Source organism: Patiria miniata, unplaced genomic scaffold (genome assembly GCF_015706575.1).
Source record: "Patiria miniata isolate m_02_andy unplaced genomic scaffold, ASM1570657v1 HiC_scaffold_3, whole genome shotgun sequence".
NCBI classification, from domain to species: Eukaryota; Metazoa; Echinodermata; class Asteroidea; order Valvatida; family Asterinidae; genus Patiria; species Patiria miniata.
The window spans coordinates 42795665-42867753 of NW_024037069.1; the positions used below are offsets into that span (position 1 = coordinate 42795665).

The 72089-nt window shown below is 40.8% G+C and overlaps 2 protein-coding genes and 1 long non-coding RNA gene across 3 annotated transcripts; all 3 read right to left on the reverse strand.

Moving 5' to 3' along the window:
* Nucleotides 1-10213: 10213 nt before the first annotated feature.
* Nucleotides 10214-17218, reverse strand: LOC119736915 (putative amidohydrolase YtcJ). The gene is made up of 7 exons (XM_038210942.1): nucleotides 16904-17218; nucleotides 14408-14714; nucleotides 13557-13797; nucleotides 12637-12916; nucleotides 11721-12154; nucleotides 10989-11222; nucleotides 10214-10605 (listed from the first exon to the last, which is right to left on the reverse strand). The coding sequence occupies exons 1-7, from the start codon at nucleotides 16944-16946 to the stop codon at nucleotides 10240-10242; spliced, it is 1905 nt and encodes a 634-aa protein (XP_038066870.1). The 5' UTR covers nucleotides 16947-17218; the 3' UTR covers nucleotides 10214-10239.
* Nucleotides 17219-42672: 25454 nt separating this feature from the next.
* LOC119736916 (N-substituted formamide deformylase-like) lies at nucleotides 42673-52563 on the reverse strand. The gene is made up of 7 exons (XM_038210943.1): nucleotides 51810-52563; nucleotides 49358-49664; nucleotides 48508-48748; nucleotides 45979-46258; nucleotides 45060-45493; nucleotides 44337-44570; nucleotides 42673-43917 (listed from the first exon to the last, which is right to left on the reverse strand). Exons 1-7 carry the CDS (start codon nucleotides 51850-51852, stop codon nucleotides 43552-43554), a joined length of 1905 nt encoding a protein of 634 aa, XP_038066871.1. The 5' UTR covers nucleotides 51853-52563; the 3' UTR covers nucleotides 42673-43551.
* Nucleotides 52564-57550: 4987 nt separating this feature from the next.
* LOC119736917 lies at nucleotides 57551-60163 on the reverse strand. The gene is made up of 2 exons (XR_005272319.1): nucleotides 59563-60163; nucleotides 57551-58261 (listed from the first exon to the last, which is right to left on the reverse strand). It is a non-coding gene; the product is annotated as an uncharacterized LOC119736917 (long non-coding RNA).
* Nucleotides 60164-72089: the final 11926 nt, after the last annotated feature.

Consider the following 72089-nt stretch of genomic DNA (forward strand, 5'->3'; position numbering starts at 1 on the left):
AGAGGACTTAGTCCTATCTGATTAGGTTTTGGACTGCCTGATAAGAAGGCCAGAGAAAAACATAAATTATTTACACTAACATACTGCAAATTGATCTGGGTAGGGACTATAATGTATGTACATGTCAGGCGGAATTTTTGTTTATTTTGAAGGGTTTTTTTAAATTATTGTCCGTGTTGATCTTTATAGTGCTTAATTTGTAAATTTGTTTGCAACTGAACCGTTAGTCTGTTATGGAATATTATGGAATATTGCACGGCAAGGTTCTATGATATGCGAGCAGATTCAGCGATTAATTATGCAAAACAAGACTGCGTCTTGACCTCCAGTTTCTCACCATTCAGCGGGCGCCTTCTTTATCGGGTTTTCGGTAACCCATTGACACAGACATTTAATGAAACCTAGCCACGACATCTATTATGCTATTACATTGTGAATTGTTTTAACAGAAATATGCTGCGTCACGCATCCTGTAACAATATGTTACGCGATGCACAAATGTCCTGTGGCTTTGAATGATCATCAAACTCAATCACGCTCGTAATGTGTAATTTGAACGCCCTTTTGAGCCTTCACGTCAAACCCACAATGAGTGTTCAATGAGCCAATGTCGTGTCCAGGTTTCATTAGATCTCTATGCCCGTTGTTAAAGTTATATTACAAAAACAGGGCATCTAAATTGACCAATCGAAAGCTAAGTCCACATTTCTGATCGAAACGACTCGATACTTTTGTACAGTTTACTCCAATCGGCTGGCACGTGCGCGGGATAGCATACATTTGCACTCTTAGATATATCAGACCCGAGGTTGGTTTAAAGGCACTTCGTGTGATTAGGTCTGTTTAATTATCCGGTTTCATTGACACATTCTGTAAAACTCAGCGATTGGAAAACATACACAATTTTAATTGTTTGCTTCAGATTTTGGCAGCAATACTGTGAGGTTGCAATTTTGGACCAAAAAATACCCTGGTAGCTCGGGTTAATATTTATTGTGCAAAATGGGGCGTGGATTAGCCATATTTTTAATATTTCTATTTCTATCATTTCTGTTGCAGAACCATGCTTAGATGACAAAACTCTGCACGAGGTCGCTAAGAGGCTTGCTTGTAAATGGGTAGAACTGGCAGTTGAGCTGGGTTTTACCATGACACAGGTTCAGACAATCGAGACAAACCACAAAGATCTCATCAGGCAAGGTCTGGAAATGCTTGTAGAATGGAAACAGGCCCAGTCCACCAGTGTTGAAGAGCAGGTTACCTCATTGTGCTCAGCAATGAAAAACATCGGAAGAGCAGATATTGCCGGATTATTACCCGGTAAATACATGTCTTTTCTTATTGTATTGGTATTGTAAAGATAAATCAGGAATGTCATTACTTGCAGAAATTGAATACACATGTAAATATATTTTATAATGTTTCATCTCAAAAAGCTTCTGAAGGCAAAGGTGAGATCCTTACTACTTCCCCCCAAAAAATAACAGTTTAAAGTCTCAATTCAAATATTAAAATAAAGTAGTCGCGTGCCAAAACGGTAGCCCGATTGCAAAAATAAAGAGACTTGCGTTTCTTTTGACACACTTTGCTTATGCATTGACGAGACTGGTCTTGGGCCAGTCTATTTTCTTGCCTCGAAAGTTCTCACTCTATTCAAGAGCTTGAAATATGTAGATTATCCATTTAAGTCAGCCCCAAAATGTGTCTCCACTCTCCAGTACTGGACTTCGTGGATGTTCCCTGATTTTGAACTACGGAAGCTATATAAACTGATTAAAACAAACAGTAAATCCCAAATTCCTTTTTTGGGTTCCTTCTTTCAAAATGACATCACCTTTATGGTTGTAATGTCTGACATGATCTGCATGTTAATCAAAGCATTTATGACACACTTACCTATCTCTTCTACCTTGCGCAACGTACGTGCATCAAAATCTGTGTAATTTCATGAAAAAAATATAAACATGAACAAAATATGTGAATGATTTATCGGCTGTTATATATATATGTATATAGGGCTGAAGATATAGAAACGGGGAAAAGTTTAGCAAGGTGGCATTCTGAAAGATTATTTCGAGGTGTTACCAGACACTTAAGTGAAGCCGTTGTATGTGCCCAACAATAAAACGTAGAATCCATCCAAGAATATGAAAATGTTTGACGAATAAATATTCAGTCAGTAATATGCAAAGTTAGCATTCTTTGTAATGATATAAGTGATGTAAACTGTGTTGAAATAGATTATGGTGAAACCTTCTTGACGGCAATTTAACTGGAAATCAGATTAAAGTCCGCCTTCTGCGGTATAACCATACTAGTTCAAAGAATTTATTCCCTCGTGCAACACATTTTTAAAAAGTATTTGAAGGTTAGGTTATCTTGCAATCTTAATCCAAGAATGGTCTTTAGATTCAGGGGCAGGGGAAAGTAGAATGAAATGCAATCATACATACCGACCCCAATCGATGATATGTTGTATTTTGCTCTCTTTTGCGTGCTAGGACCTGCTTCATCCTGAGTGTCCCAGTCCCTGATAACAACACATGATTCTCCCTCCATACTGTGTTGTTTCGAAGTCCAGAAAGATGGGGAAAAAAAGGCTTAAAGCATCAGCTGAAAAATAATGAAACAACTGTTTGATGATCTAGGCATTCTTTGTGTGTCCTCAATGCAAACAGTTTCCCACCGTTTGCACTGTTTGTCTCGATCTGAGACCACGAGTGCAGAAAATCAGGCTTAAGTACTCATGTGTAATATCACAACATTTCTGAAGGCAAAGTTGAGATCCTTACTACTTCACAGGTAAAGTTTTAAGTCTCAATTCAAATATTGAAATAGAGCAGTCGCGTGTCAGAACGGTAGACAGAATGCAAAAGGAGAGTTATGTTTGTTTTAACAAACTTTGCATATGCACTGACTAGACTCAGACCAGTTTATTGTCTTGCCTCAAATGTTCTCACTCTATTCAGGGCTTGCAATTTGGAGATAACCCATTTCAGGCAGCTCAAAATGTGTCTCCAGTACTGTTCGCAGTGAGCCATACAGCAATGCGCGCTAAACGTCATGAGAATACAAGTTATGTTCCCTGATTTTGAACTATGGAAGTTATTTCCTGATAAAAAAAAAAAAAACAGTAAAAACCAATTTCCTACCCCTGGACTTGTTTGGGGGGTTCCAAATATATTTTGAAAAAACTGCCCTTTTTCCATTCAAGTACCTTTTTTCAACAGCGTTTAACAGCGTTCAATATCATTTTCGGATTCAGCACCCCAAAAATTAGGTTAAATAGCTATTTTACCAACTTCTTCTCTTAAATGCCTCTTCAAGTAACATTTTTTTTAAATATCGCCTAGACTAATGCAGAAAGGAAGAATTCTGCAGAAAGCTTATTCTACAGAATGGTAGCAACTGATTGCAATAAAAGATAAAGTTTCCATTTATATCATCCTTAAATGAACATGTTCCATATGTATGTGTATTTTGTGCCGTCGTACATGTATGTTTACATAGACCTAGTCGACACAACCCCCTGAAAACGAAGTGCAAAATAATGTGAATACATCCCCATAAAAACAAAGGGCTAGTTTAGCTACTCATCATCCGCAAATTTATCGACACTGTAACCAGCCTATACGTTTTGTACCTGTAAATCAGTGTAGTTATTTGCAAATATTATGCCCCCCTTTAATTTGTTTATCATTTTAACCTTTCACAAAAATGCGAAATTAGACTTTGTATAGTCGGCATGTATACAGGGATATACATGTACATGTACAATGGATAAGTATACGTCACTTATTGTAAATAAACTATTTTTAACAAGCATTGCTCTCATCGAGTAGGCTTCATGCTCAAACTACACAGAGTGCACACAGTACGTGTACAGGTATATATAGTGTACAATATGACAATGACATGTACTTTGTACCATATGGGTTTGTATTCCTCCATGACTGTACGTTCATTATCATATACTACCTGAACGATAGTCGCAAAAAAAACGCTGGAAACAAAACCGTTAATGTCCCTCTGAACTGCCTTTATATAAATACCTCCATCCACCGATGTAACAGTGGTTTTGACCTTCAAAAATTCCGAAACTATGCGAACAATCAGTAGATTCTCGAGACGTATTTCCGCTGTCACATGAATACCCGACTTGTATGAAAAACGGACTCTTTGCATAAAATGCGCACGCGTGGTGACCACGAACTCGATTTCATGGCAACCGAGATCTGTTCTTTCCTTTCAGTGTTGCTAAACTTCTTTTAATTTTGGCCTAAAATTGTACTTTAACCCGTATGCTGGAAAGAATGTTGCATCCCGACACCATTTGTGTCATCGTATATCAATATTATCATCTCAATGAATAAGATTTGAGGCTTTGCATGGTGGAGATACTAAATGGTGGAGATACTTTCTTAGAGTTTAGGCACTGTCCTGAAGACGGCCAGAGCATACTGACCGGAACGTCGAGTTTATACCTCCGGTTCTTTTTTCAGGACCATTCTCTTAGTTGAGAAATTAATTATTCGCAAATGGTGTTTCCGCATACCGTTCATTATTTAGCATCTCAATGAAGGCCAATCTTTGCAAAATTGTTAAAAAGACATGAATCTGTGTCTGAGAAACATTTCAAATTTTGTTAGGAAATACTTCGAAAATGTTCTTGACTCTCCGTAGACTTTGATTTCCCTAATGCTTGCTGTTGAGCCTTTATCATGTTTGTGAACAAATTCAGTGTCGTGAAATCATAGTCAGTCCGAAATCGGTAATGGTGTAGTTTAGGACCCGTCCCATATTTTAGGATATATGCCTACCTAAAAAGTCACCGACACTAAGTAACATTATATTTTTTTAGTTCGCTAAAATACCACATTACATATCGTCATACTAAATTTTGTACAAGAAAGACATCATTTTTGGAAAATCAAGGGGAAATACAATGATGACACTATAACAGCGCCTGACTGCTGTGACTCGCCAATCTTTGGGCTAAAACAAGAGGTAAGAAAGTAGCATGTTTTGCCAGAGAAGGCCTACTATAGACATAATAGACCATTATCATGCTGTCGCCATTTCAGTCATGTTCTCTGAATCCAATGACAGTACTGAATGATAATGTTTTTGTGCAAAAATAAAACCAGACTATTTTTCCTTCCTTCCAGCCTCGCTTCGGTTACATTCATTTGAATGGGAAATCAATCCAATGGCTGCAACATGATACTGGTCTATCAGTCTCCACTGATCTCTATTATACTGACATACTGACTGGATAGCGCTTCGGGCCGTAGGGGTGAAGTCACTGAACGCCATTTTTACACTCCCTCTGGCCACGTAAACATATATTCAAAGTCACTAAAATTATGTATTTGAACAAACTTTGAAATAATAAAATAACACTGTGGGCAAAATGAGTAATTAACCTGTTTTGATGATCCAAAATTGCTTCCTAAACTATTGCAGTCCTGTGTTTTTTATATACGAATCCATGCGTTGTGGGCTTTTGAGAGAGTTTCAAAATGGCCGCCGCGTGTGTGTGAGGGCTTCACGGTCTTTTATCTTGTATACACGCATTGGTCGCAGCGCTATCCTGTCTATCTTACAGGCACGCCAGGCATTGTTGGGGTTGTATATCAATCAATGCATATTTTACACGTGATGCCAATACAATTATAACCTAACTTACCAACTGATCCCTCCTCTGTGTACTTATAACTGTTCTAGATAAGTGAGTAGGGCCCAAAGGACACTGCTTCCCCCTGAAATCATAGATTTATTCTGTCAGTTCCGCAGCGCTAACCGGACCACCTCTGAGCAAAACCGAATAAAAGATACGCAATATCTAGGTCAGACCGGCCAATCCGAGTACTATTAATACGCCTCAGCCTAATAACATTGTCAATCCCATGCAAAATTAGGAAGAGGATGAAAACAATATATTACGATACTGCCAATAATTATTTACAATCTGCTGGTAAATCTTTCATGATAAAGGAACAGACTAAACTTTCCCAAAACGAATTAATGGTAAAATGTATGCCTCATCACGTCTTAAGAGTTCGTACCAGTCCGCTCCACTACTAAATTGGACGTACGCCCTCTGTTGCCCAACAATATCATTTAACAAAAAGTGCGATATTTTCGTGCACAAATCTAAGTTCACCACAATTTTTTTTTTAAAGAGTTAATTTAAAGGCATCAATAAAAAAAAAGACGGCCTGTGGCTGCACAAAGTCACTTTAGAAAATTTGGCAGTCATTTCCAAAAGTCATTTTTGAACGGAACAATTAAGTAAAACAGGGAGGCGCCCTAAAATACACCATTAACCCGAAATTCTTAAACGGTGGCGTCCAGACATGGTTAACATTTAAGATTTTTGTGTAAGCATTCATGTAGAAATTAGTCGTTAGATTTCCGTTAGATTTTGTCCGTAAACTTCAGTCGAACTCCATCGGTGCGGCTGGTGTAAGACTAGTACGTAATCGGCCGGGTTGCAACAAATCCAACGACTTTACAATGACGTTCCATCGTTATTCATGCAAGCAGCGCAATACATGTGCAGTTCATTTTTGCGGTGAGATCCAATCACCACCGCTATGCAAATGAGGACTCATTCGTCCCGTTAGGCCTACATGGTTAGTTCTTCTCCATACGTCAGGGACATGTTTGCAGATCTGGCGACGTTTAAATGTGTATAGAAATAACTTAAATGTATCATTGTGATATACTTAATTTATTTGAGCCGTGCATGCCCTTAAATGAATTTTGTTATGTTACACAACACAAATTACAAACCCTCGATTGCAGCACAATCCTGATTGCCCCCAAATCTTTCCATCCTCTGGTTGCCCATCATTGCATACCAATAAGGGTTCGCTTCCTTCCTGACCGTCCCACTCCCACGTTCCTTCAACTTCTTTGTCATTGCAAGCAATAGTGGTTGGGGGTTGGAAAACGCCCCCCCCCCCTCCTCTGACACCCCCCAAAATGGCCGCAACAATCGGACATAAAGAAAAATCTGACGGGCCTAACCGTGTGAGCGTCACATGGATGGTTTTAACCCGCTAATATGCGGTGGCTGTAATCTACATCAACCGAGAACCATCCCGACCGACTTCCAACCCCCACTCGGATAATTGCAGTTCTTTGTATTGGAGAGTAAAATATAACATCAATCGCTTTCTGAACATCGAGCATACACCTGGGGCTTAATGTACTTCAGGTTCGTTGGCTTCTTTTTCTTCCCATTTGTTGATTGAGCTGGTATTGCTGGTTAGTGCCAGGGTATCTAAATATGGCAATGAACTTCTCCAGGAGAAATTTAGAAGGAAAACAAAGAGAGATTCGCGTTTGTTTCAGCAGTATAATACTACAAAAAGGTTATTATGGAATGACTTTTTTTATTGTTGTTTGTGTAAAATATACAAATTTCTAAATGATAACATCATATATTATAAACTATGGTTCTTACATACTTTTACATCAAAATTGATGTTGTGTACTTCCTAGAGATTGTAATAACTAGATTTGCGATATTGTAATAAAAAAAAAGAAAATTGCAAGTGAAAACAAAACTGACAGCCGCGATGAAATCAGCCTTTCGGTTGTATTCAGTAAGGTAGAAGTTGTTATGTGAGGACTTTCAGTTAAATATAAGAAAGGAAGTCTACGCCACACCCTGGACCTTCCGTGCTGCATTTAATACCAGTATTTTTTACCCAGTTTACCGGTTGGTCTAAGTTTAACCGGCTATCTTCTGTTTTCTTATTTTGTCCGTTGAAATGGCCGGCAGTGGTTGTTTGTTTTGTTTGGATTCTTACTGCTGGGTAATTCCGCCTTCTTTTGATTACAAATTGCAAGTTTTGGGTGATTATGTGTTATTGCCAACCGTACTTTTATATAGGATTACGCGATTATTGTCCAGTCGTCGACCGCCCTCTATTGTCGACAAAATCTTTATCGGAGAGGGGAGAGAGATGTGCCTACAGCTTATAAGCTGTTTATTTGTGTGTGTCCCCCCCCCCCCCTTTTTAAAATTCATTTGCCTCTTAAAATAATCAAAAAGTGTGGGGGGGGGGCTTGTACCATACTTTCAATGGGGGTGGACGATTATAAACACTGTATCACAAAATAATGTTCATATACCCCGAACCCCGCTGGCTTTGTTCTATTTCGTATTTCGTGCAAAGGCGGGCATTATTACTAGCAAAAAATATTTTTTGTGTCGGAGCAGGGGAGGGGGTTCACATTTTTTTCATGAATTTCTCTGGATTTTTTTGACAGAGCCTGCCCCCCCCCCCGGATCCGCGCCTGGGAAAGTGAATATACGAGAAACATCTATCGAAACTTTCGGCCTCGTGTAAATCGTGAAGGGGACTAAACATCAGAAAGCATTTCTTTTCAATCAGGATCATCAATGAGTGGAACAGTCTCCCTGCTGAAGTTGTGAAGGCTAGATCAACTAATCTATTCACGAACAAGGATATAGGGTCCAAAAAGCTTTAGCCTATTACTCATCAACCTAGTAAGTGTACGTGTGTAAGTGTATATTGTTCAAAGCAACTTCTATAGATGAAGGAGCTATATATTTAAAAGCTGCTTGAAAAGAGTTGAGTCTTTGAGCATACTTAAACTCTCTCTTTTATGAAGTAAACAAATATATAATTTTTGGCATTGTGTCCAGCATGAGAAACAGAACTGTCCCTCTTGCTTTAATTGTTTTAAGCACTGCCAGCAGGGATGGAATTGAAGACGTATAAGGCACCTAGAAGGGTCGTAACGAATTAACAAATCAGAATTATATACCAGGGGCAGAACCATGTAAACAATGAAAAACAAGCAGAAGTAAGTTGAAGTGGAGAGAATGCAACACTGGAGGTATGTGACCTTTACGACTTGCTATTAATGCAGGCTGCTGTGTTCTGTAGTTTTTGTAATCGTGCAAGCTGTGTTTGGGGGTTTGGTCTTAAGTTCGTTGTAAAAGTCTAATAAAGCAGGATGATGTAAGGGCGTGGCATGAACAATATTATCAGTGGTTGATTAACCTGTAAGCTACTTTCCAATAGGTTTCGCGAGTGGTTCCGTATAGATTTACAAATATCTGATACACGGCTATGTACAGTACATATGAAAATGAACAGCGCCCCTAGCGTCAGATGCGGTCAAGCGTCTGACCCCCCCCCCCCTTACCCTTTGTTGAATATACCCGTGAGTATTGGGAAACATCGACTGCTAGCCCCATCCTTAGTTTAGAAGAAATACAAGGTTAGACATTTCATAAAATTGAAACTCAAAAAATGAAATTTCATTTCGGCAACAAAGCACTAACAATGCAAAACCCCGTTACAAACTCTTTATTCAAAACCACCATTTTTTCAATCACGATTAAAATTCATCTTAACTTAATTGTAAGGACAGAGAAATCAGCTTTAAAACAAACGACACCACAACATAAATTCAAAACTTGGCGTGTTTTTATAATTATGGAATATTTTATCTCTTGATAACCTCGAAAGTTAATTCCTTTATAGCGTTGCCGTAAAATGTGTAAGTCAGCATAACCCGATACCCTTTTCATCAAATACAAGCACTAAAAAATATTCCAACACCTTTATAATCTTAACATATCTTTCTGTCAGGCCAACTATTTTTTTTCTACATTTCATCCTAACACTACATAAGCAACAACCAGTATATCATAACTCAACCCACGTATTCCTCATACTTTTCGCCTTTCGTTTCTTTTTTGTACGTGAAAATCCTTTAACTTTACTTACGACTAAAAACATTTCTAATTTTTTAACTGCTCAAAACCCGAAACCTAAACATTTTCATCACACAGAAACAACAAATTCCAGCGTTTTCTTTTATCGAGAAAATTTAATTGTGAGGTGCAGAGGGAGCTTAATGTTTGTGGAATCATTCGTAAATGACCATTACAAATAAAATAAGTTTGAATTATTTTGTGATCAAACAGCACATATTTCCTTGAATACGGTCATTTTGCTCGTTGCTTTAGTTGCTTTAGTTGCTTATCGTATAGTTGGATATCGTTGCTTTAATATATCTGGCAGATTTAACGTGACAAAACTGCATGCGTATAATTAAGCCCTCATTCCTGAATGGATACGCCTATAGCAAGGCCTAGTTGATTGCAAATATTTGCAATGTTTGTTTTTATAATCATTTTGAGGAAAATATCGAATGATTCCTTATTCTGCGGCATGTCTAGTTTGCCTAAACCGGACGGTCTAGCACCTTGACGTTGACCGTGGGTATGGTCTTGATGTTGGCCAGGTTGTTGCGGCGCCCGTCCACGAAGGTCTCAATGACACGGATCTTCTCCAAGTCAAACGGGTCCACGTCGTAAGGGTTGTCAGAGAGAATCACCAGGTCGGCCTTCTTGCCAGGCTTGATACTTCCTACCTTCTGGTCCAGGTGGAGCTGCCAGGCCGCGTTGACGGTGTAGGACTTGAGAACTTCATGGATGGACACGCGGTACTCCGGGCCGTAAGGAGTGGTAGGGTCATCCCTGGTGCAACGGGTGATGGCTGTCTTCATGTTGGCGAAAGGGTTGGCGTCTCCAGGGAAGGTCGGATGATCCTGTAAATATATATCTTGAAGTGACTCTTTAATATTGTATTTTAATCCCCAGAAAATCCGTTCCCCCAAGTTATGGCCAGCGGATCCTCCCCTCCCCCCTTCTGATCTCCAAAATACAATTGCTGGTTTGAATTGAATTGTCTGACAGTGCTTTGTATGAATCAAGAGCAAATATTGTCAAATGTTGACATTTTGCGCTGATGCTCATGATGTTTTATATTATTGGATTCAAAACGGCAGATACATTTAGTCCGGCAAGATACCTTCTTAAACATATCAGACTCGTTACTAAAACAAAAGAAGGCGTAGCGATCATATCAGTAAAAAGGTATCAGGGGTCTGTTCAAAGCCCTTTTGGGGGTAAATAAAGAGCCGCCATTTACCTGATGAATGGTCCAAGTAATGCCATTCTTGGTTGCCTCAGACAGCGGAGTCCAGCGGTTGACTCGCTCACCGAAGATGTCAGTCTTGTAGACCAAGGCGTAGAAGCGGAGATGGTCCACGAAGAAAGACAGTGCCAGATTGATCTTGCCAGCGCGTTCAATCTGGTCCACGGTCATCAGGCCAAGATGCTCCATGCGATGACGGTTGTTCTGATTCGGGAACTGGTTCAGGACCTAAAGGGAAAATGATAGCTGGATAGTGAGTGATTGAAATCGGTACCAGATTGATCTCTCTGTCCTTTTATCAACATTTTTTAAGAAGGGAGAGTCTCCTTGAATATGACAAACCGATAGAGTTTCGTAGTCTTCTGAAATGTCAGATTTCAGAACTGTAATTGGGAATGTGGTATTCAAGTCAATCACGGGTCAAGTCACAAGGCAATCGCAAGACAAAACACAAGGTGTGTCACCAGAAGGACATGGACAAAGTTGACAATGACAAAGGAATGTATTTGTCATGCACAGCTGATTTGCATAGCTTATTTCTTGACTTGCGAAGTCTTGTAAATAATTCACTTGTGATGACTTGTGAAACCTGTGATGACTTGTGACTGACTTTTCAAAACTTGAATACAATTCTGCGGAGGAGTATTTATTTTAGTTTCACCACAAAGTACGGGTCTTTCCCTTTCATAGGAAATATCTTGATGTGCCCAATCATACTTCACTCACCTGCTCATACACCTTCAACACCTGTTCAGAGCTCCTCTCGCCGTGGCAGTGGATCGCCATCTGCTTCCCGTCCTGGTGATGTCTCTTGATGGTATCCAAGAGAGCATCGTCCTCCATGTTCAAGGTGCCGTAGCCAGGTGCCTTGGGGAACCCCAGGGTTTCAGTCAGCGGGGTGTACATGAAGGGTTCGCGGGTAGCGCATGTGCCGCAGTGTGGGGAGCCATCAGCAACCAACTTCAAGCCAGCTTCCCACAGACGGGAGCTGTAGTTGCCAACTCCCCCGTCGTAGTTTTTCACGGCGCTCCTGCCTTTCTTGGCTGGTGCGGGCTGAACGCGCCCCAGCTGGCTGCAGCATCTTACCTTCGGCGGAGGGGGAGCTGACTGGGGCTGATGCACCTCTTCGTCTGTTTGCGCATGGGTCATTTTGTACAGACCTGTCAAATGATTTAGAAACACTCCACTAAGTCAAAACTGTAATTTTGTCATCCATAAACATCGAAGCATTACGATAACCTCATGACTTACCAATTAGAGTATCCTTGATTTAACGTGCCAACAGTAATTAAGAAACATAAGTGAGTCAAAACAATTATTTCTGTCTATTACGTAACCATTAAAGAGTGCCCGAGTTGATGAACCCTTGTATTGGGACCTTGGAATGTATGAAACCCGTGAAGGAATGGATATCTTAGTACAGGACAAGGTGCACGCGCGAATCGGTTCACGCCCGTATGGTATACGAAGTATACGCATGACAACCTTTCCCCGAATTTCTACAAACTGTGCGCAGCATCATGAGGAACTCGGAACGGCAGCAACGGTGCTCAGATGACATTCTGTCTCATATTAATTATAATTATGTTCAATCCTCTACACTCTTGTTCACTGTTGAGGGGTATTAAAGCTGATTACTCACCCAGGCGGACAGGGAAGTCTGGAGCATCAGCACAAGTCTTGAGAATCGCATCCATCTCGGGAGAAGGCATGTAGGCCAGATCAGTCACGGTGGTCAGCCCGGCTGAGGCGTAGGCTCTCCACTGATCATAGAAGCCCTGCATCACGAGCTCCTCGTCGGGAAGTGGGGCTTGACCCATGACCAGCATCATGGCCGGCTCCTCGAAGAGCTGCCCGGTGGGCCAGCCCTCGGCATCCAGGACCACGGTACCTCCAGATGGACTAGGGTAATTCTGGCCAATCTGGGGGGAAATGTTTATAATTATAAAACTTTGCATTATGGTACCGTTTTTGGCAAACTCTCCCTTGGTCCACGGGGCATTTTGGTCATAAGCCCCGTCTATCTTAGGTTTGTGTACTTTTCTCACACAGTTCATGTGACGAGTCTGACCGACTAACCGTGGTCACCTGATCACAAGTCGTGATCTAATTGGTCAATGCGCAATGTTTGATTGACAAGCACGGAAGGTCCATGTTGCTGGAAGGTTTCTAAGCATGAACTACACGCAATTTCAGTTTTAGCTGCCATTTTATAAACCTAGTCCCCTATTCAGATTGGAGTTCTGGAGTAGCGTGGAACTAAAAGTAGCCGACCCAATTAGATTTAAAAACGAATGTATAGAGTACCATGTTAGCTAAACCCAAAATTTGGCTTTGTTTCAGAGTCAAAACTGACACTTTTGTGGCTCAAAATGAATATTCTGTCTGCAGACTGTTTCTGCTGGGTCATTTGATCCGGAAACATTAGCAAAAGTGTCGTGTTAACCAAGAAATGTGTCAATCCAGATAGAATTGTGGTTCATATCTAGCTGACCAGGGATTCTTGAGAGTATAAGATCGGTAAGTGGAGGAGCAAATGGAAACAAAACATAGGTCACTTACAGGTGGCTCAGGTGCCGCAAGAGCGGGACTGTTGACCCAGGCCACGTGACCGCTCTGACCAACCACGACGATCGGAATGGTGGTGGAGAAGTTGGCATCCAGGAAGTCGGCGCTGAGAGTGGGCAGGTCGGAGATGAGCTCAGGGTCCCAGCCGAAGAAGATGGCCCAGTCCTTGTTGTTGGGATCTGCATCCAGCTCGCTGATTCTGTTCACCATGACGGTGTGAATGTCATCATAGCACCTGGGGTTTAGAATGGGTAAAGTCAAATAGAATCCAGATTCCGGGTCAATCTGACCATTGACTTTTTTTTAGTATAGTGCAAAATAGCTGAAAGTATGTGTCGCAAGAATACCGTATCCAATTTTTTAAACAAGTCTGACATCATGGTTTTTTGCCACAGTCTTTTGACTTTTCCTAGTCAATATGACCCGAAAGGCAGTCATCTGTGAGCTGGAAAAGAGTCATTTTGACCCCAAATAGAACGGTTGGCTGAAATATGTGTCGCATGACTACAATATGCTATTTTGTAAAGGAATATGACATCATGGTCTTTTGCCACAGTCTTTTACTTTTCCTCGTCAAAATGATGACCCAAAAAGCAGTCATCTGTGAGCCGGAAAAGAGTCATTTTTACTCCAAATAGAACATTTTTGCTGAAGTAGGTGTCGCAAGACTACAATATCCAATTTTGTAAACAATATGACATCATGGTCTTTTTGCCACAGCAGCGTGCCAAATGTCATAATGAAGCAGTAATGCGATGGCCTACTCGATGATGACGTACGCTGGATCGTGCACATTCGCCATCCTTACCCCCCCCCCTAGCCACGCCCACAATAAAATCCTTTACCTGTAATTCAGGGCACTGATGTTGATGTACTGGCTCCGCATGAGGGCGCACTGTATAGCGTGCTGGTGGGGTTCGATGAAGCCCGGCATCAGGGTCTGTTGGTTCAGGAAGATGACCTGGGTGTCGGGTCCGGCGTGACGGAAGACCACATCGATGGAGCCCACGGCCAGGATGGTGTCCCCGCTGATCGCTACGGCCTCAGTCTTGGGCGGGGAGTCGGCACCGCGGGACCCCGGGTTGGCCTCGCTCCCCTCCATGGTGATGATGTCGCCCCCGTACAGGATGAGGTCGGCTGGCATGGCCGAGCCTTTGTTTGTTGCAACAAAAAATTGTACCCAAACCATCATCTTAAAGACAGTGTTACAACGAACGTTGCTGGATTTTTCCTTCACGTTAATTCTTTCTGCACTCAGATTTGACCGGGAATTCCGGTCCTATTTAGCCTGACACTCTAGGCAGAGAAAACAAGTGTGTGTGTTTACGGTAACGCCATCAAATTACCTAAAGTAGGTAAGGAATTCTTTCATTTTGTAACTTTTTCATGTTTCTGTTGGTCCATTTTACTTATTTTGTTTACTTGTTTTGGGGTACCTTTACAGGTAATGAATACTGGTAATGATTAAACAACATTTGCTTTTGCGGTAATTTTCAGAAATCGATGGATATGGGGTTAGTATTTCATGGCAAAATGTTGTTTCACCGACCTGTTAAAATTTTGTGTTTATAGATGACGTAAAATCCCCCCCCCCCCCCAAAAAAAAAAAAAAGTTCTCAACTTCTTGTAGTCTGGCTCCCTGACCCTACTTGAGACGAAACGGAGCAGTTTATAGACGTTTGGGAATTGTGTAGTCAGGGAACCAGATTAGCTGGCTTGCACCAGTTCACGGATGTGTAAGTGATTGCAAACAAAATGTGGACTAAATAAATTGGGGGCAATATTCGAAAAATGGCGGGTTTTTTTCCTTACGATGGTCGACAGCACACCAGGTGCCATGATTTTACAGGATGCTTGAGACTATTATTCACTTACAGTCTAGCAGGATATTTCAGTTTTGTTTTTTGATGTTTGCAAATGTTGTATATTGCTTTTAACAGTATGATGTTTTATTAACCTGATTTATTGTTTAGGCCTAACCAATGACACACAAAACCGTCGCATAGGGAAGACTTTTTATTTTCAAAATTAAGTTAATTTTAAATGTTTGGCCAAATGTGGCAATAAAACATTTTGAGGTTGGTAAAATGGCCTTAAAAATCAGCTAGGTTGGGTTTTATACCATAGAGCAGGTTTAAGGATGATTTAGAGTACCGTGTTGGTTCAGGGACCGTTTTTCAAACAATAAATTATTGACAAATTCTGATTTGACCTGCGCCGCTGGCTTACAATTCAATGTTTATGTCAACATTATGCCAAGCCCCTTAGTTAAATAAACCAACTTGAACTACAACCACTAAAAACTGGAACACATACGTGTGTGCCTTTGGGGGTTGCCGAGTTCTGCCAATTATTTGTCTCACTTATGTGTGCATTTAAAGTGGATGATTTACAGGGACTTAAATCGTGGAGATTTGGGGTACGGTCTTTGTGACTCTACTATAGCGCGCTTGGACTTGCGGGTACACGGCTCTGAGAAAAGTTTACTCTTGTTGATGGACATAAAAGGTTGACCGAAACGTCGAATTGATACCTCTGGTTCTTATCTTAACAGAATAGGATCATTGTGTATTTATCCCAAAAGTAACCTACCTAATTATTATCAAAACGTTTACTTGCATTAAAGATCGTCGTGGTACTAAACAACTCGTGAAATTAGAAGAAATGTAGAAATGTGGGTGATTTCCAACGATCAGTCATCGTGTTTACTGATCGAAGGGTTGTGCATGGTTTTCACTGTTTTCTTGCAAAGTGTAATATCCACTGAGCTAAAACTTCAACAGGTTAGGTTTTGAACATTCTTCTTTGGATTCCCAGTGGTGTTATTAGTGGAAACGATTAATATACGTGAAAAGCAAACGATCCTATATATGCCTTTAAAATCGCTCCTGTTGGTTTTACTTCGCTTGGCCGATCCGCAAACCTCTTCCAAGTTGCACTCAATTCGCATGTAACATTCCATGTTGCATAGGCTAGATGGCTCATTGCGCTCAATGGTTGACGTCAGGTTGACGTAGCGGTTCTTTCCTCGCCTTCCACCGCGCGCTGTGACCCGGGCTCGAATCCCGCCTAGGCCAGTATGTGGCTTGGGTTCTCAGTCCCTACCTGATTCCGTGGGTTTTCCCCAGAATATATTCTGGGTTTTTCCTCCCACCTCTAAAACTGTAATTTCTTCTCATTGTCTTCTCTCTAAGTTGGTGTGATGTTTCCCCTGGGATGCTTTAATAAACACATACAGATACAATGTATATAACTCATGAAAAAAAGTTCCGAAGAAACTAGTAAGGAAACCCCTTGTGATTGGCTACCAATGCTTTAACGTCACATCGACAGGTGCCTACCTTTGGACATCCTGGATTTCGCTGTGAGCTGAGCTCTCTGCATGGTGACAGCGTTCTCTGGCAAAGTTTAGACAACAAACGACGCAAACAGACGGTGGGCCGTGTATGTAGGGTTTGTAGCAAGCGGCTCGCGACCAAGTTTCAACGAAGAAACCACAGTTGCAAGTGAGCTGTGCCTGAAGGGTAGCCCCGGGTTTTAAGCTCTCGCATCTGGCCCGTGGGTGGGGCAAAAGGGTACCGCAGTGGCGCCTAAACCGGCGCTTCTTGCCATTACAATTATGAAACAAACACCCATAGGAAAGGATTTATCACATTCGTACCTATGTGACTTATTTAATTTTTCAAATCTGGCAATATTTCATCGTGATATTTTTTCACTTAAAATGTTAATGTGCCAATGATATACATCATGTTATTTTACTAACAAACCCTTTTCGAACATTCTTTGTATTTGTTCCACCTTATTTTGAACAAGGGGGTAACAGCAAAAAGAGGATTAGGCCTGCCAGTATTTTGGCGGTGGTTGGGCCCAATAAAGCGCCCAAGGCTTACGACGTACCTGGACAAAACAAATCGCCAGATTTATTACAATGTCCTGGGGATTTATTTTTCAATTTTAAGTTTAGTTTACAAAAGCTGTTTTACGCAATAGCACTTGCCGGTGATCCTGTTATTATATGCCCCTGTGCACTTGGTACAGCGTGTGTCAATAAAAACGCAGGATTCAAAGCGATTTTTGTCTGATAAAATTATGCTACTGGTGTGCCAAATTTGATAAGGATTTGATTGTCCATAATTTCATCTTTGACAAGATTTTTGTTTGGTGGAATTTGGACTTTTGGTTCAAAAGTTATGACAAGTTTTGTGAAGCCCTTCTGAAGCGGGTTGGTCTGATTCAATGACGTGCGACGTACGACGTACCTGGACAAAACAAATCGCCAGATTCGTTACAATGTCCATGGGATTTTTTTCAAGTTTAAGTTTAGTTTACAAAAGCTGTTTTAACGCAACAGCACTTGCCGGTGATCCTGTTATTATATGCCCCTTTGCACTTGGTAGTACGGTGTTCCCTAAAGAGCGAATCTAGGTGCACAATTTACCGTTGTTACCATCCGCCATCGTGCGATTTCCACGGCAATAAAAGGACTCCATAGCACTTCACAGGAAATCGGTGAGACACCCACAAACATCCATATATATATATGATTGATCCAACAGTGATCGATAGTCTGCATCGCGTGTGTATCAGATGCGACAGTATTGTCATGATTTTCTTTACCATTTGTTCCCACTTCACATGCATGGTTGACTTTTGAAATTGAATCCCGCGATTGTGGTCTTTCAACTGGCCGCCGATCAGCTTTGCTTGCCCTTCGTTTCTTTTTCTTTAATCCAAACACAAAACTTTGGTAAATGAACGCCCCATGCATGACCAAATAAAACTCGGGAAATTCCAAGGGAAAAGAACCGTCAAACCAGTTAAACAAGGACATGAAATAAATCTTCGCATTTAAACGTGGTGTTGTGCGAATATCCATGCCTCGATATATATGAACTATAATAACCCAAGAAACCATGCACTTAGACGCACCTATTGCCTTGCTTGAATTCTAGATGCATGCTCTGTGGTGCGATCTGAGGCTATATCTGACTACTTTGTCCAATCCTTTGGAGGAAAAAGACGGTGGTGTACGCAGTGCCTGCCTTTATTGCGACGCCACTTTAAAAAATGAGATGTTTTCGTTTGGGAGGGGGCATGGCCCCGTTGCCCCCCCCCCCCATCCGCCCTTGTTGCACAACACATTGCGTGCGAAAGACGAGTGAGGCGGCTTTGTATCCGCACTTCACTGTCAGTGTCAGTGTACTTTGTTACAAAAACCTGCCGTATAATAGCCTTGGTCAATGCTCTCGTGGTTATTCGTCCCGTACGAGGTCAATCGTCGGCATATATCCTCACGCGCTATGCACATGCATGTAAAATTACAGCGCGAACAGCGACCTCACGCGGCCACTATTTTTATATGCAAATCAGTTGAGGACGAGCTCGAGCCTTGGTTCAATCGTCCATGTGAGGTTTTGGGGGTGGTGGTGCTCATTATGTTAATAGCCTTAGCTGACCTTAAATGTCGTTTTCTTATTGGTCGATCGTTGCGTGGAAACTTGCATAGTGAATTATGAAACGTGGCACCGTACATAATCCATACACGAACACGTTGTGTGTCTCTGCACACGGCACCAATGCACAAAAACTGTGGTTACTGTCACGTCCGCAAAAGGCGAATAGCTGCAAATAATTTGATGACGTCCGGATTTACCAAGGTGTGATTGGACACTCCACATATTAGCCCCGCCTACACTTATCTGTATTCGCATACGAGGTCGTGCGATAGAAATCCAGCGCAAAATAAAGAAAAACATAAGCTTTTGCCGACGATTGAACCAAGGCTCGAGATCGTCCTCAACTGATTTGCATATAAAAATAGTGGCCGCGTGAGGTCGCTGTTTGCGCTGTAATTTTACATGCATATGCATAGCGCATGAGGATATATGCCGACGATTGACCGCGTACGGGACGAATTACGACGAGAGCATTGACCAAGGCTAGCCGTATAAGTGAGTTGAGTTGGATCCATGATACCGATGCGCACATGACATTTTTCACAAACAAAACCAATTTCGAACATTCTGTGTATCTGTTCTACCTAGTTTTGAACAAGGGGGTAACAGCAAAAAGAGGATTAGGCCTGCCAGTATTTTGGCGGTGGTTGGGCCCAATAAAGCGCCCAAGGCTTACGACGTACCTGGGCAAAACAAAATTTTAAGTTTAGTTTACAAAAGCTGTTTTACGCAACAGCACTTGCCGGTGATCCTGTTATTATATGCCCCTGTGCACTTGGTACAGCGTGTGTCAATAAAAACGCAGGATTCATAGCGATTTTTGCTGATAAAATTATGCTACTGGTGTGCCTAATTTGATAAGGATTTGATTGTCCATAATTTCATCTTTGACAAGATTTTTGTTTGGTGGAATTTGGACTTTTGGTTCAAAAGTCATGACAAGTTTTGTGAAGCCCTTCTGCAGCGGGTTGGTCTGATTCAACGACCAGTTATGTACAATGCAGGTATGCATTGAAGACAATTAAACCAGAACAAAACTTTCTTTAAAACAACTGATGATAAGTATCACTTAAATTTAATAACTGGACTATCACTGTTTCAAAGCATCATGAATTATTGACTAATAACATTGATTGTGGACTAAAGGATTATGTAAGCCTAATCCTGCCACACATGTCACTTTCACCTGTACTGAATTCAAACCTTTCATTAGGTATGTGTGATTTCACAAATCAGACCAGCTTGGAATTTATAACCCTTCTTCAATGTACTCTATTTCTGGACAGGATTGTCCAAATGAGATGGGATAAAAAGCATAGTGAAGAGAAGGAAAGGTACTTTGAAAAGAAGGTTAACATTATGATGAATAGGGGTGGTTTATATTCTTAATATTTTTGTTTCTAATCCTGCGTTTTTATTGACACACGCCGTAGTACGGTGTTCCCTAAAGAGCGAATGTAGGTGCACAATTTACCGTCGTTTCCATCCGCCATCGTGCGATTTCCACGGCAATAAAAGGACTCCATAGCACTTCACAGGAAATCGGTTAGACACCCACAAACATCCATATATATATATATATATGATTGATCCAACAGTGATCAATAGTCTGCATCGCGTGTGTACCAGACGCGACAGTATTGTCATGATTTTCTTTACCATTTGTTCCCACTTCACATGCATGGTTGACTTTTGAAATTGAATCCCGCGATTGTAGTCTTTCAACTGATCTCCGATCAGCTTTGCTTGCCCTTCGTTTCTTTTTCTTTAATCCAAACACAAACCTTTGGTAAATGAACGCCCCATGCATGACCAAATAAAACTCGGGAAGTTTGAAGGGAAAAGAACTGTCAAACCAGTTAAACAAGGACATGAAATAAATCTTCGCATTTAAACGTGGTGTTGTGCGAATATCCATGCCTCGATATATATGAACTATAATAACCCAAGAAACCATGCACTTAGACGCACCTATTGCCTTGCTTGAATTCTAGATGCATGCTCTGTGGTGCGATCTGAGGCTATTTCTGACTACTTTGTCCAATCTTTTGGAGGAAAAAGACGGTGGTGTACGCAGTGCCTGCCTTTATTGCGAGGCCACTTTAAAAAATTAGATGTTTTCGTTTGGGAGGGGGGCATGACCCCGTTGCCCCCCCCCCCCCCCCCTATCCGCCCTTGTTGCACAACACATTGCGTGCGAAAGACGAGTGAGGCGGCTTTGTATCCGCACTTCACTGTCAGTGTCAGTGTACTTTGTTACAAAAACCTGCCGTATAATAGCCTTGGTCAATGCTCTCGTCGTTATTCGTCCCGTACGAGGTCAATCGTCAATAATATCCTCACGCGCTATGCACATGCATGTAAAATTACAGCGCGAACAGCGACCTCACGCGGCCACTATTTTTATATGCAAATCAGTTGAGGACGAGCTCGAGCCTTGGTTCAATCGTCCATGTGAGGTTTTGGGGGTGGTGCTCATTATGTTAATAGCCTTAGCTGACCTTAAATGTCGTTTTCTTATTGGTCGATCGTTGCGTGGAAACTTGCATAGTGAATTATGAAACGTGGCACCCAACATAATACATACACGTACACGTTGTGTGTCTCTGCACACGGCACCAATGCACAAAAACTGTGGTTACTGTCACGTCCGCAAAAGGCGAATAGCTGCAAATAATTTGATGACGTCCGGATTTACCAAGGTGTGATTGGACACTCCACATATTAGCCCCGCCTACACTTATCTGTGTTCGCATACGAGGTCGTGCGCTAGAAATCCAGCGCAAAATAAAGAAAAACATAAGCTTTTGCCGACGATTGAACCAAGGCTCGAGATCGTCCTCAACTGATTTGCATATAAAAATAGTGGCCGCGTGAGGTCGCTGTTTGCGCTGTAATTTTACATGCATGTGCATAGCGCGTGAGGATATATGCCGACGATTGACCGCGTAAGGGACGAATTACGACGAGAGCATTGACCAAGGCTAGCCGTATAAGTGAGTTGAGTTGGATCCATGATACCGATGCGCACATGACATTTTTCACAAACAAAACCAATTTCGAACATTCTGTGTATCTGTTCTACCTAGTTTTGAACAAGGGGGTAACAGCAAAAAGAGGATTAGGCCTGCCAGTATTTTGGCGGTGGTTGGGCCCAATAAAGCGCCCAAGGCTTACGACGTACCTGGACAAAACAAATCGCCAGATTTATTACAATGTCCTGGGATTTTTTTTTTTTTTTCAATTTTAAGTTTAGTTTACAAAAGCTGTTTTACACAACAGCACTTGCCGGTTATCCTGTTATTATATGCCCCTGTGCACTTGGTACAGCGTGTGTCAATAAAAACGCAGGATTCAAAGCGATTTTTTTTTCTGATAAAATTATGCTACTAATGTGCCTGATTTGATAAGGATTTGATTGTCCATAATTTCATCTTTGACAAGATTTTTGTTTGGTGGAATTTGGACTTTTGGTTCAAAAGTTATGGGAAGTTTTGTGAAGCCCTTCTGAAGCGGGTTGGTCTGATTCAATGACCTTAACACAACGACCAGTTATGTACAATGCAGGTATGCATTGAAGACAATTAAACCAGAACAAAACTTTCTTTAAAACAACTGATGATAAGTATCACTTAAATTTAATAACTGGACTATCAATGTTTCAAAGCATCATGAATTATTGACTAATAACATTGATTGTGGACTAAAGGATTATGTAAGCCTAATCCTGCCACACATGTAACTTTCACCTGTACTGAATTCAAACCTTTCATTAGGTATGTGTGATTTCACAAATCAGACCAGCTTGGAATGTATAACCCTTATTCAATGTACTCTATTTCTGGACAGGATTGTCCAAATGAGATGGGATAAAAAGCATAGTGAAGAGAAGGAAAGGTACTTTGAAAAGAGGGTTAACATTATGATGAATAGGGGTGGTTTATATTCTTAATATTTTTGTTTCTAATCCTGCGTTTTTATTGACACACGCCGTAGTACGGTGTACCCTAAAGAGCGAATGTAGGTGCACAATTTACCGTCGTTACCATCCGCCATCGTGCGATTTCCACGGCAATAAAAGGACTCCATAGCACTTCACAGGAAATCGGTTAGACACCCACAAACATCCATATATATATATATATATATATATATATATATATATATATATATATATATATATATATATATATATATATATATATATATATATATATATATATATATATATATATATATGATTGATCCAACAGTGATCAATAGTCTGCATCAAGTGTGTATCATAATTTATGACAGACGCGACAGTATTGTCATGATTTTCTTTACCATTTGTTCCCACTTCACATGCATGGTTGACTTTTGAAATTGAATCCCGATTGGGGTCTTTCAACTGACCGCAGTTTTTGAAGCTATCAGCTTTCCTTGCCCTTCGTTTCTTTTTCTTTAATCCAAACACAAAACTTTGGTAAATCAACGCCCCATAAATGACCAAATAAAATTCGGGAAGTTTGAAGGGAAAAGAACCGTCAAACCAGTTGAACAAGAACATGAAATAAATCTTCGCATTTAAACGTGTTGTTGTGTGAATATCCATGCCTCGATATATATGAACTATAATAACCCAAGAAACCATGCACTTAGACGCACCTATTGCCTTGCTTGAATTCTAGATGCATGCTCTGTGGTGCGATCTGAGGCTATATCTGACTACTTTGTCCAATCTTTTTGAGGAAAAAGACGGTGGTGTACGCAGTGCCTGCCTTTATTGCGACGCCACTTTAAAAATAAGATGGTTTCGTTTGGGGGGGGGGGCATGGCCCCCGTTGCCCCCCTCCCCCCTATCCGCCCTTGTTGCACAACACATTGCGTGCGAAAGACGAGTGAGGCGGCTTTGTATCCGCACTTCACTGTCAGTGTCAGTGTACTTTGTCACAAAACCCTGACGTATAAGTGAGTTGAGTTGAATCCATGATACCGATGCGCACATGACATTTTTCACAAATACTAGAAATGACTGTGTTCGTGTACGAACACAAGCTGCTTCGTCTGTTTTTAAAATTGCTCTTTCCGACATTATGTAATGAATTCGTCATATTACTAAATAATCATATAACACATTACACATAATCCAACACGAATCGGACCTTTAGATAATAGGCCTCAAAATACAATGGCCCTTGGGGAAAACGAGCACCTGGTATTTGGAAGATATGTTAATGATGCACACAAAAATGAATGTCTTGTGTATCTGTAGTACTTCACTTTATGCCCTGGCCGATCATGATGTGGTAAATTAGGATGTAGTTTAGTATGCGGTACTAGTTTTATTTGTTGCTGCCAGAAGACAAGTTCAAAGCAGTCTTCAAAAGAAGTGCAATGAAAGCAATCAAAAGAAGTGCAATGAAAGCAACTAATCAAAAAAGGTACATGTACCGTAAGGCGTAAACAGTAACGAAGCAATTGTTTTTCATTGTCAGGGAGCCAGACTACGAGAAGTTTGTTTGTTTTTTTCTAGGTTTTCCGTCACGGTCATCTACGAACCCAAAACGTCAATCAAGCCAGCCTTTAACTTTTAAGTTCTCAAAAAAAACATGGCCATGACTTTTTAAAACTATTTTATTAATACCCTTGGCATAATAATACACATAAGAGAGCAAAAAAAAAAAGTCTCCGGTATCTGGTATGCGCGCGCGTCGCCGTAGCCAAGCGCGTCGGCAAAATGAAAAAGTTTTTTTTTTCAATACAAGATGATGTCTCAAAACCGCCAAACTCACTGGTTTGACTGGAATCCTGCTGCTGCACAATTTTAACGTGTTTTTAGATGGGGTTATGATCGAGATAAGCTTTATGTGGCCTCTCTGGACTCCCATATATTTGCACTAAGTTTAGTCGGGCACCATTTGCAGTCATCAGCCGACATTTGAAGCCAAAAAAAAAACAAAAAAAAACAGGTAAACAAAAAAAAAAAAGCCGCGTCGCCGCACCACTTTTGGGGCAAGCTCCATACCAGAAACCGGAGACTTTTTTTTTGGCCTTAAGTGAATGCTTGTGGGCAATCAATTTGCCGAAGCAGCACAACACATTGCGTGCGAAGGCCAACAATGCGGTAAAAGTTGGTACCTTGATCCTGTCTAATTGAAGCATAACTTATTCTTTCAAATGGGGCTTTCGGTTGCTGCCGAAGTGAATGGAGCATGATCGATGGGCAGTAATAATAAATAACCGTCTGATATTTTTTACACAAACCCCCGGTGTAGGTGGTATTGCATATATAGACATTTTTAGATACCAACGTTTACGACAATGTGTTTGTAATGGTCGACAAGACCCAAGCCTGCGTGCAGCCATGACATCCCTTCACTTTCTCTGGCAAATAGGACCCATTTTTCCACCGTAATTTTCTGCCCTCAGATGGAAAACCAAAAACCAGGGAGTTGATTCCCGGCTTTATTTACACAATTCCACCAGGGTTTTTTTAAGCCAAACGGTCTCCTTTTTTTCAAAAAAAAAAGTTGTGGGTGCGGTTTTCATGCAAGAGCTCGCGTAGAAATTGTCACTGTGCACAATCAAACGCGAATTATGTGCGTCCTCTGTCGTTCTAATCGCACCAGTCGGATATCGCTGTTAATTTGAACTATGGTATCCTAGCATGGGGGAATTGTGCAGCCAGTTATGTGAATAGAATTCTTAACCTACAAAAACGGGCATTGAGAGTTATTAATTCTGTTGACAGACTTGAGCCATTCAAATCCTCTTTTCTGTAAACATATTCACTTCAGCTTGGAGCCTTTATGCATCGTTTAAACAATAATTCCATTGCACAAATGTTCTGCAGAAACGAAACTATACATCACCATTTTACCCGACAACGTAGAGAATTGCACTTTTCATTTGCAAGAACAACTGTTTACAAAAAGACAATTAAGGCCACAAAAAAAAGTCTCCGGTTTCTGGTATGGAGCTTGCCCAAAAAGTGGTGCGGCGATGCGGCTTTTTTTTTTACCTGATTTTTTTGCTTCAAATGTCGGCTGATGACTGCAATTGGTGCCCGACTAAACTTAGTGCAAATATATGGGAGTCCAGAGAGGCCACATAAAGCTTATTCTCGACCATAACCCAATCTAAAAACACGTTAAAATTGTGCAGCAGCAGGATTCCAGTCAAACGAGTGAGTTTGGCGGTTTTGAGAATCATCTTTCATTAAAAAAAAAACCTTTTTCAGTTTGCCGACGCGCATGGCTACGGCGACGCGCGCGCATACCAGAAACCGGAGACTTTTTTTTTTTGCCTAAGCATGAAGGCCCTATAAGTACTGGAAGTCCTTACATAAAACACTTCAGGGCATTCGTAGCCTTCCATTACTTAAATACAAACTTAAATCGAATTTACTATCAAATTATAATACTTAATAGCTCAGATTAATCTTCTTACTGGGTTACTACTCCGTATTTCTTTTATTTTTGATCAGGATTATTATTGGTTTTAAAGGTTCAATTGTTTTTCATTTGTTTTTCATTAAATGTTTGTATTAATTCATGTTAAAGGGGATCCACTCGACAAGCTCCGCTTTTTGGGGATCCCCTTCCATCATCTCTAATTCAAAAATAATGCGCCCAAAGTGTATAAATATATTTTGTAAAACCAGTTCAAATTTCTTAATATCTGAAAACTACATGTCTGTATTTATGCCTTTTCACTTAATGAAATGAGATATGGTAAAAATAATAAAGAAGAATGAATGAATGAATCAAATCGCTGTTATAATGACGTTATCGGCACTCTTTGTGGGTCGGGCCAAACAAGTTTTATTCTTGATTATTTTCATTCGTACACCCACCCACAAGACTCAACAAAAGCAATAACACCCTCTGGAAAGGATTTATTGTTTGGGTATCACATTTGTACCTATGTGACATATTTTATTTCCAAAACTGGCAATAAGGTCTCCTGATATTTTTGCACTTCAACGGTTAATGTGCCAGTGATGAACATCATGTTATTTTACAAACAAAACCCATTTCGAACATTCTGTGTATTATTTTCTTCCTAACTTTAAACAAGGGGTAACAATAATAAGATGATTAGGCCTGTCAATATATTGGGCTCAAGAAGGCGCCCAATCTACATCCTAGACGTGTCTGGACAAAACAAATCGCGAAATCTATAAAAATGTCCTTATGTTTTTGTAACTTCAAGCTTGATTTACAAAAGCTACTGTGTTCAGAAGCACTCGCCGGTGATCCTATGATTATGTGCCCTTGTGCAGTAAGGTGTTCCTCGAAGAGCCAACCTATGGTCACAATAATTTACCATCATTAGGCCCTACCATCCGTAATCGTGTGTGTTCCAAGGCAACTAAAGGACTCCATACCACTTTACTCGGAAACAAACTGGTTGTACCCAGACCCGGATTAAGTGTTTCGTAGGCCCTAGGCTCTAAGGCGGCACCCGTGCTCCGTAGGCCCTGCCCCACCCTAGAGGCACCGGCACCAAGTTCATGTTGATGCTATTTAAGTGAAAAGCACTATACAAAACAAACCAGGCCAAAGTGGTATGGGTCCTAGTGGCACCAGGAGCTCAATCGCCTCTCAAAAGTGTGATGGGGTGGTACATAGCCTACAAGTCGTCTAGATCAGGACTAAACGGCGTGGGGTTCGGGGCCCACTTAAGGGCCCCGGGGAAATGGATTCTAGACGTTCTGTGGTGCGATCTGAGGCAATTTCTGACTACTGTAATGGTTTAGCAAAAGATCATCATTTAAACATTATTTTTGAGTTTGGAGTCATTGGATCAGCTATTCTGAGCTATAGAAGCAAATGTAGGCTACAATTTTGTTTTATTCAGGGACGAAAATAGTTGGGGGGAACGACATGTCCCCTGATCGACGCCCATGGTTGGCACCGTGCTTCAGAACGGTCGACAGACTTTACACGTCAATTGTATACGTAGGGCCTGCATGTATGCCTAAATGCTGTATGTACAGCGTCAGTTTGTGAAATCGAAAATTCTGAGAGAGACCCTAAAACTTAAAAAGAATTAGTATATGGCACACTGCGGTATTATCGTAGGCCCCACCCCCCATTTTCCGTAGGCCCCCGAATTTTTCGTAGGCCCTGGGCACAGTGCCTACTGTGCCCATTGGGTAATCCGGGCCTGCGTCTGTATCGCATGACAGACGCGACAGTATTTTGTCCTTGGAGAAAATATTTTCTTTACCTATTTGTTCCCAGTTGATATGCCTGGTTAACTTTAAATTAAGGGTAAAAGATTTGGTATTTTCAACTGACCTCCGTTTTTGAAGCCATCAGCTTTGCTTGCCCTTTGTTTCTTTTTCTTAAATCCAAACACAAAGCCTTGTCAAATCAACGCATGACCAAGTAAAACTCAGGATGTTTGAAGGGAAAAAACCCTTCAAACCATTTTAACCATGGGATTGAAGGACATGAAATAAATCTTCGCGTGCATTTTTAAGTATGTTTCTGTGCGAATAGCCATGCCTCAATTTGAACTATATAACACAAGAATACCATGCACTTAAACATAATTATAATCTGGCTTGAATTCCTAATCCTCAAGTGTTATTTTCTGATACTTCATTTTACCACCACAAGTTGCTGTGGTGAGACTTAACAGTTTAAATTGTGAAATGAAAATATCACACGGTTGCTTATTGACTTGCTTGCCTTGTACTTAATAAATTAAATAAAATTAGATTAAATTTAAAAAAAAAACAGGGAAAGGACCTCAATTAAAGGGAAAACAGAATTCTAGCAACAGTTTGTGCTGGACAAGTTGTTACCCCCAAAGATTCTGCCTAAGATGGATGTCATTATTGTTCTCATGGAAATGATAATTCACCTTACAATTTACAGAACTTAAAGGCTTTGAATTATCCCGTAGATGACATTGCAGAAAACTGAAGATGAAGGCTAATAACTATATTGCGGACTCAAACATAGCTTTGAAGATTCCAGTTAAAAAGTAGCTTCAATTACTTTGACCATTTAGGCAGGTTTTCGTGGATAGTATAGGCCTACTGTTTCTATGCAACGGAATTTACTTTTCCGAGTGGTTAAATGGGAGGAATATTATCGCAAGGTAAAATCTGGACTTTTCCAGTTCACGAGGCGAAGCCGAGTGAACTGGAAAAGTCCCGATTTTTGAGCGATAATATTAGTTGAGCGATAATATTCTTCCCATTTCACAATTTAAATCCACTCAATATTTGTTTTATATAACTGACATATATTTCGATGTCTCATGCACAAGTGAATAACTTTGTAAGTCTAGAAAAAAAATAGCAAATTAAAAATCGAATGTATTTTTCGGGATGAAAACGAAACAGCGCGCACAGTGCTGATGATGGGCGCTTACATGGGTTCAATGACCTCGATTGTTATGCGGGGGAGGGGTAATACTAATGATTTGTGCGGGGAGGGGTTAATAGCAATAACCCATCACCGTAGGTGTAGGGAAGGTCATTGACACGTAATTTGGCTTCTTCTCTGGTCGCTCTGTCACATGATCAATCAGCTGATTTTATATCCCCCAAGAGTAAATCCCCAAATGAGACAGCTGATCAAGCTTAAAAAAAGATCGATATTAAAAGGCAAAGCGATCAATGTTGAACCTTTTGAAAACGCCACAATGATTTTGGATCGGCGCGGGACCAAAGGAACGTCATCGTCGATTCCATCTTTCTTTTATCCATTTTTCCATAAGTTATTCAATTTTTCTTTATCAAGCCGTGGTTCATTTCTGAAAGGATTTCCTTGGCCGTCAGGTTGTTTGTTCCAGCCGAGGGGACATTAATGAATGGAAAATGGAGCCCCAAAAGTGGACAACCCAATTTTCCCATTTTCTGCTTGCAAGATTTGAGGGGTTTTTTTAAGTCGTGGCACTAGTTTTTAGAAAAGTCAATTTTCTGCTAGCAGAAATTTGGATTTTTCTTTGATTACTCTTTCGGCGCCCCAAAAGTGGACAACTAAAAATATAAAATTCCGACTAGCAGAATAATGGGTTGAACGTATTGGACCAAACATTGACAAACTAAAAAGCCAAATTTTCTATTTAAAAAAAAGGTTGAACGTTTTACAGAAATCACAACTTCTTCAGTGTTCTATACAAACGGAAACTGGTCTATACTTGTTTATTCAACGTGGTGAAAGGCACTAGACTAACTACAAAACTTGACCAGATATTCCGTAACTAGGCTTTCTTTAGTTGGGTATGTTGTCCTCTCACTTGGGCATGTAGTCATAATTATTGATGTCACATAATTAGGTGGCAACAACATGACCATCAAAAAGTGCAAATTTGCAGCGGATCAGTTTATATTTAACCTTATGGCAGAAAAGCTCATAAACTGGGCGTAATATGCTGAATAATACTTTGATGAATTTATTAGTGATGCTCTTTTTGATATGAAGAACGTGAGCGCTAGAGATAACTGTAAATTTATATGCCTTTCTTGACAACCTTATGTCTTGTTGCACAATGTGAAAATAAGCGCGGCCAATTTTCTTGAAATCAAAGTTGACCATTAATGTGATAGAAGTAATAGACTTTATAAACGTTGGTGAGAAGCCATTGACCAATTTATGCGAACATGAGACACCAATGTTGTTGAAGTATAGTTGACCATTAATTAATTGAGTAAACTAATGTTCCGTGTATTGGTCAAAGCCAACTTGCCATCCATTATGTAAGATAATTTTGACCAATAATGTGATAGTAGACGTTATAAGCCAGTCACCAATTTATGAGAACATAAAAAGAACACCAATGGTTTTGAAGTCAAGTTGACTATTAATTAATTGAGTTAATGTTCCATGTATTGGTCAAAGCAAACTTGCCATCTAATTGTGTAAGATAATTTGACTAATAAAATGGAAATAATTAATTGACCAACTAATTCAATCAATCAATTAATCTTAACTTTATTTCTAATTCCAACGCTGAACAATAAACATGTGTAAAGAGATAGTATGGATAAGAGTATAAATAATACAGTACAACATCAAATAATAAGAATGAAAACAAAGCTTGGAAATGGAGGGGGGCCATAAGAAGCACAGCTTGTCGAGTATGGGCCCCCTTAAAGTTGTGTTGTTTGTAGATTGGGTGCACACAATGATAGAAAGGACCCAAGCTACAAGCAACACAACAAAGTAAACACAGAAGGAATCAAACGAGACATATTAAGGCAAACAATAGGATGGCCAAAGAAAATGCATAAACTTAGAATATTAAACATAAGGGTAAACAAACAAAAACAAAAGTGTAAATCATGTGAACATGCACAAATATTGGATAGGTAAATCAAAATAAACACGTCAATAATAATGAACGCAAAAGATGCGACTTACAGATAAATTATATATATAAATAATTATAATTGGGAAAAAGGCTGTCTGCTCATCAGCTGGTTGGATTTGTATTACCCATCTTCTGGTCAAAATGGCCTGCCAATGACAGTTGGTCATTAAGTGATCAAAAGTTGGGAAGTTGATATACACCAATTAAGGGCAAGAAGTTGGTCAACAAATGCCCAACTTCTTTTACAGTGTGGAGTGTACGCTCTGAGGTTTTGGACTTTTCCCCTAAAAACATGAGAAAATATATATATAAAAGAAAAAAAAGAAATTAATTCAAACCTATAAATGAAATTCGGACTTTATTTCCATAAAAAAACCTCCTCCAAAGCCGCAAATTAGAAAAAAAATAGAAAATGTGGTTTCGAACTCACACCTTCCGATCTCAACCACAGTAAACCGTAATTCATGGCATTAAATGCCTGCGTATATATACGTATTATAAAAGTATCGTAGAGGGCGCTCAACAACCATCCTTATATATAAAATTCCATCTTATAATAACCATCCTTATGATGTTGTTCAGGAAAACTATAATGACCGTTTTAGCCAAATTTTGGCTTAACTTGACAGACTTTTTCGGGGAAAAAAAAGCTTTTGACAGAAAATTTAGCAGAACGATCTTTTTCTAGCAGATTTCTAGCAGAACGCTGTAAATTGGTGATGTGACAGAAAAATATCCAGCAGATTTTTGAAGTGCATCTAGCAGAATGTTACGGACACCCTTTCGGGTCGTCCAACGGCCTGTTCAATGAACTGTTAAATCCCCTCGCCGCTAATCCAATAAAAATACAAAGCCGATTCACAAATAAATCAGACAAACAGTAAATATCGATAGTGGCACGACGAGAGATCTTAAGAATAGAGAACCGGATCAAAAAGGATCTCGAGTAGAGGAGGGATCGATACCGTGGATAAGTAGGGTCCATTTATCTTCTTTTGGACGGGGCTGTTTGAGAAACGATATGGCTCGCTTGACACAGCTGGTTAAACTTCTTTTACGACTAGGTCCAGACTGTACATGGCCAAATTCATCATCCACGGAATTTGATTAAGCATAAAAAAGTCTTGCCTAATAAAATCAGGTTGCCGGCCAAAACTCCATGCGATTAAACAACAGCTAAATACCTGTCACAAGCAATGTACATCACATGGAGTTTTGGCCGGTAATTATATTAACCTGATTTTACTATTTCGTGCTTAGGCCCTAAGCAAATCGTGTGCTTAAGCAGCTCTATGAAATTGGGCCCTCTAGTGGTTTAAAAGAAAACGGATACAAAATAATGACCTTAGCTTCTTTGACCTTTACGCAGCCCGGTGTAAAAACGGTAGACAATAGAAGGTGAATAACTTAAGGTATTTCAAAAATCACGAGTGAATAACTTTCAAGCAATTCAAAGTGAATATCTTTTATAAGAATATAGGAAAGGAATTTATTTTTTCAGGATAAATCTTAAGAATAGCTGTAGGAATTCATTGACGACTAGTATTAGGCCTACATCATTTTCATTACTGACTAAAATACCAGCGGGTTGAAGGTTTTTCAAAGGGTTGGTGGGTGCGAAGTCCCGGTTTTTTAGGGAGGCTATAATAGGCCGCCTATTGAAATCAATTTTCAGTTATTTTTTTCTTGGCTCATTTTAGTACATCGCAGCCGCAGTGTAATATCACCATGATAAAATATCATGTTTTATATTTACTGAATAAGTTGTATGGGTTGACCTGCAAGAAACAGGACCACTTCCTGGTAACGAGACACATCTAAGGAATGGCCAGTTTAGCCACAAGGTCCGCGTGGGTGGATGCTGGGCTGCACCGGAAGGCCACAGTGATTCAGCCCACAGACTTATAAGGAAATCCGATTGTTCTATTAATTTGCCAAGCTCTACCCCAGATACAAGTTGACCAAACACCTTCAATCTTGTATTATTAATATTCAATAGTTAGTGAACAATTCCTAATAAGGCAAGAAAACCTGTAAGATAGCTGTAAGATCGGAATGTTCATTTATTGTATAAAAAAACAGTAGAATCTAGAAATCAGACAGAGAGCGTCACAGCCAACCCAATAAACCACAGGAATTTTATATACATCTCGGGGTCGGGGGTTCGAACCCCAGGTTGTCACCAACGACTTTTTTTGTCAGAGCGGAGGGGGTGGCGAGGAGCGACTGACGACGACACGTGACTTTTGACGTCACCATCGTTGAAACCGGAGGTTTATATATATTATAATTTCACGACTTGATAAGATTATCTGAGAACGCCACTCTATATAACGACTGGGCTACCAGCTCGCACTTATCAAGCCGGGAATTTATAATATATATAAACCTCCGGTTGCAAAGGGTGATGACGTCAAAAGTCACGTGTCATCGTCAGTCGCTCCTCGCCAACCCCTCCGCGCTTACAAAAAAAAAAAAGTTGTTGGTGACGACCCGGGGCTCGAACCCCAACCCCGAAATTGATGATCTGAGAGCGCCACTCTACTGACTGGGCTACCAGCTCGCACTTATCAAGCCGGGAATTTATAATATATATAAACCTCCGGTTGCAAAGGGTGGTGACTTTAAAAGTCACGTGGCGTCGTGTCTCCCCACCCCCTGCTCTGACGACAACAATAATAATTGTCGTTGGTGACAACCTGGGGCTCGAACCCCTAACCCCGAAATTGATGCTCAGAGAGCGCCACTCTACATACCGACTGGGGTACCGGCTCGCACTTATCAAGCCGGGAATTTATAATATATAAAAACCTCTGGTTGCAAAGGGTAAAGACGTCAAAAGTCACGTGTCGTCGTCAGTCACCCCTCTCCACTCTGACGAAAAAAAAATGTTGTTGAGGACAACGTGGGGCTCGAACCCCCAACCCCCAACCCCGAGATTGATGATCTGAGAGCGCCACTCTACTGACTGGGCTACCAACTCGCAGTTATCACGCCGGGAATTTATATATTAACCTCCGGTTGCAAAGGGTGGTGACGTCAAAAGTCGTCGTCGTCAGCACCCCTCCCCGACCCCCAAAAAATATTATTGGTGACAACCTGGGCTCGAACCCCCAACCCCGAGATTGATGATCTGAGAGCGACTCGACACTCTACTGACTGGGCTACAGGCTCGCACTTATCAGGCCGGGAATTTATCATATATATAAACCTCCGGTTGCAAAGGGTGGTGACGTCAACAGTCACGTACCGGCGTTAGTGGCCTCTCCCCACCCACTCCGACCAAAAAAAAGTTGTTATTGACAACCTGGGGATCGAACCCCAAACGCCGAGATTGATGATCTGAGAACGCCACTCTACCGACTGGGCTACTGGCTCGCACTTATCAAGCCGGGAATATATTTTCAATTAGGGAATTTAGCCTAGGCCCATCCGTTGGTTCGAGTCCCACTAATGGGTGTCATTTTGCTGATTCCGTTCGCTTTTTTCTTTCTTCAATTTCTTCTTTACTTTTGTTTTTATCTCCAAAAAGTGGGTCCCAAACTGACGGCTCGGGGCCCGCTTAAGGGCTCTAGATGCTCTCTGGTGCGATCATCCTGAATCAATTGCTGACCACTTTAAACACATCTTTTTGAGGAAAAGATGGTGGTGTATGCAGCCTGCCTTTATTTCGACGTCACTTTTGAAAAATAAATGGGTTCTTTTTTGGGGGGGGGTGGCCCCAAATTTCCCCCCCCCCCTCCCCCATCCGCCCTTGTTGACGTCCCACTTGAGGTTTACAAAATTCCGGCTTCGTTTACGGTTCGTCTCGTCTTCTGTCTGAGAGTCATAAAAATCTTGTTACGTTCACACCAAAGAAGTAAATACACCAATCAATAAAATAGGTAGCCCTTTATTGGAAAATGGACCGAGATTGTACTGGGGTAGATGAGATGGTCAGCAGGGGAGCTAAAATTATGAAATTGAATCGGAAATGAAGCCAGGAATTAATTGTAAACCCAACAAGCATTCTGGGTAACAGAAGTTTACATTATGTAGGCGATAGAGGGCGCTGTTTGTGCATTCACAAAAGCTTTGAAGAAAAAAGAAGGTCGATGTTATTTCTCAAACGCCACAGGTCGAACAGAACGATCCGAACAAAGATAGATTCTATATCGCTTGAGGGCGCTGTTCTTTTCGCGCGTACTATTAAACTTGCAAAAGTGATTTGAGAAGTGCAATCCACACGTAGATATTTCCACGCTCGGTCGGTAAGGCCAAAAAAAAAAGTCTCTGGTTTCTGGTATGCGCGCGCGTCGCCGCAGCCATGCGCGTCGGCAAAATGAAAAAGTTTTTTTTTCAATACAAGATGATGTCTCAAAACCGCCAAACTCACTGGTTTGACTGGAATCCTGCTGCTGCACAATTTTAACGTGTTTTTAGATGGGGTTATGATCGAGAATAAGCTTTATGTGGCCTCTCTGGACTCTCATATATTTGCACTAAGTTTAGTCGGGCACCATTTGCAGTCATCAGCCGACATTTGAAGCCAAAAAAAAAAAGCCGCGTCGCTGCACCACTTTTGGGGCAAGCTCCATACGGAGACTTTTTCTTTTTTGGCCTAAACTGCACATTTTGCCAAACACGAGTTGCAAAACTATGAAGGTCCAACCATGGAGGTAGAATTGGTCCAACACTACCAAGCTACCACGTGCCTTCAGTTTACTGTGTATTGAGGGGGTTATGAGGACTCTCGTTTTGGAAAAATATGTTGTCAACTGGCACGGCTTAAATTAACGCGTACGCGTCCATGGAGTCGACGCCAAGGGCGGATCCAGGGGGGGCCAAAGGGGGCATGGCCCCCCCAAAACGAAACCAATTTTTTTTTTTTTAATGTGACATCGCATAAAGGCAGGCAATGAGTACACCACCATCTTTTCCTTAAAAAAATTGGTTAAAGTGGTCAGAAATTGCCTCAGATCGCACCACAGAGCATCTAGAATCCAAAAATTTTCGGGGCCCTTAAGCGGGCCCGAACCCCACGCCGTAATTTTTAGGCCACTTTTTGGGGGGACCAAAATTTTTTGGGCCCCCCCCAAAATTGTGTTCTGGATCCGCCCTTGGTCGACGCTGCCCTATTTCATTAAATGACTAAAAAACGATTAGACAATAATCATGAACAGGACGTTGTCCGTACCGCGGGTTGAACTGAATTTGCAAACATATTTTGCCCGGCCGTGTAAATTCGAAAAGCGGGGTGGTGGGTGCATGATGGTTGGTGGGGGAGGGGGGGGGGGGGGGGCTCGACACCAGCTGAGTCTTGGGAGCGATCTTCACCATGTACACAAATTGTGTACTGTGGCGTTTGAGATGGTTTTTGAACATGGTTTATATATGCCAGTACAGGCTAAATCGACCTGTGGCGTTTGAGATGTTTTTTTGTACATGGTTTATATGCATGTACAGGCTAAATCGACCTGTGGCGTTTGAGATGAGCCTGAACATGCATATAAACCATGTACAAAAACCATCTCAAAAGCCACAGGTCGATTTATAAACCATGTACAAAAACCATCTCAAACACCACAGGTCGATTAAGCACTCATGCAGATTTATTCCGCGCCCAGTGCCAAACACAGGTCGACTTATTCGTTATAACTCAACAGAAATACATGAAAAATGTGAACAATAAACCACTAAAGAAGGACCCGGTTCGAACGCTTGAGAATTATTTTGGTAAGCACTACTTTGCCGGAAATTTTCTGAACTGTATACCTCCATATAAATTGCATGAAATATTGATAATATGCACTTAATTCAGACGTAACTATATATACAAATTAGAGCACGATAAATTTGGCAAAAAGGACACGTAAAACATTCCAAAATTGTAATCAGCCTGTACGTAATAAAGAAAAACACACAACAAACTTTATTATAACGAAACACTTCCAGACTAAATTATAACGCTAAGCCACTGAATGACTTAATCAAGTCTAAACCAGCCTCGCACGGTGCCCTCGTAAGATACGAAACCCATTTTCCTTCGGATATTTCTGGTGATGCAGCGTTCGACCTGTGGCGTTTGAGAAGTAACATCGACCGCGTAGTGCACGTCGTGTACATGTACATGTACACACCACCATGATTGGAGGCTTGTGTTTTATTCTTCGATGTTCATTATCACGTACAGTACAGCTAGACTGTACGTGATAGTGAACGTCGATCGTTGCAACAAATACAAATTACAATTAACATAACCATGATAACCGTTAGTATCCCTCTAAATTGCCATTGCCCGCTACTTACACTCGTATCAGCCTCTGATTAATACCTCTATCCACCGGTATAACAGTGATTTGACCTTCGAAAATTCCGAAACTATAAAAAAATCCGTTGTTTCTGGAGACGTATCGTTGTCACATGAATCTGACAAGTGACAATCGGACTAGACTGCAAAGAATGCGCACGCGTAGTGTGTGAACAATCTCTCTCTCTTTTTACTATTGGAAACCAGGTTGGAAATAAAGTAAGCACTGGGGACGAGGTTGGTTTCATGTGTGCACTGAACGAATTTCCCACTGAACTAATTCAAGCCCCCATTGAAAACAGTGTAAAATTAACTAAGTTCAGGGACAAAATTAATAACATGCAAGCCGACACCACGGGGGCTTCTCAAACAAAAATGTAAATTTTTGTCTTCATCTTTTTATTTCTGTTCAATTTTAGGTACATTAGCCAATTATTTTTTTAAATATTTACACCAAAACAAAATAAAAGTGCATCCTTCCTGCTGCGACTGATTTGTCAGGCAAATAGGACACAATTTTCAACCTTAATTTTATCAAGCCTGCCCTCAGATATAGATAGAAGCCCAAAAATCAGGGAGGTGATCCTCGGCTATATTTACACAATCCTACCGATTTGAAAGCCAAGCGATCTCCGTTTTCAAAGGAAATTGTGTGTGTGTGGGGGGGGGGTACTGTTTATGCTAATGACACGCGTATAAATTCTCACTTGAACTAGTGCACTGCACCCTATAAAAATATCGATTTTAATTACCTGACACAAAATGAATATTAAAAAGATCAAGAATTAATCAAAGACCTCAATTAAAGAAAAAAAACGGACAAAATTGATCCACTGGCCGTTTATGGGGTTAAATGTTGGAGGCCAGTCTATTGCATTTTGCACAGTTTTTAACCAGCATACTTGATGTTGAAACAGAAATGCATTTTCTTTTAGAATGTCCATTATATAATGATCTTCGATCTAACTTTCTTACTGACATTTGTAAAATGGAGCCTGGCTTTAACCGTTTAACAAAAAATGATAAATTCATTTTTCTGATGTCGTCGGCAGATAAACATACTATTATATGTGTAGCTAAATTTATTTTCCAATGTACAAATCTTAAAGAGAGGCAAAGCATGACGTAATTTCAAAGCATATTCTTTGTTAACCCATCTGCCAAATAATTCAATGTTTAAATTCACTGTTGTAACCCTTCCCCAGGGTCATGGGGTTTGTTCCTATTTGTGGAATAAAACATAACATAACATAACTAACATAATCTGCAATGTCGTCAGCTATAGCATCATTTAATAATTTTCAATTTTTGCCAAATGTACATGGGTGTGGGTGTATGGTGTTTTGGGTGAGAATTATTTTTGTTTATTATTATTTATTTCCTTTTTGAGGGGTTGGCGTGGTTATCTTGAAAAGCAAATATCTCTAAGAGTGGGGAGGAAATGTATTGAAGGTTTTACTTAGCAGGCTCACCCCATCCACCCCCCCCCCTCAACCCAACCCACCCACCGCGTACCCTCTTTACCCCCCCCCCCCCCCCCCCCACCACCACCATTCCAGTTAGGGTTACGTTTCATTATTACCCTCCGTCAGGGTTACGATCCATTAGGGCTGCCCTCCGTTAGGGTTACGATCCGTTAGGGTTGTCCTCCGTTAGGGTTACGATCAGTTAGGGTTACGATCCGTTAGTGTTGCCCTCCGTTAGGTTTATAACCTCCGTTAGTGTTAAAGTTGGCCTGAGCTAGGGTTATGTTGTTGTCGTTGTTGTCGTTGTTGTCGTTGTCGTCGTTGTCGTCGTTGTCGTCGTTGTCGTCGTTGTCGTCGTTGTCGTCGTTGTCGTCGTTGTCGTCGTTGTTAAAATATAACATCAATCGCTTTCTCAACATCAGCATACACCTGGGGCTTCATGTACTTCGTTTTCTTCCCATTTGTTGATTGAGCTAAGTCGGTAGCATGAAATGGTATTGCTGGTTAGTGCCAGGGTATCTAAAAATGGCAATGAACTCTCCAGGAGAAATTTAGAAATAAAAAAGAGAGATTCGCGGTTGTTTCAGCTGAATAATAATACAAAAAGGTGATCATGGAATGACTTTTTTTATTGTTGTTTGTGTAAAAAAAAAATAATGACAACATCATATATTATAACCTATGGTTCTCACATACATTTAAAGGGAATGTACATCATTGGGATTAGCTTTAATTTTCAGAAATGAACTACTTGAAGGGTTAGTATAAAATATCAAATTATTGTTACACTGACATGTTTGAAGTTTTGTGTTGGAAAATGCTGGGAAAAACTAATAAAGAAACAGAAATGTTCGAGTAGTCTGGTTCCCCGACTCCACTGAAGATGAAATGGATTAATTTATAGATGCCGGAAAATTTTACGATAAGGGAATTAGTCTAGCTGGCCTGCACCCATTCAGAACATGCAACCAATAGCAAACAAAATTTGGACTGAAAAAATGGTACATTTGGAGCAGTAGTTGATTGGCCGACCACCCTTGGAAATGTATACAAAATTACCATTTTCCTGAAAATAACTTCACACCAGGTGCCATAACTTTACAGGATGCTTTAGACTGTCATTTACCAACATCCCGGTGTGTATTTCGTAAAAACCTGTAATTTTATTTTTCGATGTTTGCAAATGTTGTATTTTCCCTTTAAATAGTACATCAAAATTGATGTTGTGTACTTCCTAAAGATTGTAATAACTAGATTTGCAATATTGTGATAAAAAAATGGAAGTGAAAAAAGATTACCGAAACGTTTTTGTTCACAACTGACAGCCGCGATGACATCAGCCTTTCCGTTGTATTCAGTAAGGTAGAAGTTGTTATGTGAGGACTTTCAGTTTAATTGTAAGAAAGGAAGTCTACGCCACGCCCTGGACCTTCTGTGCTGCATTTAATACCAGTATTTTTACCCAGTTTACCAGTTGGTCTAAGTTTAACTTACCGGCTTTCTTCTTTCTTTCAGCTTTCTTATTTTGTCCGTTGAAATGGCCGGCAGAGGTTGTGGGTCCACTGTACTAATTCAAGCCCCATTGAAAACAGTGTAAAATCAACAAAGTTCAGGGCCAAGTAACATGCAAGCCAACATCACTGGGGTTTCTGAAACAAAAATTAAATTATTGTCTTGTCTTTCATCTTTTCATTTCTTTTCAATTTTAGGTACATTAACCAATTACATTTTTAAATATTCACACCCAAATAAAATCACCTCCCAAAAAGTGATAGTTCCCGAGCCTGCATGTAGCCATTTTACAAATGGCATCCTTCCACTTTCACAGGCAAATAGGACCCATTTTTCATCCGTGATTTTATCAAGCCTGCCCTCATATGGAAGCCCCAAAACCAGGGAGTTGATCCTTGGGTATATTTAAACAATTCCCCCGTTTTTAAAGCCAAACGGTCACCGTTTTCAAAAGAAATTGTGGGGGCACTTTTTATGCTAATCAGCTGGCGTAGAATTCTCGCTTGAATTAGTTCAGTGCACCCTATATTGTTTGTTTTGTTTGGATTCTCACTGCTGAGTAATTCCGCCCTCTATTGGTTACAAATTGCAAGATTTGGGTGACCTCAGTTGTATTGCCAACTGTACTTTTATAAAGGATTATGCGATTATCGTCCAGTCGTCGACCGCCCTCTATTGTCGACAAAATCTTTATCGGAGAGGGAAGAGAGATGTGCCTACAGCTTATAAGCTTTATATTTGTGTGTCCCCCCCCCCTTTTTAATTCATTTGCCTCTTAAAATAATCAAAAAGTGTGGGGGGAGGGGGCTTGTACCATACTTTCAATGGGGGCGGACGATTATAAACACTGTATCACAAAATAATGTTCATATACCCCGAACCACGCTGGCTTTGTTCTATTTCGTATTTCGTGCAAAGGCGGACATTATTACTAAGAAAAAATATATATTTTTGGTGTCGGAGCAGGGGGGATTCACATTTTTTTCATGAATTCCTATGGTTTTTTTTGACAGAGCCGGGGGGTCGAACACCCCCCCCCCCCCCCTGGATCCGCGCCTAGGAAAGTGAATATACGACAAACATCTATCGAAACTTTCGGCCTACTTATCGTGAATATCGTGAAGGGACTAAACATCAGAAAGCATTTCTTCTCAATCACGATCATCAATGAGTGGAACATTTTTCCTGCTAAAGTTGTGAAGGCTAGATCAACTAACCTAGTCAAGAACAAGGATGTAGGGTCAAAAAAGCTTGAGCCTATTATTCATCAACCTCAGTGTACGTGTGTAAGTGTGTATTGTTCAAAGCAACTTCTATAGATGGAGGAGCCATATATTTAAAAGATGCTTGAAACGAGTTGAGTCTTTGAGCATACTAAACTCTCTTTTTTATGAGGTAAACAAATATATAAAAAAATTGGCATTATGTCCAGAAACAGAACTGTCCCCCTTGCTTTAATTGTTTTAAGCACCGCCAGCAGGGATGGATTTGAAGACGTATAAGGCACCTAGAAGGGTCGTAACGAATTCAGAAATCAGAATTATATACCAGGGGCAGAACCATGTAAACAATGAAAAACAAGCAGAAGTAAGTTGAAATGGAGAGAATGCAACACTGGAGGTGTGTGACCTTTACGACTTGCTGTTAATGCGGGCTGCTGTGTTCTGTAGTTTTTGTAATCGTGAAAGTTGTGTTTGGGGGTTTGGTGTTAAGTGGGTTGTAGAAGTCTAATAGAACTGGATGATGTAAGGGCGTGGCATGAACACTAATTTCAGTGATTGATTAATGTGTAGGCTACTCTCCAAAAAGTTTCGCGAGTGGTCCCGTATAGATTTACAAATATCAGAAACACGGTTATGTACAGTACATATGAAAATGAACAGCGCCCCTAGCGTCAGATGCGGTCAAGCGTCTGACCCCCCCCCCCCTTGCACTTTGTTGAATATACCCGTGAGTATTGGAAACACTGACTGCTAGGCCCCTTCTCAGTTTAGAAGAAATACAAGGGTAGACATTTTATTAAATTGAAACTCAAAAAATGAAATTTCATTTCGGCAACAAAGCACTAACAATGCAAAACCCGTTACAAACTCTTTATTCAAAACCACCATTTTTTCAATCACGATTAAAATTCATCTTAACTTAATTTTAAGGACAGAGAAATCAGCTTTAAAACAAACGACACCACAAAATTCAAAACTTGGCGTGTTTTTATAATTATGGAATATTTTATCTCTAAAAACCCCGAAAGTTAACTCCTTTATAGCGTTGCCGTAAAATGTGTATGTCAGCATAACCCGAAACCCTTTTCATCAAATACAAGCACTAAAAAATATTCCAACACCTTTATAATCTTAATATATCTTTCTGTCAGGCCAACTATTTTTTTTCTACATTTCATCCTAACACGACATAAGCAACAACCAGTATTTCATAACTCAACCCACGTATTCCTCATACTTTTCGCCTTTCGTTTCTTTTTTTGTACGTGAAAATCCTTTAACTTTACTTACGACTAAAAACATTTCTAATTTTTTAACTGCTCAAAAACCGAAACCTAAACATTTTCATCACACAAAAACAAACAAATTTCAGCGTTTTCTTTTATCAAGAAAATTTCATTGTGAGGTGCAGAGGGAGCTTAATGTATGTAGAATAATTCGTAAATGACCATTAAAAATAAAATAAGTTTGAATTATTTTGTGATCAAACGGCACATATTTCCTTGAATTGGGTCCATTTTGCTCGTTGCTTAAGTTATCTCAGCTAATACTTTTGGCAGCTTTAACGTGACAAAACTGCATGCGTATAATTAAGCCCTCATTCCTGTATTGATACGCCAATAGCAAGGCCTAGTTGATTGCAAATATTCGCAATGTTTGTTTTCATAATAATTTTGAGGAAAATATCGAATGATTCCTTATTCTGCGGCATGTCTAGTTTGCCTAAACCGGACGGTCTAGCACCTTGACGTTGACCGTGGGTATGGTCTTGATGTTGGCCAGGTTGTTGCGGCGCCCGTCCACGAAGGTCTCAATGACACGGATTTTCTCCAAGTCAAACGGGTCCACGTCGTAAGGGTTGTCAGAGAGAATCACCAGGTCGGCCTTCTTGCCAGGCTTGATACTTCCTACCTTCTGGTCCAGGTGGAGCTGCCAGGCCGCGTTGACGGTGTAGGACTTGAGAACTTCGTGGATGGACACGCGGTACTCCGGGCCGTAAGGAGTGGTAGGGTCATCCCTGGTGCAACGGGTGATGGCTGTCTTCATGTTGGCGAAAGGGTTGGCGTCTCCGGGGAAGGTCGGATGATCCTGTAAAGATGAAGAATATAAATTTCCGATCATTGTTTCTACCGTTATATCTTGAAGTGACTCTTTAATATTGTATTTTAATCCCCAGAAAATCCGTTCCCCCAAGTTATGGCCAGCGGATCCTCCCCTCCATCCTTCTGATCTCCAAAATACAATTGCTGGTTTGAATTGAATTGTCTGACAGTGCTTTGTATGAATCAAGAACAAATATTATCAAATGTTGACATTTTGCGCTGATGCTCATGATGTTTTATGTTATTGGATTCAAAACGGCAGATACATTTAGTCCGGCAAGATACCTTCTTAAACATATCAGACTCGTCACTAAAACAAAAGAAGGCGTAGCGATCATATCAGTAAAAAGGTATCAGGGGTCTGTTCAAAGCCCTTTTGGGGGTAAATAAAGAGCCGCCATCTACCTGATGAATGGTCCAAGTAATGCCATTCTTGGTTGCCTCAGACAGCGGAGTCCAGCGGTTGACTCGCTCACCGAAGATGTCAGTCTTGTAGACCAAGGCGTAGAAGCGGAGATGGTCCACGAAGAAAGACAGTGCCAGATTGATCTTGCCAGCGCGTTCAATCTGGTCCACGGTCATCAGGCCAAGATGCTCCATGCGATGACGGTTGTTCTGATTCGGGAACTGGTTCAGGACCTAAAGGGAAAATGATAGCTGGATAGTGAGTGATTGAAATCGGTACCAGATTGATCTCTCTGTCCTTTTATCAACATTTTTTAAAAAGGGAGAGTCTCCTTGAATATGACAAACCGATAGAGTTTCGTAGTCTTCTGAAATGTCAGATTTCAGAACTGTAATTGGGAATGTGGTATTCAAGTCAATCACGGGTCAAGTCACAAGGCAATCGCAAGACAAAACACAAGGTGTGTCACCGGAAGGACATGGACAAAGTTGACAATGACAAAGGAATGTTTTTGTCACGCCCAGCTGATTTGCATAGCTTATCGCTTGACTTGCGAAGTCTTGTAAATAATTCACTTGCGAAAACCTGCGATGACTTGTGACTGACTTTTCAAAACTTCAATACAATTCTGCGGAGGAGTATTTACTTAGGTTTCACCACAAAGTATGGGTCTTTCCCTTTTATAGGAAATATCTTGATGTGCCAAATCATACTTCACTCACCTGCTCATACACCTTCAACACCTGTTCAGAGCTCCTCTCGCCGTGGCAGTGGATCGCCATCTGCTTCCCGTCCTGGTGATGTCTCTTGATGGTATCCAAGAGAGCATCGTCCTCCATGTTCAAGGTGCCGTAGCCAGGTGCCTTGGGGAACCCCAGGGTTTCAGTCAGCGGGGTGTACATGAAGGGTTCGCGGGTAGCGCATGTGCCGCAGTGCGGGGAGCCATCAGCAACCAACTTCAAGCCAGCTTCCCACAGACGGGAGCTGTAGTTGCCAACTCCCCCGTCGTAGTTTTTCACGGCGCTCCTGCCTTTCTTGGCTGGTGCGGGCTGAACGCGCCCCAGCTGGCTGCAGCATCTTACCTTCGGCGGAGGGGGAGCTGACTGGGGCTGATGCACCTCTTCGTCTGTCTGCGCATGGGTCATTTTGTACAGACCTGTCACATGATTTAGAAAAACTTTCCAATAAGTCAAAACTGTAATTTTGTCATCCATAAACATCGAAGCATTACGATAACCTCATGGCTTACAAATTATAGTGTCCTTGATTTAACGTGCCAACAGTAAGTAAGAAACATAAGTGAGTCAAAACAATTATTTCTGTCTATTACATAAACATTAAAGAGTGCCCGAGTTGATGAACCCTCGTATTGGGACCTTGGAATGTATGGAACCCGTTAAGGAATGGATATCTTAGTACAGGACAAGGTGCATGCGCGAATCGGTTCACGCCCGTATGGTATACGAAGTATACGCATGACAACCTTTCCCCGAATTTCTACAAACTGTGCACAGCATCATGAGGGAACTCGGAACGGCAGCAACGGTGCTCAGATGACATTCTGTTTCATATGAATTATAATTATGTTCAATCCTCTACACTCTTGTTTACTGTTGAGGGGTATTAAAGCTGATTACTCACCCAGGCGGACAGGGAAGTCTGGAGCATCAGCACAAGTCTTGAGAATCGCATCCATCTCGGGAGAAGGCATGTAGGCCAGCTCAGTCACGGTGGTCAGCCCGGCTGAGGCGTAGGCTCTCCATTGATCATAGAAGCCCTGCATCATGAGCTCCTCGTCGGGAAGTGGGGCTCGACCCATGACCAGCATGATGGCCGGCTCCTCGAAGAGCTGCCCGGTGGGCCAGCCCTCGGCATCCAGGACCACGGTACCTCCAGATGGACTAGGGTAATTCTGGCCAATCTGTGGGGAAATGTGTACAGTTATAATACTTTGTAAAGATGGTACCGTTTTTGGCAAACTCTCCCTTGGTCCACGGGGCATTTTGGTCATAAGCCCCGTCTATCTTAGGTTTGTGTACTTTTCTCACACAGTTCATGTGACGAGTCTGACTGACTTACCGTGGTCACCTGATCACAAGTCGTGATCTAATTGGTCAATGCGCAATGTTTGATTGACAAGCACGGAAGGTCCATGTTGCTGGAAGGTTTCTAAACATGAACTATACGCAATTTCAGTTTTAGCTGCCATTTATAAACCTAGTCCCCTATTCAGATTGGAGTTCTGGAGTAGCGTGGAACTAAAAGTAGCCGCCCAATTAGATTTAAAAACGAAAGGAATAGAGTCCCATGTCAGCTAAACCCGAAATTTGGCTTTGTTTCAGAGTCAAAACTGACACTTTTCTGGCTCAAAATGAATATTCTGTCGGCAGACTGTTTCTGCTGGGTCATTTGATCCGGAAACATTGGCAAAAGTGTCGTGTTAACGAAGAAATGTGTCAATCCAGATAGAATTGTGGTTCATATCTAGCTGACCAGGGATTCTTGAGAGTATAAGATCGGTAATAGTCCAGGCAATATAAGGTTTGACCTCAAACAAATTGCAACAGAATTTTTTTCACCACAGTGCATTTCTATAAGGTCCCTAAAATGACATACTAAAAGTCCAAAAAAATCCAAGTGGTGGAAATATGCCTAATTTGCATAAATCCAAAATGGCCGCATATTTTAGGACTTTTACATTGATTTGGTCATATTTATCATACTAGATAGCTTCTTGAGGAACTTCAAACATTAATTTTAGTCCTTTTACATTGATTTCATCATTATTCTAGTCCTAGGTAAATTTCAAGATCCTTATGCTTCCCAAATTTGCCAAATGCGGTGTAATAATTTGCATAAATGCCATATATTAATTTGCATAAATTAAAGTTAAAATTATGGCTGTCATGTGTTGATATCACAATTAAATTTTTCCTAATAACTTCTAGTTCATTTATGTATACATAAATATCACACCACAGAGGTCTCTATATGGTCCCGAAAAGACTTAAAAAAGGAAAAATCCAAGTGGTGGAAATATGCTTAATTTGCATAAATTAAAAATAGCCACTAATTATATGATTTTCATATTGATTTGGCCATAACTCTCGTCCTACATTACTTTTTGGGGTACTTTAAACAACTTTATGTTTCCCAAATTTGCTAAATGCCGTATAATAATTTGCATAAATGCCGTATATTAATTTGCATAAATGCCGTATATTAATTTGCATAAATTAAAGTTAAAATTATGGCTGTCATGTGTGGACATGTCACAATTGAATTTTCACTAATAACTTCTAGTTCAGTTATGTATCACACCACAGAGCATCTCTATGTGGTCCCGAAAAAAAAAGTAAAAAAAAAATCCAAGTGCTGGAAATATGTCTAATTTGCATAAATTCAAAACGTCCACTAATTATTTGATTTTCATACTAATTTGGCCATAATTCTCCTACATTACTTTTTGGGGCACTTTAAACAATAATGTGATCATTTCGTTTTTGATGTTTGCAAATGCTGTATATTCCCTTTAAAGCACCCCAAAAGCAATGTAGGACGAGAATTATGGCAAAATCAATATAAAAATCATGTTTTTAAGTGGTCCTTGAATTTATGCAAATTAGGCATACTTCCACCACTTGGATTTTTTGGGACTATTTAGGGGCCTTATAGAAATGCAAATAACTGAACTTGGATTATCAGGGAAAATTGAATTGTGACATGTCCACACATGGCAGCCATAATTTTAACTTTAATTTATGCAAATTAATATATGGCATTTATGCAAATTAATATACGGCATATGAACAATTTGGGAAACTTGGGGATCTTGAAAGTTACCTAGGACTAGAAGAATGATGAAATCAATGTAAACGGACTAAAATTGTCGTATTAAGTACCTCAAAAAGCTATCGAGTATGAGAAATATGACCAAATCAATGTGAAATTCCTAAAATTTTCGGCCATTTTGGATTTATGCAAATTAGGCATATTTCCACCACTTTGTTTTTTTTTGGACTTTTAGTATGTCATTTTAGGGACCTTATAGAAATGCACTGTGGTGAAAAAAATTCTGTTGCAATTTGTTTGAGGTTCACTCAAAAAATGAAGTATCTTGCCTGGACTATAAGTGGAGGAGCAAATGGAGACAAAACATAGGTCACTTACAGGTGGCTCAGGCGCCGCAAGAGCGGGACTGTTGACCCAGGCCACGTGACCGCTCTGACCAACCACGACGATCGGAATGGTGGAGGAGAAGTTGGCATCCAGGAAGTCGGCGCTGAGAGTGGGCAGGTCGGAGATGAGCTCAGGGTCCCAGCCGAAGAAGATGGCCCAGTCCTTGTTGTTGGGATCTGCATCCAGCTCGCTGATTCTGTTCACCATGACGGTGTGAATGTCATCATAGCACCTGAAGTTTAGAAGGGGTAAAGTCAAATAGAATCCAGATTCCGGGTCAATCTGACATTGACTTTTTTTTAGTATAGTGCAAAATAGCTGAAAGTATGTGTCGCAAGACTACAATATCCAATTTTTTAAACGAGTCTGACATCTTGGTCTTTTGCCACAGTCTTTTGACTTTTCCTAGTCAATATGACCCGAAAGGCAGTCATCTGTGAGCTAGAAAAGTGTCATTTTGACCCCAAATAGAACGGTTTGCTGAAATAGGTGTCGCATGACTACAATATGCTATTTTGTAAAGGAGTATGATATCATGGTCTTTTGCCACAGTCTTTTACTTTTCCTCGTCAAAATGATGACCCAAAAAGCAGTCATCTGTGAGTCGGAAAAGAGTCATTTTTACTCCAAATAGAACATTTTTGCTGAAGTAGGTGTCGCAAGACTACAATATCCAATTTTGTAAACAATATGACATCATGGTCTTTTTGCCACAGCAGCGTGCCAAATGTCATAATGAAGCAGTAATGCGATGGCCTTCTCGATGATGACGTACGCTGGATCGTGCACATTCGCCATCCTTACCCCCCCCCCCCACCACGCCCACAATAAAATCCTTTACCTGTAATTCAGGGCACTGATGTTGATGTACTGGCTCCGCATGAGGGCGCACTGTATAGCGTGCTGGTGGGGTTCGATGAAGCCCGGCATCAGGGTCTGTTGGTTCAGGAAGATGACCTGGGTGTCGGGTCCGGCGTGACGGAAGACCACATCGATGGAGCCCACGGCCAGGATGGTGTCCCCGCTGATCGCTACGGCCTCGGTCTTTGGCGGGGAGTCGGCACCGCGGAACCCCGGGTTGGCCTCGCTCCCCTCCATGGTGATGATGTCGCCCCCGTACAGGATGAGGTCGGCTGGCATGGCCGAGCCTTGTTTGTTGCAAAAAAAAATGATATCCAAACCATCATCTTAAAGACAGTGTTACAACGAACGTTGCTGGATTTTTCCTTCACGTTAATTCTTTCTGCACTCAGATTTGACCGGGAATTCCGGTCCTATTTAGCCTGACACTCTAGGCAGAGAAAACAAGTGTGTGTTTACAGTGACGCCTGAAAATTACCAAAGTAGGTAAGGAATTCTTTCATTTTGTAACTTTTTCATGTTTCTGTTGGTCCATTTTACTTATTTTGTTTACTTGTTTTGGGGTACCTTTGCAGGTAATGATTATACAACATTTGCTTTTGCGGTAATTTTCAGAAATCGATGGATATGGGGTTAGTATTTCATGGCAAAATGTTGTTTCACTGACCTGTTAAAATTTTGTGTTTATAGATGACGTAAAATCCCCCCCCCCAAAAAAAAAAGTTCTCAACTTCTTGTAGTCTGGCTCCCTGACCCTACTTGAGACGAAACGGAGCAGTTTATAGACGTTTGGGAATTGTCTAGTCAGGGAACCAGATTAGCTGGCTTGCACCAGTTCACGGATGTGTAAGCGATTGCAAACAAAATGTGGACTAAATAAATTGGGGGGCAATATTCGAAAAATGACGGGTTTTTTCCTTACGATGGTCGACAGCACACCAGGTGCCATGATTTTACAGGATGCTTGAGACTATTATTCACTTACAGTCTAGCAGGGTATTTCATCATGATTTGGTAGTTTTGTTTTTTGATGTTTGCAAATGTTGTATATTGCTTTTAACAGTATGATGTTTTATTAACCTGATTTATTGTTTAGGCCTAACCAATGACACACAAAACCGTCGCATAGGGAAGACTTTTTATTTTCAAAATAAAGTTAATTTTAAATGTTTGGCCAAATGTGGCAATAAAACATTTTTAGGTTGGTAAAATGGCCTTAAAAATCAGCTAGGTTGGGTTTTATACAATAGAGCAGGTTTAAGGATGATTTAGAGTACCGTGTTGGTTCAGGGACCGTTTTTCTAACAATAAATTATTGACAAATTCTGATTTGACCTGCGCCGCTGGCTTACAATTCAATGTTTATGTCAACATTATGCCAAGCCCCTTAGTTAAATAAACCAACTTGAACTACAACCACTAAAAACTGGAACACATACGTGTGTGCCTTTGGGGGTTGCTGAGCTCTGCCAATTATTTGTCTCACTTGTGTGTGCATTTAAAGTGGATGATTTACAGGGACTTAAATCGTGGAGATTTGGAGTACGGTCTTTGTGACTCTGCGGGTACACGGCTCTGAGAAAAGTTTACTCTTGTTGATGGACATAAAAGGTTGACCGAAACGTCGAATTGATACCTCTGGTTCTTATCTGAACGGAATAGGATCATTGTGTATTTATCCCAAAAGTAACCTACCTAATTATTATCAAAACGTTTACTTGCATTGAAGATCGTCCTGGTACTAAACAACTCGTGAAATTAGAAGAAATGTAGAAATGTGGGTGATTTCCAACGATCAGTCATCGTGTTTATTGATCGAAGGGTTGTGCATGGTTTTCACTGTTTTCTTGCAAAGTGTAATATCCACTGAGCTAAAACTTAAGCAGGGTAGGTTTTGAACATTCTTCTTTGGATTCCCAGTGGTGTTATTAGTGGAAACGATTAATATACGTGAAAAGCAAATGATCCTATATATGCCTTTAAATCGCTCCTGTTGGTTTTACTTCACTTGGCCGATCCGCAAACCTCTTCCAAGTTGCACTCAATTCGCATGTAACATTCCATGTTGCATAGGCTAGATGGCTCATTGCGCTCAATGGTTGACGTAGCGGTTCTTTCCTCGCCTTCCACCGCGCGCTGTGACCCGGGCTCGAATCCCGCCTGGGCCAGTATGTGGCTTGGGTTCTCAGTCCCTACCTGATTTCGTGGGTTTTCCCCAGAATATATTCTGGGTTTTCCTCCCACCTCTAAAACTGTAATTTCTTCTCATTGTCTTCTCTCTAAGTTGGTGTGATGTTTCCCCTGGGATGCTTTAATAAACTCATATACAGATACAATGTATATAACTCATGAAAAAAAGTTCCGAAGAACTAGTAAGGAAACCCCTTGTGATTGGCTACCAATGCTTTAACGTCACATCGACAGGTGCCTACCTTTGGACATCCTGGATTTCGCTGTGAGCTGAGCTCTCTGCATGGTGACAGCGTTCTCTGGCAAAGTTTAGACAACAAACGACGCAAACAGACGGTGGGCCGTGTATGGAGGGTTTGTAGCAAGCGGCTCGCGACCAAGTTTCAACGGAGAAACCACAGTTGCAAGTGAGCTGTGCTTGAAGGGTAGCCCCGGGTTTTAAGCTCTCGCATCTGGCCCGTGGGTGGGGCAAAAGGGTACCGCAGTGGCGCCTAAACCGGCGCTTCTTGCCATTACAATTATGAAACAAACACCCATAGGAAAGGATTTATCACATTCGTACCTATGTGACTTATTTAATTTTCCAAATCTGGCAATATTTCATCGTGATATTTTTTCACTTAAAATGTTAATGTGCCAATGATATACATCATGTTATTTTACTAACAAACCCTTTTCGAACATTCTTTGTATTTGTTCCACCTTATTTTGAACAAGGGGGTAACAGCAAAAAGAGGATTAGGCCTGCCAGTATTTTGGCGGTGGTTGGGCCCAATAAAGCGCCCAATGCTTACGACGTACCTGGACAAAACAAATCGCCAGATTTATTACAATGTCCTGGGGATTTTTTTTTTCAATTTTAAGTTTAGTTTACAAAAGCTGTTTTACGCAACAGCACTTGCCGGTGATCCTGTTATTATATGCCCCTGTGCACTTGGTACAGCATGTGTCAATAAAAACGCAGGATTCAAAGCGATTTTTTCTGATAAAATTATGCTACTGGTGTGCCAAATTTGATAAGGATTTGATTGTCCATAATTTCATCTTTGACAAGATTTTTGTTTGGTGGAATTTGGACTTTTGGCTTAAAAGTTATGACAAGTTTTGTGAAGCCCTTCTGAAGCGGGTTGGTCTGATTCAATGACGTACGACGTACGACGTACCTGGACAAAACAAATCGCCAGATTCATTACAATGTCCATGGGATTTTTTTCAATTTTAAGTTTAGTTTACAAAAGCTGTTTTAACGCAACAGCACTTGCCGGTTATCCTGTTATTATATGCCCCTGTGCACTTGGTAGTACGGTGTTCCCTAAAGAGCGAATCTAGGTGCACAATTTACCGTCGTTACCATCCGCCATCGTGCGATTTCCACGGCAATAAAAGGACTCCATAGCACTTCACAGGAAATCGGTTAGACACCCACAAACATCCATATATATATATGATTGATCCAACAGTGATCAATAGTCTGCATCAAGTGTGTATCATAATTTATGACAGACGCGACAGTGTTGTCATGATTTTCTTTACCATTTGTTCCCACTTCACATGCATGGTTGACTTTTGAAATCGAATCCCGATTGTGGTCTTTCAGCTGACCTCCTTTTTTGAAGCTATCAGCTTTCCTTGCCCTTCGTTTCTTTTTCTTTAATCCAAACAAAAAATTTGGTAAATCAACGCTCCATGCATGACCAAATAAAACTCGGGAAATTTCAAGGGAAAAGAACCGTCAAACCAGTTAAACAAGAACATGAAATAAATCTTCGCATTTAAACGTGTTGTTGTGCGAATATCCATGCCTCGATATATATGAACTATAATAACCCAAGAAACCATGCACTTAGACGCACCTATTGCCTTGCTTGAATTCTAGATGCATGCTCTGTGGTGCGATCTGAGGCTATTTCTGACTACTTTGTCCAATCTTTTAGAGGAAAACGACGCTGGTGTACGCAGTGCCTGCCTTTATTGCGACGCCACTGTAAAAATAAGATGGTTTCGTTTGGGAGGGGGGCATGGCCCCGTTGCCCCCCCCCCCCCCATCCGCCCTTGTTGCACAAGACATTGCGTGCGAAAGACGAGTGAGGCCAACCTCGTCCCCAGTGCTTACTTTATTTCCAACCGCGTTTCCAATAGTAAACCCTGGATAGGAAACTTTCTTCCTGTAACCTGATTGGATACCGCAATTGGCTAGTAATGGATTTTTATCGTGTACTTGGTGCTATATATTCACAACGTGCAGTACGTGTTTTCGCGATCATTCGTCCACGCCTTCTCGAAAATACTAATTTCCTTTCCCAATTTGCTCATATTAATATGAAATATGATACTGCATGTTGTCTTGATAAGATCGTAACAGTTTGATTTCAAAAATCGTGTTTTCGTAACTCACGCCGTGCTCGCGCTGCTACGAATTGACTCTGTTTTTACCCCAGACACCGCATACAAAAACAAACGCTAATGTGTAACGCATATCCAGGCACCAGACTGTTCCTCATTTGCATACGTGTGCAAAAATCTTGCACATGCAAATGATCCAATACCAGGGTGAGAGAGCAGGTAGTGGTGGGCGCGTACTGCTCGACACCCTGGGGACGAGGTTGGAGTGAGGCGGCTTTGTATCCGCACTTCACTGTCAGTGTCAGTGTACTTTGTTACAAAAACCTGCCGTATAAGTGAGTTGAGTTGGATCCATGATACCGATGCGCACATGACATTTTTCACAAACAAAACCAAACATTCTGTGTATCTGTTCTACCTAGTTTTGAACAAGGGGGTAACAGCAAAAAGAGGATTAGGCCTGCCAGTATTTTGGCGGTGGTTGGGCCCAATAAAGCGCCCAAGGCTTACGACGTACCTGGACAAAACAAATCGCCAGATTTATTACAATGTCCAGGGGATTTTTTTTTCAATTTTAAGTTTAGTTTACAAAAGCTGTTTTACGCAACAACACTTGCCGGTTATCCTGTTATTATGCCCCTGTGCACTTGGTACAGCGTGTGTCAATAAAAACGCAGGATTCAAAGCGATTTTTTTCTGATAAAATTATGCTACTGGTGTGCCTAATTTGATAAGGATTTGTTTGTGCATAATTTCATCTTTGACAAGATTTTTGTTTGGTGGAATTTGGACTTTTGGTTCAAAAGTTATGACAAGTTTTGTGAAGCCCTTCTGAAGCGGGTTGGTCTGATTCAATGACCTTAACACAACGACCAGTTATGTACAATGCAGGTATGCATTGAAGACAATTAAACCAGAACAAAACTTTCTTTAAAACAACTGATGATAAGTATCACTTAAATTTAATAACTGGACTATCATTGTTTCAAAGCATCATGAATTATTGACTAATAACATTGATTGTGGACTAAAGGATTATGTAAGCCTAATCCTGCCACACATGTCACTTTCACCTGTACTGAATTCAAACCTTTCATTAGGTATGTGTGATTTCACAAATCAGACCAGCTTGGAATTTATAACCCTTCTTCAATGTACTCTATTTCTGGACAGGATTGTCCAAATGAGATGGGATTAAAAGCATAGTGAAGAGAAGGAAAGGTACTTTGAAAAGAAGGTTAACATGATGATGAATAGGGGTGGTTTATATTCTTAATATTTTTGTTTCTAATCCTGCGTTTTTATTGACACACGCCGTAGTACGGTGTTCCCTAAAGAGCCAATGTAGGTGCACAATTTACCGTCGTTTCCATCCGCCATCGTGCGATTTCCACGGCAATAAAAGGACTCCATAGCACTTCACAGGAAATCGGTGAGACACCCACAAACATCCATATATATATTGTTGCGTTCCCGCAAATTGCGTAGTTTACTTCTTTCCACACCAATCCATTCCACTCCGTGCACAGCCGCGTAATGCTTGCAGCGATCCTGTGTGCCCTCACACAGCGCGAAGCTTACCACGAAGTCTTAGACACACGTATAAGTGTGCAGCACATTATACAGTACGCTATTGTATAGCGCGCAATGCATGTAGCTCTCACAGCTATTGAACATGTACCGCCATGGGACATGTACTTAGGACTTAGCCATTTTCCCTCCACCTTTCCCCGGAGTCGATGCGAATTCCCCTCACACACCTTACCTCGCATCTGACCCACATTGACCCGAAGCATTTAGCGAATGTGGCTCGCTAAAACCTACCCGTGTATTCACCCCTTAGTGACCCCGTACACCACAGCGAGTGTGTCCCGCTAACTCACTGGCCGAGACCTACGGTAGCTAGAGGTCAGGTTACGTCCTTCATCTCATAGTTTTATTCCATAGCATTAGTGTGTAGATTCTTACCTAGTCTAGAGACTTGTACACAAACCTATGTACCGAGAAGTTATTCCCTTTCCCTTTTCCTTGAGGATCAGTTCCCCGTAACGCACCCACGAGTGATCCTACTTCGCCCGCTAACCACTGCTCTCGGACTTTCTTCCACTAGAATGTCTAAGTCAGTCGTGTACAAATCTCCCATAGAGAACTTTCCCCATGCCTTTGTACACGGATGCATTATTCATAACTACTAGAATCCAATGCTCCCATTGGCTAAGACGCGCCCCCAAAAGTATATATAAAGCGCGCAGAAATAGCAGTTCTGGTCATTGTTGTACTGGGCTCTTCCCCAGTAGATTCCTGACCTGGGTCCTTATTCACAAAGCACCCGTAAATGCTTGCGGGCGCGCAACTTCCCCGCAACCCTCACTTAAGCACTTGCGGGTTATTCACGAAGCCCTCTTAAATCTGTGTGTGCCCGTAAACCACCCGTAAATTTGCGGGACCTCCAGACGTCCCGCAAGCACACCACAACTTGCGTGGATCATCTCGATTGTCACAATGGCGGCACTCTTGGCATGTATTTTGGATCTACGAACTGATTTGACGTGCCGGTTCATCTTCCGTGACCGGTTGAACCAACTATAGGATGAGTTAAAAAGAAAGTGACCGAATTTGAAGAATGTGTTCAAAATATTTAGCGCGTTCCATTTTCATGGGCGTCAATCGGTGGGGGACAAGTCCTCCCCCCACTTTTTTTTTTTAAGTAGCGGATATCATATCGTTGCCCCCCCCGCCCCCCCCCCCCCCCCCCCCACACACACTTTTTCTATCCACGAATAAAAATTGTAGCCTACATAATGATTCTATAGTAGCTGATTCAATGACTCCAAACTCAAAAAAATGATGTTTAAAAGATGATCTTTTGCTCACAAAAGTGGTTTGAGTGCTCAGAAATTGCCTCGGATCGCACCACAGATTAAGCATGTAGAATCCAAAAAATTTCGGGGCCCACTCCATGCCGTAATAGGTATGTCCTCCACTTTTGGGAAGCGACTGCCGCCCTTTGTTTTTTTATGGGACGAAGTACATCTTATGGGATTTTAAGTGTGAACATTTCACCTAAATTGCACAGTCTAATCCGAAGTTATGTCTATTTCAATAAAACGATCACAAACTTGTTTACCACTCATCACGTGATGCAAACTGAACACCCATTGAGTACAATGAAACGTGGACTTTCCCACCTCCACTGAATGAACAAGAGCATGGGAAAGGATACAAAAATCACCATCAATATTTAAAAAAAATTAGAGCTAACTTGTTTCTTATATATTGAAAGCACACATTTTGACAGTGGTTTCTGTCTTGAGTTCAATTATTAAAGGGAACCTGCAAAAGGATTTGTATGACTTAAATAGATTTAAAACAGCTTTCTTGACATGTTACTATGACTTTCAATCTGCTTTTGTAGTAGTAAAAGGGAGAAATTTCAACATTTCAATTTTTATGCTATTGAAACTTTCCATATTCATGAGCCAAAGCGTGATGTCATTCAAAGCAGAACAGAAGTGTCTCTACAGCTTTGAGTACAAATATATGTCACAGGTTTATCTCAAGCATAGTCTGAGGACCTATGTCGGTTCGTTGTTAAATGACGGAACTTTGCTCAGAATGAAAATCACACAGATAGCAGAAATTAAAGTTGGTCCTTTCCTCTATGAACTCACTCTGTTATTATTTCATCAACACATCATAAATCATCAATGTCAACAGTGATTGGTCAAGAATCAATTATAAAAGAATCATCAAAATCCAAAATATCATGCGTGTGACTTTTCAGTGGTGTAACGTTTCAAACAACAATGCAATCCAAACAATGGGAAAATCTGAACAATTGCAACAAAAAGTTAATTGAAAAAAACCAAAAAATATCAAAGGATGTGAAAACAATAGGCAAAATCTCAGATCATCTGAATCCAAGGAAAGAATTTGCAAGTGTTCAAAGTCAACAAACTTCAAATTATGTGAAAGTCAAAAGTCAACAAGTATGCAAAGGTTCAGCATGAATAAATACAACAAGCTCAATGAAGTCAAACCACTGAAACATCAACACAAGGAATTATAGCAAACATCAATGAATACATCGATAAAATACAACAAGGAGATTTTATACAATAGTATAAAATTATAAGATCTTAGCTGGGTCCAAAGCGTCGCGTTGGAACTCGTCTTGATTTGCCGATGCGGTGTCGTACTCGGATGGGGTCCAGGTAGAGCAGCAGCGTCCAGGCGAAGTCCAGCGAACGGTGGTCCAGACGGAGAGGGGTGGTGGTGAGAAGCAGGAACAGGCCGGGCGAAGAATCGAACCGGGTCGACTCCTCAAAGCGTGACCTGGGGACTCCGTGTTCTGTATCACAAAGCACGTTTGCAAATGATGCGAGGGAAAGTGTTAGGAACGTTTCTCACGAGAAAATGACTTAGTAAAGTCCGCAATCGTTCCTAGGCTAACTTATCAAAAGTGCTAAGGGTAGCACTCTAAGATATTCTCGCATCGAGGTCTTCTTCGCTTCTTATTTAGAACCAACTTTGTATTAAATTACTAACTACAAAAAACATTAAAAACTGAGATTACAAATAGTATAAAGTAAGCCAAAATAGTTTAACAACTAATAAAAACTAAAGTTTATGGTGTTCACCCAGAACATTATTCTAAGTCAGAAACAAGTTCGGAACAAGGAAGTGGTTTGTACATGTGCACGCTTGACACATGAGATTGGTCGTGTGGGGGCAAAGGGCATGATTGCTCACATATTCTCAACCGCAACCGGTCGTAAGACACACTAACTAATTAACTGAATGGGATGCGTAACAAAAACCTTAAACCAGTGGTCATCTCGAAGTAACGACAAACATAGTGTAAAGGGACTCAAAAACAAACCCTAGAACGAATGGAACTTACACGCACGTATTTTGTACATGTGTGTACACTGCAGAGAAAATAAAAGTTTCACAACTGCTCATGATCACTTGGACATGCACTCATGCAATGTTTTAGCCAAAAAGACAGTGTGCGTGTGGGCACTGACCCTACTCAAGGTCACCTAGGGGTACAATTACACAAGACACTCAATCCCGTGTCCGTGGTAACAGACTAGCAAGAAAATAGCACAGATGGTAAAGATCAGAACAGAATCAATGTGGCACAATGAATGAGGGATGGCAATAAACGGCCTCATCAAGAGTTCACTTTAAAATCATGAACTGAAAACACTTCAACATAAGATTACAAGGAAATATAGAATACACGAATAACACTTGAAGCTAAAATGCAGAATTATCAGGTACAAGTTATATACAACTATCTAACTGACCGAGGCAGTTATTCTGAAATCAGGCAAGGATTCGGGTTACATGAAAATTGGTCAAAACCTTACGATCAATTCAGTGATAAAAACCTACATCGTATAACGGTAACGATAAGAATTGGAAAGTGAATAAAAGGATTATAGAGCAAATATCTACACTACAATAGAGATACAGCATACATAGTGAATCAAAATCTGGCAATCATATTATTAATGGCTGAAACTCATGCCGGATGTGAAGCTGTCTCGAAATTATCCATAGGCGGGACAATTCTTATGCTATCACAATCACCAAAATTATATACAAGTGGATTATACATAAATAAGAAAAACATCGGCTTACCTGTATCACAAAGCACGTTTGCAAATGATGCGAGGGAAAGTGTTAGGAACGTTTCTCACGAGAAAATGACTTAGTAAAGTCCGCAATCGTTCCTAGGCTAACTTATCAAAAGTGCTAAGGGTAGCACTCTAAGATATTCTCGCATCGAGGTCTTCTTCGCTTCTGAAGAATTGAGGTGGAGCAGGGGTTTAAAAACCCTACTGATCACGCGCTCGGACAGGTTTGGGAAAACTTTCCAATTGGTCAAAAAGCTAAAATAATGATATCATCTTCGGAAAAGCCAATCAGAAAAGGAGTAGTGGGCTAACATTCTTGAGGGAACGTGGCCAGCTTAAGATTGACCAATCTGGTCCTCCTTTTATGACTCAATGGTCAGCGTGATCGAACTTCCTTGAATTGAAACAATGGAAGCTGTGAACTTTGGAAGGAAAAACTTAGATCCGTGGAGTGACGCAATGTCTAAGATGTCCTTCTGAACAGGACGTGGTCAGCGCGGAGGAGGCCCGCTTACTAAGAATTCCAACCACACACCGTGGGAAAGGGACAAACAACTTGTCGGACCAAATTTTAAAATGGTTCCTAATTTAACAGGGTCCGACATATATATCACACTTGTTTCTATTTTCTTGCAGTAAGTTCCACTTTTTACTTGTTTATCATGTTAAACAGCTTGTTTGGACACTAGCAGTCGCCACTAGTTTTTTTCGAAGCTTTTTTTGTGGGTAACTTTGAAGGAGTTATGTTTGTACTGTTCATATGCACTTTTGACAAGGAGTTCCTTGTGCGTCAAAAGCAAAATAGCGCCCATTACATGCGATTGTTTTGATGAAAGGATTTGCTAACAATTGAAAAACTACCACTCTCTTGTCACTTCCAACGAAAACAAGTAAGACGATCCTGTATGTATTGTTGCGACACATAATAATGTGTAAGAGAACAAGATGGACTGAATTTCCACTGCATGTTTCCTTTAAAGTCTTGTTGGCATTTTAAAGTTTGTCTGTAATATGATTCTCACTATTAACTCAATAGCTTCCAATGACATTCAAGGACAGCTATAAAAATGGGCTACGTTTGTAACACATGCATAACTTCTGAAAGCATTGGTAAATTTTAGTGATTCATTTTTTTCTTTAAATGAGTGGAAGAACATGCTCTTAAAGACATGCTTGATTGGTGTTGATTGTTTGCTAAGAAAACAAAGGCAAGTTAATCTTTAATCGAATCTGCCTGTAATTTTTACAACGAGCAAGTTCTCTAAAATGGGATAAAATGTCTTGGTATTAAGTTCAACCAATTAGTTGCGGGTGCCCGCAACATGCGGGTCCACTAAGGGAACTCTAAGGGTGCTTTGTGAATACCACTTAACGCAAGTCTTACGTGCCCTTAACATCCACTTACGGGTCCCCGCAACGCAAACATTTACGGATGCTTTGTGAATAAGGACCCTGAGCTCTGACCTACACAGAGCTCCCGCATATGACGCATTAGATTGTTGCTCTGGGCTCTTGGTGCTTATTCACAAAGCACCCGTAAATGTTTGCGTTGCGGGGACCCGTAAGTGGATGTTAAGGGCACGTAAGACTTGCGTTAAGTGGTATTCACGAAGCACCCTTAGAGTTCCCTTAGTGGACCCGCATGTTGCGGGCACCCGCAACTAATTGGTTGAACATTAAAAAAACACATGCCAAGACATTTTATCCCATTTCAGAGTTCTTGCTCGTAGAGTCGATTAAAGATTAACTTGTCTTTGTTTTCTAAGCAAACAATCAACACCAATCAAGCATGTCTTTAAGAGCATGTTCTTCCACTCATTTAAAGAAAAAAAATGAATCACAAAAATGTACCAATGCTTTCAGAAGTTATGCATGTGTTACAAACGTAGCCCATTTTTATAGCTGTCCTTGAATGTCATTGGAAGCTATTGAGTTTAGTGAGAATCATATTACAGACAAACTTTAAAATGCCAACAAGACTTTAAAGGAAACATGCAGTGGAAATTCAGCTCATCTTGTTCTCTTGCACATTATGTGTTGCAACAATACATACAAGATCGTAAAACTTGTTTTCGTTGGAAGTGACAAGAAAGTGGTAGTTTTTCAATTGTTAGCAAATCCTTTCATCAATACAATCGCATGTAAGGCCCCCCAAAAAGTCTCCGGTTTCTGGTATGGAGCTTGCGGTGACGCGGGTTTTTTTTTTTTTTACCCGACTTTTTTGCTTCAAATGTCGGCTGATGACTTCAAATGGTGCTCGACTAAACTGAGTACAAATAGGCCTATATGGGATTGGGAGTTCAGAGAGGCCACATAAAGCTTATTCTTTAAGTTAAAAATGTGCAGCAGCAGGATTCCAGTCAAACCAGTGAGTTTGGCGGTTTTGAGACATCATCTTTCATTGAAAAAAAAAACCTTTTTCATTTTGCCGACGCGCATATGGCTACAGCGACGCACGCGCATACCATAAACCGGAGACTTTTTTTGTGGCCTAACCAACTGCAAATGAGATCAAAGAAAGTCGTCGCCTGAAATTCCCCTCGCAGTTTAGGTTTAACAATAATGCGAATGACTTATGTCCTTTTGGTTTGACAGCACTTGATTCACGATCCCGGTGGTGCAGCTAAAAATAAATATTGTATAGGCTATTAAAGATTCAGAAACTGCTGAAATTTCCCTCGCAGTTTAGGTTTAACAATAATGCGAATGACTTATGTCCTTTTGGTTTGACAGCGCTTGATTCACGATCCCGGTGGTGCAGCTAAAAATAAATGTTGTATAGGCTATTAAAGATTCAGACAAACAATTTGTGAAATGGTTTACAGTTATGGTTACGAGAAAAAAAGGATGGCGTGCAGGGTTGAACTTGTGTAGGCTTAGGCCTATTCACACTACCTTAGTAACACGCAGGCGTTTATGGTAAACATACATGTTTATATATAAACACAGTGCATGTTACCAAGGTGGCCTGAATAGTAGGATGTATTTTTTAGAGATGTGTGATGGAAACACAAGACCGATTTTTTTTATGATAGGAACACACATTGCAAATGTACTTTTTGAATTATGAAAATTTGTGTAAAAAAGGAGAAAGATTGCAAATTGCAAAGACTAAACAATTAATGAATTGGAGAAGTGCTGGCTATGCGCTGAAACATGTATTTTGATGGTCCTTCTGAGGGAAAATTATTTAATATACCAAGTGTTGCAGTTTGCTCTGAGTGCTGCACTTTTCTCTATATCGATTGTGATTAAATGTATTCACACGTGTTCGTTTTAAGTTTTTTCTGTTGTTTTAAAATATAAAATAATAATTATGTTACAGTTGTGTCAGTCAAACTTGATATTATTGCCGAAATCAATGTAAATAAAATTGTCTCTTTAATTAGGCCTATATCTTGGGACAAGGCTTTCCATTGAATTTGTGTTTTCGTGATTTTCATTGTAATTGCAGGGAGTCAAAAAGGGAAGTCAGTTGCATTTTCTCCTTTTTTTGGGGGGGGGATGAAGTTTATAGTTAACATGTAAATTCAGTATGTGTTTGGTCATCCGTGGGCCATGGGGTACATCCGTGTCGAAGATTGGGGGTGGATATGACCCCAAATCCTCCACTTGTGGAAATTCGGGGGCGAAAGGGGGGAGGCTGGACACACCAGAGGACGTTAGGGGGCTCTGTTCATGGAATATATAGATTTTCCCAGCCAATTTCCTGAAATGTTCATTCACTTCCGAAAATCGGTCATTCATTTTCATCTGAATTTGAGAATCGCTCTGAACACGCGTTTCATGCATTTTCGCTATCAGAGCATTCGATTTCATTTCCATTCAATCAATTAAGCACATTTCGTTTATGCTCATTCAGATTCGTTTACAAGACTTCCTTTTCGCTTTTAGAGGGCGATTTCAAAAATAAGTCATTTTATTTCACTTTTAGTTTCATGTTATGTGATGCAATCTGCTAAGTTTGAATGAGAAAAACGCACTTTATATTGCACATTCACGAAATTGTATTCCAGAACTCTGCGCGAAAAGGTATGCTCGCGTAAATGAATGCACAGGTAACGTAATTGGCCGTCTGTTTCTCAAAACCGAATGCACGGACAATGAAAACGATTGAACTTTCGTTGAATTGAAATGGGATTAAAGACGTGCATTCAAATTCAGACGAAAATGAATGACCGATTTTCAGAAGTGAATGAACATTTTAGGAAATTGGCCGGGAAAACCTATTATGGACGCTATTTTGCTTATGTCGCACAAGGAACTCCTTGTCAAAAGTGCATATGAACAGTACAAACATAACTCCTTCAAAGTTACCCCCCCAAAAAGCTTTGAAAAAACTAGTGGCGACAGCTAGTGTCCAAACAAGCTGTTTAACATGATAAGCAAGTAAAAAGTGGAACTTACTGCAAGAAAATAAAAAAAAGTTTGATATATATTTGTACACAAAGCTGTAGAGACACTTTTGTTCTGCTTTGAATGACATCACGCTTTGGCTCATGAATATGGAACTGTTCAATAGCATAAAAATTGAAATGTTGAAATTTCTCCCTTTTACTACTACAAAAGAAGGTTGAAAGTCATAGTAACATGGCAAGAAAGCTGTTTTTTTTTATCTATTTAAGTAATACAAATTTTTTTGCAGGTTCCCTTTAATAATTGAACTCAAGACAGAAACCACTGTCAGAATGTGTGCTTTCAGTATATAAGAAACAAGTTAGCTCTTTTTTTTTTTAAATATTGATGGTGATTTTTGTATCCTTTCCCATGCTCTCGTTCATTCAGTGGAGGTGGGAAAGTCCACGTTTCATTGTACTCAATGGGTAGGGCGTAGTGTTGGGGATGAAAATTTGGGGAGTTAAATGTAAATGGGGATATAGTTAAGGAGACATACAGTTATAGAAAAGCAATTTCTGTGGTGTGATGCGAGGCAATTTCTGACCACTAAAACCAATTTCAGCAAAAGATCATGTTGTAAAGTTTTGAGTTTGGAGCAATTGAATCAGCTACATGTATTCTGAACAATAGAATCATTGTTGTAGGCTACAATTTTTATTCGGGGAAGAAAAAGTGTGTGGGGGGGGGGGACCAAACAATATCCCCCGCTTTAAAATGGGGGGGGGGGGTTCCCCTGTCCCCCGTCGATTTACGCACATGATAATTATGTACCATGGCAACTGTCTGTAATTTGTAAATGTTCCCGTTGGTCTGTTAAATTGGCATTTTGTGAGGCAGTCGCATTTGGAAAACGCAGTGAAAAGGTTACCGTAGTACACAGGCGAAGGCTGATTGTACAGTTTTGACAATACATCATAATGCAATAAAACGTAAAGGTGTCATTTGAAATGAAAATGTTGAGTGTTACCATAAAATTACAAACGATCATGGAGGAAGGTTATAATTAAGTTTCAGTATTGGACTCTTCAACAAACGTAAACTTGAACTTCTTACAATTTGCGAGACCGTCTTCGAGGAAAAAGTCGATTTAGCTTTTATTGAAGTTGGTTCAACCATCTTTATAAGAGCAAGTTTTACTCGGCCTCCGAGAAATGTTTGCTCCTGAAAGGATCCGAGACCGCGGTCTCCCGCGACACCAAAATGGCTCCACGTCCGTGGAAAAATGTGGGTGTCTTCCGCCGGGTCGGACACTTTCGTAGATTTTTTTGTGAATGCATCGATCCTTCGTTGACCCCAAACAGGCCCCCGAAATTATAACACGACACTGAATTATACGTGGCGGGCAGCGAACTCACAACGCTCAGCCTTGGTAGTGGAAGCATGGAGCTGTAAACACATTATGGAAGCAACAGCACTCTATCACGCGACGTCACATGTTTGCGCTTCAAATAGCGAGCACCGTAGACCCAACCTCGTTTGCAGGGTGTGGAGCAGGCTGCAGTACGCGTTGCCATCAACAGTTTTGCATAGCCCGGAAATACTACGCAGTGTAGACTTTCGATTGGTCAGACCGCGCAAGGCATACTAATGTGTAGTCATTCTGAGTATTCGTTGCACTCAGCGCAGGGGCGGCAAGCGAAGCATATGAAAGAATAGGGACACTTGGTGGCCACGCACCATGGAGAAAAAATATTTTACCAAGGTCACCCCACCACCATTTGGTGAACGCTTTTGCAGAACGGCCGAGTAGAACACGTAAACGGAACCCCTACGTTGAAGCCGCTGACCTCGCACAGTCTAGACACGCAGAAAAGCCAGCACAGGGGGCGGCCAGGCAGTCAACGTGAAAGCGCACGCGACGGCAAATTCCTGCGCAAAACGCAGTCACGAAAAATCGACGAAACGGATCGCCGGTCCGTACGGGAAAATCAGGACGACACGAAGTGTCCGACCCGGCGGAAGACACCCTCCGCATTTTTCCACGGACGTGGAGCGATTCTGGCGCCGCGTGAGCCCGCGGTCTCGGATCCTTTCATGAGCAAACATCGTCTGGGAGGCCGAGTTAAACTCTCTCTTATATATATAGATGATTGATCCAACAGTGATCAATAGTCTGCATCGCGTGTGTATCAGACGCGACAGTATTGTCATGATTTTCTTTACCATTTGTTCCCACTTCACATGCATGGTTGACTTTTGAAATTGAACTGGCCGCCGATCAGCTTTGCTTGCCCTTCGTTTCTTTTTCTTTAATCCAAACACAAAAATTTGGTAAATGAACGCCCCATGCATGACCAAATAAAACTCGGGAAGTTTGAAGGGAAAAGAACCGTCAAACCAGTTAAACAAGGACATGAAATAAATCTTCGCATTCAAACGTGTTGTTGTGCGAATATCCATGCCTCGATATATATGAACTATAATAACCCAAGAAACCATGCACTTAGACGCACCTATTGCCTTGCTTGAATTCTAGATGCATGCTCTGTGGTGCAATCTGAGGCTATTTCTGACTACTTTGTCCAATCTTTTGGAGGAAAAAGACGGTGGTGTACGCAGTGCCTGCCTTTATTGCGACGCCACTTTAAAAAATAAGATGTTTTCGTTTGGGAGGGGGGCATGGCCCCGTTGCCCCCCCCCCCCCTATCCGCCCTTGTTGCACAACACATTGCGTGCGAAAGACGAGTGAGGCGGCTTTGTATCCGCACTTCACTGTCAGTGTCAGTGTACTTTGTTACAAAAACCTGCCGTATAATAGCCTTGGTCAATGCTCTCGTCGTTATTCGTCCCGTACGAGGTCAATCGTCGGCATATATCCTCACGCGCTATGCACATGCATGTAAAATTACAGCGCGAACAGCGACCTCACGCGGCCACTATTTTTATATGCAAATCAGTTGAGGACGAGCTCGAGCCTTGGTTCAATCGTCCATGTGAGGTTTTGGGGGTGGTGCTCATTATGTTAATAGCCTTAGCTGACCTTAAATGTCGTTTTCTTATTGGTCGATCGTTGCGTGGAAACTTGCATAGTGAATTATGAAACGCGGCACCGTACATAATCCATACACGTACACGTTGTGTGTCTCTGCACACGGCACCAATGCACAAAAACTGTGGTTACTGTCACGTCCGCAAAAGGCGAATAGCTGCAAATAATTTGATGACGTCCGGATTTACCAAGGTGTGATTGGACACTCCACATATTAGCCCCGCCTACACTTATCTGTATTCGCATACGAGGTCGTGCGCTAGAAATCCAGCGCAAAATAAAGAAAAACATAAGCTTTTGCCGACGATTGAACCAAGGCTCGAGATCGTCCTCAACTGATTTGCATATAAAAATAGTGGCCGCGTGAGGTCGCTGTTTGCGCTGTAATTTTACATGCATGTGCATAGCGCGTGAGGATATATGCCGACGATTGACCGCGTACGGGACGAATTACGACGAGAGCATTGACCAAGGCTAGCCGTATAAGTGAGTTGAGTTGGATCCATGATACCGATGCGCACATGACATTTTTCACAACCAAAACCAATTTCGAACATTCTGTGTATCTGTTCTACCTAGGTTTGAACAAGGGGGTAACAGCAAAAAGAGGATTAGGCCTGCCAGTATTTTGGCGGTGGTTGGGCCCAATAAAGCGCCCAAGGCTTACGACGTACCTGGACAAAACAAATCGCCAGATTTATTACAATGTCCATGGGATTTTTTTTTTTTTTTCAATTTTAAGTTTAGTTTACAAAAGCTGTTTTACACAACAGCACTTGCCGGTTATCCTGTTATTATATGCCCCTGTGCACTTGGTACAGCGTGTGTCAATAAAAACGCAGGATTCAAAGCGATTTTTTTTTCTGATAAAATTATGCTACTGGTGTGCCTGATTTGATAAGGATTTGATTGTCCATAATTTCATCTTTGACAAGATTTTTGTTTGGTGGAATTTGGACTTTGGTTCAAAAGTTATGGGAAGTTTTGTGAAGCCCTTCTGAAGCGGGTTGGTCTGATTCAATGACCTTAACACAACGACCAGTTATGTACAATGCAGGTATGCATTGAAGACAATTAAACCAGAACAAAACTTTCTTTGAAACAACTGATGATAAGTATCACTTAAATTTAATAACTGGACTATCAATGTTTCAAAGCATCATGAATTATTGACTAATAACATTGATTGTGGACTAAAGGATTATGTAAGCCTAATCCTGCCACACATGTCACTTTCACCTGTACTGAATTCAAACCTTTCATTAGGTATGTGTGATTTCACAAATCAGACCAGCTTGGAATTTATAACCCTTATTCAATGTACTCTATTTCATGACAGGATTGTCCAAATGAGATGGGATCAAAGGCATAGTGAAGAGAAGGAAAGGTACTTTGAAACGAAGGTTAACATTATGATGAATAGGGGTGGTTTATATTCTTAATATTTTTGTTTCTAATCCTGCGTTTTTATTGACACACGCCTATAAACATGCAATAAATTCAGAATATTAGTTAAACAAACTTTGGCATATCTCTTTCTGAACAGACTGTTTCGTAACAGACTGTTTCGTACCATAAGGCACTCATCTGCTGATGAGTGCCTTATGGTACGAAACAGTCTGTTCAGAAAGAGATATGCCAAAGTTTGTTTAACTAATATTCTGAATTTATTGCATGTATATATATATATATATATATATATATATATATATATATATATATATATATATATATATATATATATATATGATTGATCCAACAGTGATCAATAGTCTGCATCAAGTGTGTATCATAATTTATGACAGACGCGACAGTATTGTCATTATTTTCTTTACCATTTGTTCCCACTTCACATGCATGGTTGACTTTTGAAATTGAATCCCGATTGGGGTCTTTCAACTGACCGCAGTTTTTGAAGCTATCAGCTTTCCTTGCCCTTCGTTTCTTTTTCTTTAATCCAAACACAAAACTTTGGTAAATCAACGCCCCATGCATGACCAAATAAAATTCGGGAAGTTTGAAGGGAAAAGAACCGTCAAACCAGTTAAACAAGAACATGAAATAAATCTTCGCATTTAAACGTGTTGTTGTGTGAATATCCATGCCTCGATATATATGAACTATAATAACCCAAGAAACCATGCACTTAGACGCACCTATTGCCTTGCTTGAATTCTAGATGCATGCTCTGTGGTGCGATCTGAGGCTATATCTGACTACTTTGTCCAATCTTTTTGAGGAAAAAGACGGTGGTGTACGCAGTGCCTGCTTTTATTGCGACGCCACTTTAAAAAATAAGATGGTTTCGTTTGGAGGTGGGGGGCATGGCCCCCGTTGCCCCCCCCCCCTATCCGCCCTTGTTGCACAACACATTGCGTGCGAAAGACGAGTGAGGCGGCTTTGTATCCGCACTTCACTGTCAGTGTACTTTGTCACAAAACCCTGACGTATAAGTGAGTTGAGTTGAATCCATGATACCGATGCGCACATGACATTTTTCACAAATACTAGAAATGACTGTGTTCGTGTACGAACACAAGCTGTTTCGTCTGTTTTTAAAATTGCTCTTTCCGACATTTGTAATGAATTCGTCATATTACTAAATAATCATATAACACATTACACATAATCCAACACGAATCGGACCTTTAGATAATAGGCCTCATACAATGGCCCTTGGGGAAAACGAGCACCTGGTATTTGGAAGATATGTTAATGATGCACACAAAAATGAATGTCTTGTGTATCTGTAGTACTTCACTTTATGCCCTGGCCGATCATGATGTGGTAAATTAGGATGTAGTTTAGTATGCGGTACTAGTTTTATTTGTTGCTGCCAGAAGACAAGTTCAAAGCAGTCTTCAAAAGAAGTGCAATGAAAGCAACTAATCAAAAAAGGTACATGTACCGTAAGGCGTAAACAGTAACGAAGCAATTGTTTTTCATTGTCAGGGAGCCAGACTACGAGAAGTTTGTTTGTTTTTTTCTAGGTTTTCCGTCACGGTCATCTACGAACCCAAAACGTCAATCAAGCCAGCCTTTAACTTTTAAGTTCTCAAAAAAACATGGCCATGACTTTTTAAAACTATTTTATTAATACCCTTGGCATAATAATACACATAAGAGAGCAAAAAAAAAAGTCTCCGGTTTCTGGTATGCGCGCGCGTCGCCGTAGCCATGCGCGTCGGCAAAATGAAAAAGTTTTTTTTTTTCAATACAAGATGATGTCTCAAAACCGCCAAACTCACTGGTTTGACTGGAATCCTGCTGCTGCACAATTTTAACGTGTTTTTAGACGGGGTTATGATCGAGAATAAGCTTTATGTGGCCTCTCTGGACTCCCATATATTTGCACTAAGTTTAGTCGGGCACCATTTGCAGTCATCAGCCGACATTTGAAGCCAAAAAAAAAAAAAAAAAAAACAGGTAAAAAAAAAAAAAAAAGCCGCGTCGCCGCACCACTTTTGGGGCAAGCTCCATACCAGAAACCGGAGACTTTTTTTTGGGCCTAAAGTGAATGCTTGTGGGCAATCAATTTGCCGAAGCAGCACAACACATTGCGTGCGAAGGCCAACAATGCGGTAAAAGTTGGTACCTTGATCCTGTCTAATTGAAGCATAACTTACTCTTTCAAATGGGGCTTTCGGTTGCTGCCGAAGTGAATGGAGCATGATCGATGGGCAGTAATAATAAATAACCGTCTGATATTTTCTACACAAACCCCCGGTGTAGGTGGTATTGCATATATAGACATTTTTAGATACCAACGTTTACGACAATGATTGTGTTTGTAATGGTCGACAAGACCCAAGCCTGCGTGCAGCCATGACATCCCTTCACTTTCTCTGGCAAATAGGACCCATTTTTCCACCGTCATTTTCTGCCCTCAGATGGAAACCCAAAAACCAGGGAGTTGATTCCCGGCTTTATTTACACAATTCCACCAGGTTTTTTTTAAGCCAATCGGTCCCCCTTTTTTTCAAAAAAAAAAGTTGTGGGTGCGGTTTTCATGCAAGAGCTCGCGTAGAAATTGTCACTGTGCACAATCAAACGCGAATTATTTGCGTCCTCTGTCGTTCTAATCGCACCAGTCAGATATCGCTGTTAATTTGAACTATGGTATCCTAGCATGGGGGAATTGTGCAGCCAGTTATGTGAATAGAATTCTTAACCTACAAAAACGGGCATTGAGAGTTATTAATTCTGTTGACAGACTTGAGCCATTCAAATCCTCTTTTCTGTAAACATATTCACTTCAGCTTGGAGCCTTTATGCATCGTTTAAACAATAATTCCATTGCACAAATGTTCTGCAGAAACGAAACTATACATCACCATTTTACCCGACAACGTAGAGAATTGCACTTTTCATTTGCAAGAACAACTGTTTACAAAAAGACAATTAAGGCCAAAAAAAAAAGTCTCCGGTTTCTGGTATGGAGCTTGCCCAAAAAGTGGTGCGGCGATGTGGCTTTTTTTTTTACCTGATTTTTTTGCTACAAATGTCGGCTGATGACTGCAATTGGTGCCCGACTAAACTTAGTGCAAATATATGGGAGTCCAGAGAGGCCACATAAAGCTTATTCTCGACCATAACCCAATCTAAAAACACGTTAAAATTGTGCAGCAGCAGGATTCCAGTCAAACGAGTGAGTTTGGCGGTTTTGAGACATCATCTTTCATTGAAAAAAAAACTTTTTCAGTTTGCCGACGCGCATGGCTACGGCGACGCGCGCGCATACCAGAAACCGGAGACTTTTTTTTTTTGCCTAAGCATGAAGGCCCTATAAGTACTGGAAGTCCTTACATAAAACACTTCAGGGCATTCGTAGCCTTCCATTACTTAAATACAAACTTAAATCGAATTTACTATCAAATTATAATACTTAATAGCTCAGATTAATCTTCTTACTGGGTTACTACTCCGTATTTCTTTTATTTTTGATCAGGATTATTATTGGTTTTAAAGGTTCAATTGTTTTTCATTTGTTTTTCATTAAATGTTTGTATTAATTCATGTTAAAGGGGATCCACTCGACAAGCTCCGCTTTTTGGGGATCCCCTTCCATCATCTCTAATTCAAAAATAATGCGCCCAAAGTGTATAAATATATTTTGTAAAACCAGTTCAAATTTCTTAATATCT

Coding starts and splice junctions, on each gene's coding strand:
- LOC119736916 (XM_038210943.1), bottom strand. CDS start 51,852: ATGCAGAGAGCTCAGCTCACAGCGAAATCCAGGATGTCCAAAG. Junction 48,749..49,357: donor ATCAGTGCCCTGAATTACAG/GTAAAGGATTTT, acceptor TCTAAACTTCAG/GTGCTATGATGACATTCACA. Junction 45,494..45,978: donor AGACTTCCCTGTCCGCCTGG/GTGAGTAATCAG, acceptor ATCATGTGACAG/GTCTGTACAAAATGACCCAT.
- LOC119736915 (XM_038210942.1), bottom strand. CDS start 16,946: ATGCAGAGAGCTCAGCTCACAGCGAAATCCAGGATGTCCAAAG. Junction 13,798..14,407: donor ATCAGTGCCCTGAATTACAG/GTAAAGGATTTT, acceptor TCTAAACCCCAG/GTGCTATGATGACATTCACA. Junction 10,606..10,988: donor TTACTTGGACCATTCATCAG/GTAAATGGCGGC, acceptor ATATATTTACAG/GATCATCCGACCTTCCCTGG.